General features: G+C 39.5%; 6 protein-coding genes across 11 annotated transcripts; 5 read left to right on the forward strand and 1 right to left on the reverse strand.

Moving 5' to 3' along the window:
* Nucleotides 1–609: 609 nt before the first annotated feature.
* Nucleotides 610–2139, forward strand: Rps5a (ribosomal protein S5a). 3 transcript variants are annotated; one of them, XM_076906476.1, is made up of 3 exons: nucleotides 610–690; nucleotides 1361–1733; nucleotides 1810–2139. In XM_076906476.1, the coding sequence occupies exons 2-3, from the start codon at nucleotides 1368–1370 to the stop codon at nucleotides 2092–2094; spliced, it is 651 nt and encodes a 216-aa protein (XP_076762591.1). In that variant the 5' UTR covers nucleotides 610–690; nucleotides 1361–1367; the 3' UTR covers nucleotides 2095–2139. The 3 variants fall into 3 exon arrangements, with proteins under 3 accessions (XP_076762591.1, XP_076762593.1, XP_076762592.1); XM_076906478.1 differs by having other exon boundaries at nucleotides 610–678; XM_076906477.1 differs by having other exon boundaries at nucleotides 654–794.
* Nucleotides 2140–3671: 1532 nt separating this feature from the next.
* Nucleotides 3672–4550, forward strand: Nd-13b (NADH dehydrogenase (ubiquinone) subunit ND-13B). Its single transcript, XM_076906144.1, has 3 exons — nucleotides 3672–3825; nucleotides 3994–4155; nucleotides 4273–4550. The coding sequence occupies exons 1-3, from the start codon at nucleotides 3808–3810 to the stop codon at nucleotides 4447–4449; spliced, it is 357 nt and encodes a 118-aa protein (XP_076762259.1). The 5' UTR covers nucleotides 3672–3807; the 3' UTR covers nucleotides 4450–4550.
* A 4866-nt stretch (nucleotides 4551–9416) lies between these two features.
* Nucleotides 9417–16783, forward strand: LOC143430245 (uncharacterized). Its single transcript, XM_076906323.1, has 8 exons — nucleotides 9417–9727; nucleotides 9800–10854; nucleotides 10975–11128; nucleotides 12130–12288; nucleotides 12727–14315; nucleotides 14391–14783; nucleotides 15614–15742; nucleotides 16464–16783. Exons 1-8 carry the CDS (start codon nucleotides 9443–9445, stop codon nucleotides 16660–16662), a joined length of 3963 nt encoding a protein of 1320 aa, XP_076762438.1. The 5' UTR covers nucleotides 9417–9442; the 3' UTR covers nucleotides 16663–16783.
* Nucleotides 16784–18193: 1410 nt separating this feature from the next.
* Nucleotides 18194–22669, forward strand: LOC143430197 (mutS protein homolog 5-like). 2 transcript variants are annotated; one of them, XM_076906235.1, is made up of 9 exons: nucleotides 18194–18262; nucleotides 19446–19647; nucleotides 19762–19998; nucleotides 20083–20221; nucleotides 20503–20869; nucleotides 21825–22037; nucleotides 22127–22267; nucleotides 22357–22415; nucleotides 22503–22669. In XM_076906235.1, the coding sequence occupies exons 1-9, from the start codon at nucleotides 18260–18262 to the stop codon at nucleotides 22594–22596; spliced, it is 1455 nt and encodes a 484-aa protein (XP_076762350.1). In that variant the 5' UTR covers nucleotides 18194–18259; the 3' UTR covers nucleotides 22597–22669. The 2 variants fall into 2 exon arrangements, with proteins under 2 accessions (XP_076762350.1, XP_076762351.1); XM_076906236.1 differs by lacking the exon at nucleotides 18194–18262 and adding an exon at nucleotides 18904–18933.
* A 250-nt stretch (nucleotides 22670–22919) lies between these two features.
* On the forward strand, nucleotides 22920–46179 carry Klp10a (kinesin-like protein 10A). 2 transcript variants are annotated; one of them, XM_076906191.1, is made up of 13 exons: nucleotides 22920–23446; nucleotides 34247–34341; nucleotides 34418–34543; nucleotides 35894–36010; nucleotides 36751–36781; nucleotides 37590–38049; nucleotides 38126–38699; nucleotides 39484–39733; nucleotides 40913–41067; nucleotides 41152–41367; nucleotides 42871–43045; nucleotides 45069–45161; nucleotides 45947–46179. In XM_076906191.1, the coding sequence occupies exons 1-13, from the start codon at nucleotides 23386–23388 to the stop codon at nucleotides 46096–46098; spliced, it is 2505 nt and encodes an 834-aa protein (XP_076762306.1). In that variant the 5' UTR covers nucleotides 22920–23385; the 3' UTR covers nucleotides 46099–46179. The 2 variants fall into 2 exon arrangements, with proteins under 2 accessions (XP_076762306.1, XP_076762307.1); XM_076906192.1 differs by lacking the exon at nucleotides 45069–45161 and having other exon boundaries at nucleotides 22921–23446.
* A 1553-nt stretch (nucleotides 46180–47732) lies between these two features.
* Fic (FIC domain protein adenylyltransferase) lies at nucleotides 47733–49712 on the reverse strand. Of its 2 annotated transcripts, none has more exons than XM_076906326.1 (3): nucleotides 49304–49712; nucleotides 48287–49169; nucleotides 47733–48190 (listed from the first exon to the last, which is right to left on the reverse strand). In XM_076906326.1, exons 1-3 carry the CDS (start codon nucleotides 49506–49508, stop codon nucleotides 47815–47817), a joined length of 1464 nt encoding a protein of 487 aa, XP_076762441.1. In that variant the 5' UTR covers nucleotides 49509–49712; the 3' UTR covers nucleotides 47733–47814. The 2 variants fall into 2 exon arrangements, with proteins under 2 accessions (XP_076762441.1, XP_076762440.1); XM_076906325.1 differs by having other exon boundaries at nucleotides 47734–48190; nucleotides 48287–49181; nucleotides 49304–49711.
* Between the last annotated feature and the right edge of the window lie 21734 nt (nucleotides 49713–71446).

Raw genomic sequence — 71446 nt, forward strand, 5'->3', positions numbered from 1 at the left:
CGTAGAATTTTCGTTGAAATGGCTAAGAATGGATACAAAGAAACGAAATAATTCTTACCATTTTCTTCCAAATACCGGAAGTTGTCCGAAATGTTTTAGTGGTGACATCTTTTGCAGTTGATGCGAACTTATCTATTCGACATGTACCGGTTTACTCGGCAACCGGTATTAACCCCAAACACGATATTAAACACTAACACTTGTAATCACTGTGAAACCAATTATTTCATACTCTCACTTTCGATGTATAACGAATTCGATGTATACTCAACGGAATATCACTAAAATGCAACCGTAATATGTAATTTAAGCAGAACTAGTCATAAATACACGTTAAAAATGGCAACTGACGAACCAATCGTCTCTGCTTGTGCGTTTTGTAGTAAGTATGTATGTTCTGCTGTAAACACCTTCTAGTCAAATTAACAATTGTTCGATCCAAAATATATATTGCTCCTTTAGTACGTTAAGCGTTCTAGTTGTCAGCGAAATTAAGTAAATTAATTATATAAAATGTAATATCTTTTTTGTTACGGGCATACACGTTGTAAACATTAGATATTGTCATGCCGTGTACTAATATTGACTAATGTATTTAAAATCCGGCAGTCACAGATCGAAGCGCCACCACTGTCATGGCCTTTTCCTGTTCACGCTTACTCCAGCGAAGACGTGAACGTAAGTTCTATGGTAAGGAATTTGAAAGTTCGATGCATTTATCCCAGTGGCGGTGTAAAAACAAAAAGTGATATTAAAATATTGGAAACGTATAAAGATAATCAGTGGTTGAAAACGTACGATAAGTTTTAAATTTTACCATTTAATAGTGGTCAGATTTTACATGCGCACATGGCCACATGTCTACGATATTCGTATACATTTTATATCAACAAAGCTGTGATCTTTCATGGATTATATTTTACAGTTAATAGAAATTCTGACTCGAACGTGTCTGATGCATTAAAAGTTTTCAAGTCAGTTGTTAAAATTTTTGTCAAACATTCCAACCGATATGCGTTTTTGCGTATTTTCCTTTTTTCGTCTTATTTCTTTTTTTCAACAGATTGCTTTGATTGACATTTGATACGAACAAATATCACTTGCAGCGTCTTAATTAAAAGTCGTTTTGTTAAGTGTTTTTGATTTTCAACATTCGTATGTGTTATTGAGACAATGTTCAGTGTTTTCAATTCAGGATCCAATATTTACCACGCATGAAAATTTTCACTGTTTACACTCTCTATTTGTGTTCGTATGTTTTATGTCAAATCTCTAATTTAAAATCGATGTTGGTTAATGTTGATGTTCACATATTTTCATGGAATAAGTTTTTATTTAATAATCAGCTTCTACTTTACAGATAAATCATGGCTGACATGGAAACGTACGATGATATAGTGGTACCCACTACGACAACTTTACCAGTAGCACTTTCTGCTGAACTACCAGAAATTAAATTGTTCGGCCGTTGGAATTGCGATGATGTGCAAGTGAATGATATGTCGCTACAGGATTACATTGCTGTAAAAGAAAAAAATGCAAAATACCTACCACATTCTGCTGGGCGATATGCGGCAAAACGATTTCGGAAAGCTCAGTGTCCTATAGTCGAACGGCTGACAAATTCTTTAATGATGCATGGTAGAAACAATGGGAAAAAGTTGATGGCAGTAAGAATTGTGAAACACGCTTTCGAAATAATTCACTTGCTTACTGGTGATAATCCCTTACAGGTGATTAACAGCATATGCTGCTACTTTGATTATATTTAGGTTGAATGTAATTTAATATTTTAACATTTGATTACAGGTTCTTGTAACAGCTATCATTAACTCAGGACCAAGAGAAGATTCAACGCGTATTGGCCGTGCTGGAACGGTTAGAAGACAAGCAGTGGACGTCTCACCTTTACGACGAGTAAATCAGGCAATTTGGTTGTTATGCACTGGTGCTAGGGAAGCTGCATTCCGTAATATTAAGACAATTGCCGAATGTTTAGCCGATGAACTCATTAACGCTGCCAAAGGTTCGTCTAATTCATACGCGATTAAGAAGAAAGACGAACTTGAACGTGTTGCTAAATCTAATCGATAAACATGTTTACTCGTGAAAACGTAAAAATAAACGATTTACCTTTAATGTGACTCTAGTTACAATATATATATTCCCAATTCCCTAGTAATCAAAATTGCACATATCTACTTACAATTACACCGCTTGACAAGAAAGTAAATTCACGTAGCGATATGAGCAGGTATGCGAGAACTACTGAATAAAGATTCAAACTTGTCAAGTCATTTAAAAGGTATATAAAGAAAAAAGAAAATTACGTTTATTTTTGAAACGTATGAATTTATTTAAACGTAATAAAAGAAAGAAAATGCGCAGTTGGCAGCTTGTTTAACGAAAAATTAATTTTGTCTTACCAATAAACTTGCAACGGCAGCTATCCAATGAGAGGTGATAATACTAAATAGAGACTTTCCATTGGACAATTCTGCACGCGTTTGCGTTGGTATGGCAAAATTAATGGTTCCGCTACATTATCGCTTAAACCTAGCGCTAAGTGCAATGCGATACAGTTATATTTGTCGAATATCAAATAGCGAATTTCAAAAACTATATTATGCATTTTATTAAAACATATTATTCGGATAAATAGCAAAAAGAATTTTGAATGGAAAACATACTCGAAACATGTTCAAGTTAATCTTCGAGACTAAAAAACTTATGCATATCGTCGTGATAAGTATTTTGCATTTTCTTTCCGATCCTTCAACTCGCGTATCTATAAAAAGTCATAAATACTGTCAGGGGACATTCCTTGCCTCAACTTGAATCACACGTAACCACGCGCTTCCCCCCCCCCCCCTCATCACCCTCCACACATAGAACAGTCGAATAGGAGACGATAGTGGGTGTAATTTTGTTCATTACTTTTTTTAATTCTAGCCCGCGGGCCAGTACGTCGATGACGACACTATTGGAATGGGGGAAGGTGTGGTAAAAAGGGTACCAATAATTTGGAAACATTGAAAATTTGTTAACAGAAAAACTTGACAATTGACACTTTTGTTTGATTTTCACTTTTAAAATTCTCTATTAAAAAATAAAAGTCGACGTGAAAAAATTAATATCAACACCATGCCCAGTGACATCTCTATACTAAGTATTTAAATGAGCAAGGAATAAAGGGAAGCAGGATAAAAAATCTGTTAGCCAATTTGTCCACTTGAAAATATTTTTCTTTGTAAATTCAACATTAGATATTTATATTTTTATTTTTTCATATTTTTCATTGTCTATTTTCTCTTTGATGGTATAAAAATCACCGTGTGGGTCATTTGAAAAGCTTTCGTAGGTCAGTGTCTGACCCGCGATAGGGAAAAGTAGAGTAGGGTCGATTCGCGGGAACTTTGTCGCGCAAAAGTCATGACTATTTATTCGAGCTCGATATTTCAATTTGTATACATCCTATTTTATCATTCTAAGTGGTACATTTCGGTGTTGATACTCCAAACTGTACAACGCAAGTAGATAAGAATGTAATTTAAAGATTATTGTCTATACGAATTCTGCATTGATTATTCATTTCCAATACAACTCGCGGCGCAGAGTTTTTGTGTCCCGTGGGCACCAACTCACTCCAGAGATCATAAAATTTCCCACCAAAGACGTAACAGTTCCATTTGTACTGTAGTGTAGTGAGACAGTGTTACCATCCGACAAAACATATCGCAACAATTTGGACATTGAGTTGAATTGGCAATTGGTTTTCATTTTAAGTGGATCCGACTGTCTTTGATCATGTCAACACTGAAAAAGGTAACGCAGTTAAACAAATTAACGAAAAATAATAATGTCCCGTTAAATTTGTTTTATATTTGAAATCATCCAAAAGCTTCACGTAAAACATAACCATACTTTTAAATGTTATACTTTTTTTTATGTGTCGCGATTAATTTTATTGTTTTAACGTTCTTCTGTTCGTAGACAACAGGATTAACGGGGCTCCTCGTTTCAAAGTCACCGCACATGGAACTTCGTATAATATATGATAAAATTTTGCGGTTTGCGAAATTATTACCAGAAGATTATGCTTATAGGAAATCTGTTGAGAATATGGCAACAGAAAGGAATGATATATTGAAAAAGGTCGTTCCTAATTGAATAACTTTTTAATAGATTCTAGAATGATATAATTAGTCAGATTATATTTCGTTTTGGTATTAAAGTACTGCGCATAATAGCATAGTCTATTTCCCATTTCAGACTGCAGATGTTGCTACCGTAGAGGAAAAGATAGGTCAGGGACAAGTGGAGGAACTAATAGTTCAGGCACAACGCGAATTGAATTTGTTACAGAATATGGTTCAGGTGTATAAACCATGGGAAAAGTTGGCGCAAGAAGCTCCACCGAATCAATGGACTTGGCCTCCTCATAAATAATTTTAATTGCCCTTCAGAGATTTGTACATAGTGTTAACAATAAGGAAATGTTTATTGTGCAATGTAATCAGAAGATAGATTAAACTGCACATGTAATTGTACGAATGTTTGCATTTATTTGCAGAAAATCTTGGTAATAGGAAATCGATACGTATAGATTAATTTATTTATAATTGATATATAATCGGTGCGCATTAATTTTGAACGATTAAACAGGTAAAACGAGAGAAAGTCATTAGAATGTTTAAAGGAACGAGTCGGAAAAGGATCGGAAAAGAAAGTTAGAAGGTGGGTGCGTTCAGAGGAGCATTCCATAGAGTAAAAACAAAGCGGCCACGTCTAGTTGGAACGGAGAAATATCACATCATAGACTCGAATAGGAGCTACGTTGAAAGGAATGTGAGGAAAGAGATCCGCAATGAGGTAGGGGGAAGAATAACGCTATGTGTTGCTCGACTGTAAGGAAAAGCGGGAGGGATAGTAGGTAGGTTGGTAGATAGCGATGGTAGGAGAACGGTTTTAAGCGGCATTCGAATCTGGGAGGGGACTCGAGGGTCGTCGTTGCCGCCGCTGTCGTCGCTCAGTTCCGATTTCGCGCTGCGCTCGGGTATACGAAACGCGCGCGAGTCATACTTTTTCGAATCATCTTGCCATCTCGACGTATTGTATAATTTTACAATTTTATTTTTCATCCTTCCACTTTTCTCTTTATCTCCTTTCCTTTTTTCTCTTTTCCCCTGCCCTTAAATTTTTTCTCTCTTTTTCTTGATCACTCTACTGTTTTCCTTCTACCTCCGTTTTACCGCTACTTTTTTCCGATCTGTCACCTTTTGTTATTTCCGTTCTTATTTTTCTATCATTTTTATATATTTTTTTATTCGATTCTACGCATAGTTTTTATACATTGGCTTAATGGTTTACTATTGTCGTGTTTGATATTACGCGAAGCGAACGTTTGCAAATGATACGATCGATGCAAGATATAATATTGTATATTAAAATTAAAATTCAATTCTGACGTGTGAATACGCGCGTGTCTCAGTGTCCAGCCAGAGTTCGATCACGACGACGTGAGAAGTAGCGAAACATCCGCGGCAGTGATTAACGTCAAGCAATTCGTTGTTTACGCGTCGCCTGCCTGCTGTTTATTGATTACTTTATCACTTTCTGTAATTAAGGCGATAATTAAGGCAAGTATACGTGTGACTGTACAATTTGTCAAAAGTTAGAAAATGGTGTGTATTTATCTATTTATCACGAGTGTGCGATGGCAAACATGTCACAATTTCAGCGTTAAAGAATAGAAGAAACTTGGAACAAAAAATTGATGAACAGACTTTCCATAATTTCGAATCTTCTTCGAGTTCTTTCGAAACTCGTGTTGCGATTACTTAAGAACAGGCCTCCTTTTAGAAATACCAACCCTTCTGCGCGTTAGATACCAAATTTTCAAAGTTCGCGTGAAGCCAATGCGACAAGAGTTTCGTAGACCGCAGGCTGTAAACGATAGACTGTGGCTCGAAAGGAACAATGCGTGTGGAAGAAATCCACGTTTCCGTTCTCGAATACAATACACGTAATTTTGTTGGCTGCGACGAAACGAAAGCGGCCGAGATACCTGGTATCGATAGAAACCGAGCGACAGAAATTGTGAAAACGGTCTCGCGCGAAAATTACGGCCCCCTCGCTCGGTGAATTGTGATCCTTGGTAGGCTGGCTCTTGTATCGGTTCGAGGATGGATCGGACGAGTCATTAGGAGAAACGTGAAGCCACAAGATGCCGCGAGGGAATAGGCGAAATCGGAAGAAGGTTAACGCGCCGTGACGTTGCCCCGTTACTTGTTCCCCGCTCGATGCGCCTCAATCGTTGAATGCGACCACTAGTTTTGTTTACACTTGAGCATTACGTGCAACGTAACGTTACATTTTCATTGTTGGTCGTTCCCTTTTTCTGCTTAACACGCGGAGGCAAATGACCAGAGGGACGAGGGGAACCGCTTTCCGCGTCATCGTCCCGCTAGTTCACGTTAGTTTCGCATTTCCAGTTAGAACTCTAGCGGGATTCGAGAACTGCTCGCGCACATAGATAGATGACTGGTTAACCGATCGGTTCGAAGATTGTAAACGTTTGTCGAGCGTTCACGAGGAAATCGCAAGACCGGTCCGCCTTGCAGCACCGTCTTATCGTTTGGTTCTCTTACCGGTACATGGATTCGATCCGGTTAGATAAAATAATACCAAATGAACTTGTACGCGCTCAAAACTTTACAGTATGTTACTTAATTCTTAAGTTTATTTTCATTGGTCGTGCGTTAACGAAGCTTTCGCTTCGTTAGTTTCCAATCGAGGAGATAGTAATTGATGAACAGCGAATTGTCTTTTTCTCTTTCTTCTCCTGAGAGAACGCCGTTAACGTCTCGCATAGAGAACTGTCGGAATTTGCGTCCTTTCTTTTTTTTATGCGTCGTCCCCTCGCCCCTCCGCCCGGCTCCAATACGGGTGATTATAGCTTCCTTCGTTTCGTTTCGTTTCGTTTCGTTTCGTTTCGCTTCGCTTCGGTTCCGTTTCGTTCCGTTCGGTTTAACTGGACGCGCGGATTTCACGCCGTCTCTTTCTTTGGCAGAACTGTCCGGCTGCGACGGGCGACAGCGATGTTGCCCGCTCGAAAGCGTTTCTTACACGCGTAAAGCAACAAACTGAAAATGACCGCGTTCGAATTTAGCGGAAGGCCAGTCACTGAAAGCTTAGTCGCATCGTTCTCTTTATGCGCGTACAACTTTCACTTTTCTCGGTGGCTCCTGCCGTTTGTCCTTCTGCGCAGAGATGACGCACGTGCGTAGGTTTTGCGTTCGGTGCCGCGACATAGTTTATTTTCTATTAAAATCAACCGAGAAGATCGCGTTCGCGACTGGCGTTCTGGAAGACGAGAAGCGAACTTGCGAAATGTCCGCGACTCTCTGCAGTTGCGTGGGGTAACGCGCGCAGGATGTTTCGCAACGGATGGCTCATCGCGCGAAAAAATCGCGCGTACGGACGCACGTTTGACCTGGATTTCCGATGCCAGCTTCCCAGTAACGCGAGAAGTAGTCTTCGTATCGGAAGATGCGATAATGGAGAGAGTTGCTCGTCGAACGAGGTCGATGACAACGACAAAGATGAGGAGCGAGCCAAGAAAAAGTTTAAAAAGGCGAGAGATCGTACCGCGTGCGTTACGTATACCCACCGCTGTCCACTCGCTTAGCTACGAACAGGTGGACAGATGGGAACTGTTTCTCCTTCCTACCTCACTGCACCATCTATCCTCCGTTACGCGTCCAAGTTTCCGCGCTCTCCTCCATTCTCGCGTCGGCTCTCCTACCACTCTCTTCTTCCTCTCGCTCTACTGTCGTCCCAAGTCTTTCTTTGCCGTGCAACTTGGCTCTCTCCTCGCTGGTAACGCTCTCCTGTATCCACCATTACAGTAGAAATACGCGCGTACATACACGTACACGTGTATGCATATACGCCCCTTCTCCCCCCTTCTCTCCTCTACACCTTTCGTTCAATCGCCTCGCGAACCTTGCTAAGTAGCTTTCCTTCCGCATACCAAAATTCCTGGGAAACGATGCTCGGTAACTCTGAACGATGCGTCCTTTTTGCAGTTCTTCTCCGTGGCTAGAGTGTCGCGTGATCCTATCCCCGAATCGTGGAATTTTCGCGCTTCTGTTAGACCTAGGCGCGGTGTGCGCGCACAGGTGCGAACAAAATAGGCGCGGCACTGTGTAGCTGCGCGACTGTGACTGACCCAGATGCCTCGCGAATAAAACCGTCCGTACTCGTTCCTCGCATCCTGCTCTTCTCTTTTGTTTTCCTATTTCTCTGCTCCTTCACCCTCTGTTCTCGTTCATTGAGTACCGAATCTTTCTTATCTTTCTCTCTCGCTCTCTCGCTCTCTCTCTGCTTCTGCCTCTTCTATCCTCTGTCATCGGTTGTCTCGCGTTTAAAATCCGACGGTCAAGAAATAATACTTAGATACTAGGATACGCCGCGGAATGCTTGCCGAGTCGCGTCGGCTCTGGAATGCCACGTATGTATGTACTCGCCTCCGGCTGCGGGACAGTTCGCTCCGCGACTTTCGTCGAAGGGGTAAAACGATCTTTGATAGGCTAATGGCGGTACTCGTTTTCGCGAGCAAAAGATAAGACTTACCAACGACCGGTCAGTTAAACGATAACCGGTTATGCATTTCATTCTCCATTTGTAAATCACGGCTTAGTTTCAGACCGGCATTCGGCGCTTTTGCTTTCCTTCCCTCCTATCCCTTCACGTTCCTCCCGTAGCTTCCCTAATAATTTACATGTCTCTGTCGAGAACAGAGATAAATTGACAAACGATCATCATTGCGTACTTCCTTAATAATTTTACTTTTCGTTTGCGTTTTTTATCCACGCTTGACAATTGAACGGGGCGATTAAGCGGAAGATTAGAACATTTACAACGTCTACCGAGCCGACGGTCGATTCGTTCGTCGATTGAATCTCTCGTGTACGTCCTTCAACGAAACAAGGGAATTTCGGTCACGGAACGAGCGCGACTTTGAAAGCGAAGAAAGAAGGCTGTAGACAGTTGTCGCCGCCTCTGTCAGCTCTCACCGGATATACCGGATCGAACTCGTCCGCGTTCTTTGGAAAGACTTTCTTCTGCGCACATGGACCGTGACCTGGATCTAATTTTATCGAATACCGTCGGATCACGCCTAGTCTTTCATCGTTAGACGAAATAATACCTCTATTTCGATATTCTAATTACACTGGTGTTGCGATATAGGAAACTGAGAGGGAGAAACGAACGATGAAACTGTGAAAGATTTCAGGAAACGTGCGCACGGTACGACGCGATGGACGTGCAGAGAACGGAGGCACGATTGTGGTTCTCGTAGTAGCAACACCAGCACCGACAACAGCAGTAACAACAACAAGGGCAGCAGCAGCAACGAGGACGTAGGGTAGCCAAGATGGGCAACAATGGAAGCAGCTCTCGTGATCAACAGGCTGCGTCCGTGTGCTCGAACGGTTTGCTCGTACCAGAGGGAACGAATCGCGTTTACTGGTCGCAATCGTTCCCCAGGGAGTTAGCGAGGCATCGGTCCCAGCCGACGCAAGTCGTTCCCCGCAAAGTCCTACCCGGGCCGTCCAATCAAAGGCTACGGGCAACCGACAATGGAAACATCATACACAACGGTGGAACGATAAGTGGTCGCAGAGCGCCTACGTTCGCGTCCTCCCGCGACTTGGCCAAGGTAAAGCACCTCCTACGTAAATAAGAATCCGGGTGCTCGAAAGAGAATGGTAATGGGAATTTGTTCTTGCAGCGGAACGAGCAACCGTTTCGAGAGAGGACCGGTTCCGGTTCGAACCTCGTCGAGCACCGTCCCAGAAAGGTCGATCGGAACTGTTGTCGTTATCGCGACGTGATCCCGGCTTCCGGGAAACTGAATAAGTTCGACAGCGAACCTGACCTACGTTGCTCCCCTGATCACGGTCCCCGTGATTGCTCGCTGCCTGATCGTTCTAGTCCAGCGAGCAACTCGAGCTGTCATCGGTATGGGAAAGAGGCGAAGGAACGCTGCGAGAACAGATACAAGGCTAGAAAGAAGTACAAAGCACCCGCTCCTCCGGTGGCCAATTCTGTCGAGGTCCTCGTTGACAACTACACGGTTACCAATGAGTCTCATTCGCGATTCGAGCACTCGCATCACCACCGTCAAGTCCAGCCGAGCGTGTCCGCGCCGGCGCCTCCACCGCCGCGGCGATCACGGTTGTTCAAGACTCGTGCCGAGTCGAGAAAGAGCCAGGTCAATTGGCAGCTAGCATCGGCCGGGCTCGATCGCGAACGATCGCGATCGCGGACAGGCGAACACCCCGAGAACGAACCCGCCGCTGATCGGTGCCGCTTAAGGCCGGCTGATTCTGGAAAGAATACTCTTCTAAGGAGCATGAGCAGCCCGGAGTTTCAAGCGGAATTGATCCAAGTGGCCAGAAAAGTTCGCGACAAGCTGGACTCTCATTGCAAGGCTTTCTTTCCTTCTGATCAGCAACGGAACGAGGCTAAAACCACTAGAAATGACAATCGCGAGAAGATCGATAGAGGCGTCGATTGCGATGCAGTTGGTAAACCGCGACAACGCGAACGAACCTGTGAGAGTGCGGCATCGATTGACGCCGCTCGAGCTTGCGCTAATCTCAATTCTGTCGACCAACGCCAACCAGAAGATCCGAACAAATCAAATGTCACGTCGCGTGATCGATACGGGACTGATGCTGTTACAACGGAGAAATCGGAAGGTCATTCGAAAAATAACGGTTACGTTGGAGAAACGAACAATTATCTCCTGGAAAATTGTCCCGGACGAGAACAGGACGAACGGTAAGTTACTTTTTTCGATACTTTTTCTTTCACGTTAATATTGATACAAATTAGCAAACGACGTTAACGAATTCTGCTAATGTACACTTTTCTCGAATTATTCTTCCTTATCGTCGGTAGAACCGCCCCGGCGATGCAGTCCGTTCCGAAGACATTTTATTTTGGTATGAATGAATGTCCGAGCGGTGACATACCGAACGACGAAGTCTATAAGTTCCAAGATCGAGAGGACGCCAGATCATCCGTGGATACCACAGATGACACGGATGATAATGTGAGTCGCATATCAAACATCTACATGGTTTCTTTTCTCCTTATACAGAATGAATCAAACGTCACAGTATAATACATGAAGAACGCGCAATAGAGCTTGGGTTATCTGAACCAATCGGTACTGAGATGGTCCGAAAGATTGAGTCATTCGAATCATCAAATATTTCACCTTAATGTTGTATGGATTAAAATTAAAAAAAAAATCTTGATTGTTGGATTAAAATTAAAAAAAAAGGATACTAAACTTAAGAAAGAAGTACCGATACTTGGCATGTACGAATATATCGTACTATAATAATGCTTCGTTAACGAAACGTAACTCGAACCCGTAAGCTAGAAAAATTGAACTATTTTTTGCCGATTGTTGCGAGTGAGAGAGAATCAGTGAAAAATCGCATCGTGTGATGCCAAGTTAACTAAGTTGTGCAACGGTACCGACTGATACGACTACATCAATCGGTACCGCTATACCATCAGTTTGTTTACTTCTCAAACCAATGGTTCGGATAACCGATGTCCTACTGTATCTGTTTAGTTCGAAGCAAATATCATTACGAATTAACATAGTGGAATCTTGATTGTCAGAACAAGGAATGACAGTAAAAGCAAAATGATTAAATTTTTATTGAAGAGTTTTTTTGTTTTTGTTTAATATTAGACCTTATTTCTGTTAATTACAATAGAGAGCCTTCTGTATTCGAATCGATCGAGAAACCTAAATACTTAGTTGGATGAAGGAATTGGTTTACATAGAAACTGGATAGAAAATTGGAAATAGCCAAGTTAATTTACTTTTGAATTACATAGATTTAATTGTGTTAGATGTATTATAGATAGTAGATTTTTCATCCAATTTATATAAGCGTCAGTCTACAATTATAAATACTAGATGTCTGTCGTTCCTCGTTAGTCACGTTTGTTTAAAGAGTAATTTTTAACTCTAACACATTGATGAAACTATCAGCACGACGAAGTATTTTTACAGAAGAAATACTCTTCTAGGAAAAGACTGTCGTAGAGAATATTTCGCTGAAGCTGCGTCCAACTTTACCGAAGAAACAACTGGAAATTCCGCGTTTCTCCCCGTCTGCAGCCTGGAGACTACTTTCAGCGCTAGAAACCCCAGGCCCAAGTATGAGCACCGCTAGCGAAGAACTGCCAGTTCGTATTGAGAAATTTTATTACGGTTTTTTTTATTACGTGTTCAGGGAGGAAGACATGTAGAGAATGTATAATTTAGAATCATAAGGATTAAGTAAACGGAGTCGGTGACTGTAGTAACTTCTGACACAAGTATGAAGACATAAAATATCGAAACTATAGGAAAGGGTTAATCTAATTTAATGTAACATCTAATGTATTATAGATAATAATAACCTGCAGATTAATACTGTGTAGAGTAAAGAATTCGCAGTCGTGCTTAGATGAAGATAATGTGCTGTGTTCTACCGTAGGAAATTAATATAAATTTGTACAAGAAGCAGATGCAATGAACACTTTAGAATATTGTAGCACAAAATATATAGGAGCTTTGTTTAGATTTAATGGATTAATGAAACAAACGATTGTATGATACACTTGTCGTCCTGCAACATTCAGGTGATGTTCGAGGAGCGAATAGAACGGTTATCGAGGCCACCACCGCTATTTCCGCTTTCGTTGGGTCCCCGTAGTTGGCACGACAAGTCCGGTGATTCCGGTATATCCGGGGACGCTGGGGCAGCTAACGAAGACTCCCTCGACGTAAGTACGATCAACAGAATGAAAACGACCGCGACAAGGCCAACTTGGACACCGCAACAAGACCTGGGCGAAGAGTCGAGCAGCGACGCAGGAGTTGATTCCCCGCCGCCTTTACCAACCGCGTTGAAATATCATTCAGCACGGGCGCACGTTTTCTCTCTTTCGTTACCCAGAGACGACTCCAGACGCCATCTCTGTACATCAGACACAAAGGCCAGGGAACCGGCAGCGTTTAATTCTCTTCAGAAGCTGAAGCGCTCGGTATCCGGTGCGTTTGGCATCGGTTCGCATGAACGGCAAAGAAAATCTACTCGCGACGTTCTTGACGATAACTGGTTGCTATCGAGCAGTGCGCCAACTTCGTTGCAACACAATCATCGTAGCATCGAACCGGCCCGAATCTCGCCTTCCGTTTGGAAGTCGTTTGCGCGTCAGGATCGACTTAATCAACGCGCTGGACGCGATAACGGGAACAATAACGAGCGCGTTGTCGATGATCGAGGCGATGGTGACAACGTCGACTACGATAACGCCGACGATGACGATGACGACAGCGGTGGTGATGATGAGGACGTCGACGACGACGACGAAGACCACGACGATGAGGATAACGACGACGAAGACGAAGAGGATGATGACGATGATGACGACGACGAGGATGACGACGATGAGGTGAATGGTGTCGACGACAATTTGGCGGAGGACGAAGACGAGGGCGAAGACGAGTATGAGGAAGAAGATGTACGGGTGGTAAACGGAATCGAACACAATGAAAAAGCAAGCGATATGCTGATTTCCATGAAACCTCCGTCTTTCTCTTATCTTACACCAGGCGGTCATGTTATGTATCTACCGGGAACCAACGAGGCGGAGCATCGAGTGCAACATTTGAACGGCAGAAAGATCAGTTCTATCGATTGCGTAAGAAGGACTACGACGATTCGTGAACAGAACGGTACGGAGGAAATCGGATATCTCGGCGAAATTAGTTCTCTCCGCTTAAATAATTACGAGGAAGGTGAAGGTGACGACGGCGAGGAGAATAAGGACGGTGATCCGTTAAAGCGGCGATCGAAAAATGCGAAGAGATCTGTATCGCGCGAGAATATTAATCAATCGAAGCAAAAGAGAGCGTCCACGCCTCCTTTTAGTAACGATCGAACTACCGCGAGCTCGTGCTCCTTGGATGCGAAAGGGACGAAACCGCAACGTAAGAACGCTTCGAGGAACAGAAGGTTCACGTTCCAATCGACTGTCAGGCAAATCGAGAGACGTCGACTAGCCGAAAAATTATCGAGGGAGGCTGAAGCGAAGGAACGTCAAAGGAAAGGCGAACTCGAAGCGATGCGAAAAGTCGAGGAGGAGTTCCAGCGAAAACGCGCAAAAGAGAAGGCAAACATCAGACAGCAATTGCGTCTGTTCAAAGAAATGGAGGAGAATTTCAAGTAAGTAAGTCCAGGGTTTACAGATACATGTACACCCGGTTAGATGTATCTATTGATATAATAATACGATTGCAGCAGTCTATCGAATCCTGACTGGGATAGTTCCCAGTTATCTCGCGCCGATCCGGACGGGGCGCCTTCCTCCGCCGCATCCTCTCCAAACTCATTGCCTTCTGGGAACATGTCTGTTACGACTACCAGTAAATGCTTTACTGCCGACGAATTTTCCCAGAAGAAAGAGATCGAGTTGGATTCATCGAAACGCTCTCGTACCGAACGAAAGGGTTATCGTCCAAAGTACTATGATTGGTCACCGGACACCGTTTCTCATTTAGATTACAAACAAACCACCGTCCATCCGAAGATCGTTTGCGATATTCCAAAAAGCTCTCCAATTTTCGTCGATATCAACGTTCATCCCAGCAAGCCGGTGACCTCCAATTCCACGCCTAAATTGGATAATTATAGGTAAGCGTGAATAGAAGATCATATATACAGAGTGTTCGGTCACTGGTGGTATAACCGAAAAGAGAATGATTCTAGATGAAAAAATAAGTCGAAAATATAGAATAACAATTTTTCATCTGAGGCTTTGTTTTCGAGAAAAACGATTTTGAATTTTCGCCGGGTAAGGGTATACTTGATCACAGTTCGTTAGAACGGATCTCACTTGTAAATCGTTGTCTCGATGAGACACATAAGTTACAAACACGTAATGAAATAGAATGTTTGAAACAGAAATTGCTGAAAATGTTGGCCAGCCTTCGGAAAACAATTCTGTTCTTCTAATTAAATTTCTATGAACGCTTTCTAAGGTATTCGGTTGTTTTAATGTACACTAACCTTTTCTTTCAATTGCTCGTGACGTGTGATTTCTTCAGAATACACAATTGATTTAATTTGACTCCATAAGTAAAAGTCAAGCAGAGTTAAGCTCAGGAGAGCGTGGTGGCCAAGCTATTGTTCCAGCACGACCTTGGCAATCTAACCTTGGTAATGTTGGTTTAAAAAATCTCTCACAGCTAGGGAAACATTTCCGTCATATTGCAAGTGTTTATCAACATAACTTCAATCGAGACAATGATCTACAGTGAGATCCGCTACATCAAAACATGATCAAGTGCACCAGTGTTTCAGATGAAAAATTGTTATTCTATATTTTCGACTTATTTTTTCATCTAGAATCACCCCTTTCTTCGGTTGTACCACTAATTACCGAACACCTTGCAATAATATATTAGTTCTAGATATACAATCATCGTGTAAATTAGATAATTTCGTTTGTTTCGTTTCGTTAGGAAAGATTTTGCGCACGGCACAGTGGTAACCAGAACTTCTTTCGCGAGTAGCGACAGCGAACTCTCGCAACCAAATACGAGGCCGCACTCCAGGCAAACAGGAGTCAAGAGTAAACCGCATCGAGCTAGGTAGGTTCGAGTGTAAGGCCTCAACCGCAAGCTTATCGAAAGTGTAAAAGCGCGGTTTGTTCCATCTGTGGCAGTTCTTCTCAGAACATTATCGCTTCGTACCCTTTGCGTGCGCGTCAATTCTCGCAATCCCTTTATTCATGTATATATATACATATCTGTACATACTCTGTACGTTTATTACACTCTATGTATCTATAGAGGAGCATGCTCGCGTCATTCTTCTTTACCTAGACGCGCTACGATAACGACATGCATGCTACTATTATGGTTCTTTTTGCTCGATCAATCTCTCTGCTACATCTGTATTATTAGCCATTTCGATAGAATGTATTGCTTTATTTTCAACCTATGATCGCTAATCTTTAACACTTCTAATTTCATGCGGTATAGATTTTAAACGTAATGTTATAATAATAATCCTAACGTCTATATATCTAGTCACTTAACGCTTCATTAAAGTTAAGTTAACCCGCGTAAGTAATATATCGCGAATCGACGACTCGTTCCGTTTCTTTTCCTCGCGTGCCTTTCATTTCTCTGCGTGACAATCGTTTACCGAGTCTGATTGGTAACGATACCTAATATATTAGCTGAAGAAAGCTTATCGCCGAACACGAATCGTCGAATCGCACGGATCTTTTCGTCGACTCGATAAGCATGAGGTCGAAGAGCCAACGAAATAAAATGCAGACAAAAATAGCGAACGAACGTTGAGCAGGTCCGGTAGTCGAGGACGAAGCGAGGATGCAGCGACTTCGGAGGAAGATTTGCCGGCGCCTGTAGTTGTGAAACCAACGAAACATCCGGGGAGTCCTATCAATGATTTCATATTAAGCGGGGTACAACCATTCACAAAGCAGAAAGCGTATAGGCCGATTTCATTTAATCCTAGGCCACCCCCGCCAATTCCAAGTTAATAAATATTTACCAATTTTTATCTATACTTGTTCGTCTATTTCGTTTTACAGCGAGAATATACCTATAGATATGCAAAACCACATAAGACGTAATGTACATATGTAATATACCTAATTGAATAAAATAGTACGGTACGTGTACTTCCATTTGAATCACCGCCACATTCTCGCGCATGCGCGCAAATTGTAACAACTGTAACACATTCGTGCTGCTACCTACGTTACGCGTTACGACTCGTTTAAATCTCAGCGATTAATTATTCCGATGAAATGGAACGGCCTAGCCAGATGAATATGGATCGTCAATTCGAATTGCCATCGTACTCGTCAAGCACGAACTCCAGGACTCGTAATATCACTACCTCGGTTATGTATGTCTAGTTTATATATATTGTATACATACGCACGTATGTATACTTCAGATTTCCCCATTACTTTTTTCCTTTCTACCTGCATATATTCCTTTGTATCACTTTTTTCGGTTTTTTTCTCCCCACGTGGCTAAAAAGACGTTCCGAATTCGAATCCATATTATCGGCGAGTAGCAACGAGGAGGAAGAAGAAGCGGCGACGAGTGAGAGCATAAGAGTAGCGGAAACAAAATATTATGAGAACAGGACCACTTCAAAGTTGCCCAGAGCAACCATTTTCGAGGACGTAGATGAGGCACGTGCGAACGAAATTTTAACTTCTTTCAATTGAACGATATCACGATGTAAAAATTATAGACACAATTTTTCTATCGATATAACTGAGTTTCTCTATCTGCTTTCATAGATAATTTTGTCAATGATTTGGAGCAACAATCATCTTGGCGCGGCTTATTACAATATCGTTACGTCTGAATTGTTTGTCTTGGAAGATACGATGGACGATGCCGAGCGTTTCGATTTGATCGCTGCTTTGTACAAACAATGTTCACCGCGTTACGTGCTCGTAAACGCTGCTGCATCGGCTACTTTCAAAAATGCAATAAAAAAGATACTACTAGTGGAAGCGTCGAACTTGAATGCAGAATCGAATACGTCTAATTCGAGCGAAAGCTTAGCACCTAGCGCTGTGTTAAAGATAACTTGCAAAAAGGAGCACGGCTATGATCGTTGTTATCATAGAGTAAGATGCCTCCGGCTCAAATTCGAACCGCAGGACGCTAGCAACGCGGAGAGGCTAACCTTTTTGAACAGCATATTGAATTTTAAATGTTGCGCGATGATCCACGCATTGGGTTCTCTGTTGCTGTTCGTCGACAAACACTGGAACAATATCGCGTTGGACCCATCTGGAAGACCGTCCTTCGCATCGCTAAATTATATTACTCTGTAAGCTAGTTCAAAACCATATTTTCTTCCTATTCGTTCGTTTATTCAAATAACGGTTTGCGGTTTTCCGTGACACTTCTGCGTGATCATATGTTTGGAAAACGAAGTCAAGATCTGGTCATGGTGGACGAGGATACATACAAGGCATTGAATATCATTCAAGCTAAAGATCATCCGAGTCTGTTCAAGTTCGGCACCACGGTCACATTAACAAGAGGAGTGAGTTTATTCTCACTACTGAATCGTTATTGCCATTCCAAGCCGGGAGTACTGTTTTTATGGTAAATGATTGCTTACGTTTTCTTGCGAAAACATAAAAAATTAGTCGTATATTAATAACAGGTAATCTTTGTATAACAATGTGCAGATATATTTCCTAAAATTGTCGTGTTACATGAAACTAACTAATGCTACAAAGAATCAGATTAAATTTCACAAATTATACACATTTACACTAGTTTGCTATTAAAACAATCAAAAATATGAAGTCAGAATATTAAAAGCGTCAGTAATCGACCATCTATTGAATACATATATTGTGAAACAGATATTGTGTTGCAGAGGTACATTACTGTGCATGAGAGTAGCCCCAATCGCGTTGCACTGAAACTGTGTTACAGAAATATGTTGTACGAGGGTTGTCTGTATCTAATTATAATATTATATAAATTACATAAGTTCATATATATACACACACATACACACGTACATACATATTCGTTCCTTTCATTCTCCATCAATTCACAGGAAAACGCTACATCATCCAAGTCGAAATCTCATTGTGCTTGAGCAGAGGTTAAATGCAGTTGAATTTTTCCTGAATGTAAATAACCAAAGTATCGTCGAGAATTTATCATCCTGTTTAAGACACGTGTATCGTGTGACCAACATTGTTCTGGCATGTTGTTCCGGACCTCAAGCGAAAGCATCGAATTGGTATAGATTATACAAGGTTCGATTTTTTATTTTCATTTGATTTGCTCTAAAGCATATAGCAGATACTTATAGTTTTCTCTTCTCAGAACAAATAAAAAGAAATAAAATATTTTGCATTATAATAAGAAATTAAGACACACAGTAGTAAAAAATAAAGAAACCAACATTATATGCATAATATTCTTCATTCTGATTTTGTGTGACGCGAGTCTAGTAATTGTATATGATTTGTAAATTTTATATACTCTAAAAACTCATTAGTATTTATGAGTTTAGCAGAAATGCTGATATTCTTGAAAATTCTGTTAAAGGTTCAATTTGTCTTCTGAAAGATTCGGTACGATTCATTCTTTTAGATTTTCTATCGGAAATATATAGAAATCCTTTACTTTGTTAATTATGGTCGACGATAATCGTCCCGTTACCAAAGTTTCATTTCTTTCGGGGCTTTAACACATCGCAATATTTTATTCTACGGACAAGTAACTGGCATCGCGGGTATACAAGTACGTATATGTTTTTTTTCAGACCATCTCGCACTTAATTTGTATTGCCGATATGTGCGAGGAGTGTGCGGGAAATATAGATCTGTTCGAACGGATCGCCAAAAGCGTTACTACAGAGGTCCACTATGTCAAATATTTTATCGAATACATTGTGGATTTTGCCGAGAGCAGACGAGAAGGAAGACTCGTTGTTAAACCAAACGTCGACCCTCTTCTAGACGAACGTACGTACATATATTTACGTACACGTGAGATTTCCCCGTGTTTCGTTGCATAGAATAGATCGTAATCACAGCCGCGAATCGAAACGATAGTTGAACGAGTTTCTTGGTTACCAGTTAATCATGTACGACGTACTTTGCCTGAACTCCTCACGGAAATGGGAGAGAAAGACATGCGAGAACATCTGCCGCCTTGCGTGACCAACTGTAACATGGTGTATCTGCCAAACATTGGCTATGTATTGGCAGTGAACAAATGGAATCCAACTCCACCGGAAGAAATTTCTTTTCCAGATTTAGAATTCAAGTTTAGCATCAATCAGGTGCACTATTATAAAAGTTCTTCCGCGAAAGGTTGGTAATACGTAACCGGTGATTTCTTTTTTATGCTTACAAACCACCCTTACTCGTTTCTGTTTCTCTTATTCGATATTTTAGAGCTGGACGAAACTGTCGGCGACATTATATTGAAAATTGCTATCCGGCAAAATCAGATCATCCAGAAAGTGATGCGATATGTGAAGAAACATACGGGAACAATATTACATGCGATAGAATTATGTGCCGAGCTAGACACGTAGGTATAACTTGAATCTCGCCTTTTTTAAGCAAAGCTTTGAATTTGAAATTTTATCGTCACCCTGAATCATTCGCCCCTACAAAAAAGTCGAAAAATGTAAAACGTTTATATTTTTTTCTATGAAATTTCATTTCCAATTATTATAATTACTATGAATTGTATTATGTATGAAAAATATTCATTAAAAATGTTCTTTAGTATTCTAATACTTATGAACAAGAGTGTACATAAATGAGAACAAATAATCGATTATTACGTATTGTGATTAATCGTTGCAGCCTACTGGCATTCTCTAAAGTGGCCCGGGATTATAATTATGTCAGGCCAAGCCTAAGAGAATCGAAAATAATAGATGTAACCGAAGGACGACATCCGTTGATAGAATCCTTCGTGACTACATACGTACCGAACGATATACGTTCCGGAAATGGCAAGAGTTTGATCAAAGTTTTGACAGGACCAAATTCTTGTGGCAAAAGCGTTTACTTGAAACAGATTGGTCTTATAGTGTTCATGGCTCACATTGGCTCTTACGTTCCTGCAAAGTCCGCGACAATAGGAATGGTTTCTTCTATTTTGACTCAAATGTCCAATACGGAAAGTATTGGATTGAATGCGAGCTCGTTTCTGCAAAATCTAAGACAGGTAGGCAAAAGACTAGTGACTATAAGATATAAGACAGCGACTTTTACATAAAATCGTACACTTGACAATACGGTGGATTTATTTCTATAGAATATAAGTCATACCATGTAATCGAAACTCATAGAAATGCACATAGGTCGCATAATGTTTCGTTATATATTTGATATATAAAAATAAGAAATAGAACTTTGAGTACTAGTAAATAAATTAAAGAAAATTTGTCAATCTATTTGAAACTTTACTATCAATAAAAATCATAATGTTTGTGACATTGCGGAAGCTATTAAAGATAGGTAAACCACCGTTTTTTTCTTTTTTTACTTAACAATGCTTAGAAACTAAAAAATATAGTTGGATCGATAACTTTCTGCGAGTTTTCTGCATTACTTTATTAAACGAAAGAAAACATAGATGAAGTGCGATAAAACATAATATAGCAAAAAATTAATTGGTTATTTATCGTTATAAAAACAAGGAATTTACAATGGAAACTCGATCCAGATAATAAAAAAATGTAGTGAATGAATCGCATGTAATTATGAATTGGAAAGAGCGACTCCATAAGGAATTGTATGCGCGGAATTGATTATCAGGAAATTTGAGAATCGCGCAAGACTCAGTGTAAGCTGAATCAGCAAAAGTAAAAGATACAATTATCAGAGAAGTACTAAGAATGGATAATCATCACGACGGATAACAACAGAGAAAGATAAATTTTCTTTAATTTACTACCAAGTGTATTACTACTCGATTTTAGAAGTTTTTTCACTAAGCTAGATTCCTTTACATTAGTTCCGATCATTTGGTACGTTTTGATGTTTTGTAGAAAACATTAACCGAACCGTTATAATATAGTAGTACAATTTCAAGTGTTAGTTACTGTAGGTATATATAAGCGATAGGCGTGGCACGAAGTCGAAAACTATAAGGAGGCAATCTAACGTTCGCATTTTAGATTAACGTGGCTTTATCGGCGTCCACGCCGAACTCACTTGTAATTACGGACGAATTGGATAGAGGAACGTCCGAGACAAGCGGTTTATCACTCGTTACAGCTATACTAAGTATTTTTGCGGAAAGAGGCGCAAACTGTCCTCACGTGTTTGCTGCAACGCATGCGTATAGGGTAGTTCTTTTACTACCCCAGACGCCTTTAGTCGAAGTTCAAGTAAAACTAGAAAAAATTTGTCTTACAATTATACAAAATCTGTATTAATCTCATCACGTTACATTCGTTCCTATGTTTTCGTTCTACAGACGTTCGAATGTACAATCAATCAGGACGAGTCGTTGATCTTCCTCTACCGACTAATCAATGGTAGCACAACGCGCAGTTTCGCACATTACGTAGCTAGACTCGCGGAATTGGATGAGGATATAGTTAAACGAGGTTTAGAGGTATGGATGGTACCGCACGGGCAATTTTTTGTTCGATAATGTACGAAATGACCTCGATCACGGTTACGCTACGATTCGTTTAATTGTAGGTTTTTGAGAAGATAAAGCGGCACGAGTTACCAGCTGGTATTTATAATCGTTTCGAAAGGTAAAATAAATTTGACATCGAAACGGATGCGTGCGCATTATAGTAAAACGTATAATGGAAAAAGTACTAATCGTGACATGCTTTCAGAATGAAACTCGTTGCTGATGAACTCGAAACGACCACAGATTTGAATTTGGATAAACTAAAAACATTGATAGCACAAGTTGTGCTTCCAAAATAATTTCGAATTTCGATAACAATCTCGTATTTGAATTTTGAATTTCGAATACACTTACACGCGGTTTAGTACATGTCGTAGAAGTGAACGGATTAAATCGAAGGATTTTTGTATCATTGTGAAATAAACGTTTATTAATTGAAGAAAAATTAAAACTTATGATTCTTAATTTTGGTAATATTTCTTGATCGGTAGAATTGTTGCCGTTGAAACGATTGCAGACTCGCAGTCATTGGAAGATTCCGTTCGTTCCGGCATGAAATGTCGGTTGATAAGTAAGAGGACCGATAGATGGTAGTACGATGCGGTTAATCGAGGGAGAGAACGACCGAAAGTTGGCGCTCGCAGTCTTTCCGTTGTCAATAAAAACGGACAGTGGCAGTATCCCGGTACAAAATCCCGGAAACATTTTGTTGGTGGAATTCGCCGAATCCGGATGTAATTTCGGGTAATCGTGTCTTTATTTTGGTGTAGAACTGCGACACCGTTTGCGGGCGACAGCGACATAACGCGGACGGAACGGCGACAAGGTGCACGAGGAAAATAGAGCAGAACAACGGTAGGGAAAAAGTCAAACCACGGCGGTGTAGAGGAACGTACAACCGCCGCGTGATTTTGAACGCGAAGGGACCCGCAACTGTCAACGGTCGGATTCGGAAGTTTCGGGAACTACGCGAACACCTCGTACGGCTTCTCTTACGAGAATCGCTGCGTTTTCGTCGTGTTCGATCAGGTGACAAACCGGCCGTTTTACAATAGGTAGCCACAGCGTGGGAACACGAACAAATAACCATGGACCACGGCATTTACAACATCGAAGTCGGCCAAAGCATAAATATAAAAAGGACGGACGGTGAGTAACGCATCCCGCGACGAGTATTTTTAGACGTTTTCGAACGGTCAGTCGAATAACGATCATCTTGAAAGCCAGTCCTTCCCATTTTTCGCGCATTAGTTGGTAACACGAGTACAGCAAAAACTCTCCATGTCGTTGTCACTGGTCTCGGTAAAATCGCGCACGGTTCTCCCCTTAAAAATTCAACCGTCCCACGTTATAGTTCGCTCGTCGATACACCGTACCGTTCAACTATTCCTTCCGACCTACCTTCTCAGGAACCTTCCCGTCAGACTACGCAACTCGCAAAATGTCGGTGAACATCGTGACACATGCAGTAACTACCGTCAACTGCCCAGATACTCGTTGAACTGGTATATATATATATATATATATATATACATACATACATACGCACAGCTGCGTGCGTTTCTAAATACATAGTTGTTCTCGGATTTTTCAACTACCAGTGTGTACACATAGTTGTCCTTGCTTTTTCCAACTCCTAACCTATACATTTACATAGTCGTCCTCGCGTTTTATTTTTACCGCTAACCTCTTCCTTTACACCGTACATATTTGTTTTCTTTTTGTTCGTCTAATAAACTCGGCTACGATACGTGTCATACACAGGGTGGAAGATATATGGTATTGAGTAGATGTTGACAGAGGACGCGACGATATCCTCTTTTTAGTTGGCTGTCGCGTTGCAATAAAGGACGCAGCTCGGTACTAGCGACTCGACTAGAAGACGTACGGACATCCTTTCACCAGGCGCGGGCTTCGTTCTTGACGAGACCGTGTAACGAGTTCGGAACGGGAGCCGTTACCGTCACTTCCTTCGAGTCATTAATTCGTGTTCCTCTTACGCGCTCCAAATGTTACACGACCCTTGAAGCAGCGTCCCTAGATGTTTTTCAACGTTCGACACCGCGTCGCGGTTCCGTTGTCTTTCACGCGAGAGAACGCGGACCGTGGAAACCGCGTGCTATCTCGGTCGTTGCCGCAACTGCAACAGAATTTTAAATTGTGCACACGGAACAATGTGCGCGGTCTAACGAGCGCCACGCGATCGCTGTTTGTTTATTCTTAGAGAAAAAAAAGCTGTTGTCGCAGGCAGCGCACCTGCTACAAAAGTCGAAACGAACGTTTGAAACGAAAAGCGAAACCAACCACGCGCGATTTTACATACTCGCGATCTCTCTGTCTCTCTCTTTCTCGATGAATGAGTCAGAGCTCTCGCCAAGAAAGGAGAGACGGACACCGTAGCTGCGATCTTCCTTCGACGTTCACCGTATTTCGTTACGATCGATCGGTGAACATCGAACACGATCGAGCATCTGCGATCGAGCTGTCTTCCAGAATTTATTTAGGATGAAGGCGTTTAATAACGACTGGCCATAGTTAAATTGCTGTTTATTTAATTATTATTTAATTATAATTGATTGAATCGTCTACGCGATTTGCCTCCAAGTAAAGAGAAATTATTGCAAATTTTTTAAATTCGAAATTAAGCAAAACGCATAGATTCTTGAAAATATTGCCCTTAATATTATCCACACGAAATATTGATTAATTTTGTGTATGTATGAGTTTCCACAGTCATTTTTATATATTTCTTTATTATTTATAGCCGTATACATGATTAGATATAAGACATATTTGTGTGAAAGAAACAAAATTATTTAAATCAATTACTAAAACTAGAACTTTATGAATATTTTTATTTACTGAATAAATAAAATTAATTTCACAAACTCAAATATAGCAAACATGGGGAAATTAGGAAAATTGAAGGTAGGCGTTATTGAGAACGTTTACTGATAAAATAAGAACGATATTTTTATTAAGAAAGATGTTTGAATCAATTACTTACTTAAAAGTTGTCGCAATTCGATACATTTTCACACTGTTAAAATTCGTTATAGTATTTTCATCTCTTTAATAATTGATCACAAGTTCGTTTCCTACAGATATTTAACCGCTAATTCGGTTTGCAATCGATAAATTTTAGCGTTTGCTTAGCGAGATACAACCAGTGGTGATATTAGGAATACGAACAGTGTTAGGTGCCTTTATCCTTATTTACTTGTCTATCCGTTCACCGCACGTGTATTAGTCCCATTGCTCCTTTAGAACCGAAGTAACAATCTTTACTTTAACAGCGTGGCAAGGTTTTCTGTTTGGTGAAAGTGTAGGGGGTAAAACGTGGGACTTAAATGTCATATTTCAGGGGAAATTTGCATTTAACGATTACTTAAATAAATTAAAAGAAAGTCATTCTTACGAATAACCACCGAAGAATGTATCAAGCACTGAAATTATTGCACGGAGATTTTGCGTTTTTTGCTTTTGACGCGTGCTTTGTAAATTTGACCTCCTTTTTTGAATAAATATTATGCGCAAATGAAAAGAGCTCGTTACAAATTTGGAAATGGAGAGAGTTCAACATAGTCCACGAGTCACCCACTTGGAGCACCATCATCATTTATTTGTAAATTATTCGTTATATGAGAAAATGTTATACGTAGTAACGTGGAAGAGTAATTACTGATGTGAAAATAATAATTATAGTTACTAATTATAGTTACGTGTTAGTTTGCCATTTAAAAATTTTAAATGTAGTAAAGAACTGTTAATTGGCGTATCTAAGTTGAGAACTCAGTAATATATATACTTATATATATTCTTCACTAAAAGTTAACAAGATAAAATTTGTATAGATAAAATATATTTGTCTGACCAATTCTCACGCAAACGCGAACTGTTTATCGAAATGATTCGATAGGTTCGAAATTACACTAATATTCGTACATGTAAACGTGGCGATACGTTTGATATTAATTACCAGGTAAACTCGCTTAGAGCGTATTTCACAGCAAAACTCGAGAAAACTTGGCTTCCTCGTATCACAAATTCTTCAAAAAAATAGCGATTCGATTCATCTCACCGACATAATAGATGCAACTAACGTAACACTTTATTACTGGAAATGACGAATCACGTACCGATTAATACATTGTAAAATGTATGCTGCTCTCCGGAGAAACGAATTTGACCTTCGCACATTCTTTCTGTACCTACTTGCACAGAGCTACTTATCAGACTGCGAAATTATCGAAGCATTCAAACTTTTGTTCGAAACCTCTTTCGTTATCGTTAACAGTTAGAAAGAAAAATACTCGAGAGAATTGATTCGATTGATCCACCGATCAATGGCTGGCGATAAAAAGAAAGTATGAAGAACCGCTGATCTCATTCAAAGAAATGTCCTCGAGTTCATGATTCCATCACAATATCCGTTCAGATGATGCGTAATAATAGTATAGCGAGCGAGTATAGTCGCAATTAAAAAGAATACGGGTAAATGATTAGAAAGCATTTGCTAAAGAAGTTATCAGGTGTTTCTCGAAGCTATTGTACATATCAAATGAATTTTTTTTCTTTTTGACTGCGTAGGAAATTTGAAGATGGAGTCTCTTAGAATGGGGCGGAGTGTACTCACCCCTTTTCCCGAATAAACGGGTTACTATACTGTTTTTATTTATTATTCGAATTGCTAATATGAAATATCGCAATATTCGTTTAAGCGAAATTTTCCAGAAGCTACTTTCTCAAGCAAATGAGCGAGTTTCTTTTAATTTTCTCACTATTTTCTCAATTTTTTAATTTTTATTTCTCGTTAACATTAACTACAAGCTTAATATGTGTGTGTGGTACATATTTTGATAGAGCATCGGGAGCTTTATAAAATCCAATGATAATTGAACTTTATGGGGTCATAAGTGGAAGTTAAAAAAATCCAGAATATTTTATTACCTTGTTACTTTAAAAAAATGTTAACGTTATTATATTTTAACTTATTAGTTAAATAAATACGATTATGACTATTTTATAGATGTTTTAATTCTTTATCAGAATGTACCTGGGCCAGAAAATGATAACAAAAAGTTATAAAAATGAGAAAGTCAGAAAATTTATAATTTTTTCGTTACTTATCACAAAGATACACTTTTACCACTCTGTTACAACATACAACATCGGCACAGTAACAGAAAGAATAATCGACTTTGTAAAATTAGTTTATACGAGCCGGTAAACCGACCGGAAATTAATGGGTAATCCAATCCTAATTCAGTACTTACAACTCGAATTAATGCACCAGTGAATTCACAGAAAATTAGTTTCGCGCTAGCCTATACCGTTTATCGAAGCACACTTAAAGTAAATTTAATCCGACTTAAATGTGCGCATAATTCAGCTGACGCCCTACTATTGTTGACAGCACTTCCCAATTTTTTATTATTTCTCTTGGGGCCTGCACGTGAGAGCAAAATTATTGGACAAATTCTCGATCGAATGCATGACAAACTAGTTTTCCAACAAATTAATTTCCTTTTAAAACAGTGTTTAAATCTTTGTAGTTCTATTAAACATCTTTTTCTTTTTATTTATTGAAAACTTTTTTTTACCTTAAATTACTCTAAAATGTAATTATTAATAAATTCAGTGAAAATAACTTGGACTTGCTAGAACGCTTTTGAAGAAAACCTTCGGACTGCAAAGGGTTTTCTCCGAGTTTCTTCACAAAGGAAAAGTCAAAAGTATCTGATACTTTAGACATTGCAAACATACTTACAAAGGAAGACCTCGAACTTGGCAATTAGAAAAAGATGATGAAACTTTAAACATATATTATACATTACACTCGGAGGGAATGCAATTCAGTTTAGTTTTCTGAACCTACGTTTTAACTCAAGAATTGTACGGAGACAAGAGAAAAATTTTCACACAAAAGTTACTTATTTCTATTTAAACAACTGTTTGGTAAGAAAGAACAAGACTCATTATTTACCGACTTAAATAATTGTCGTAATAATGTGTATGAAGTATTTCTCGATTTAACATATATCTACGCTATATCTTTCTGATACGCTAGAATGCTGTATGGCGAACAGTGTTCTTTTAAATGTGAATATACGCAGGCGAACAGTTTGCTAACATTGCTCGCAAACAATGTCCACAAACAGCTCGTAAACTTTCTGTAATAACTACTCGATCCCGAACTACACGTTACATGAACAGTTTACGAACATTGCGCGAACAGACAATTTCTAAGAAATTTATGCGCGTTGGTGTAGATGGGCATTAACGCCAACAAAAATAAAACTATTTATTTCGCATACTTTTAACTAAAGGAGAGAAGTGAGCTGTCGGATACAGCTTATCTTTCTTATAGCTTACCTTTCGTATTCGCACTAAAGTTAAGATAATGCAAGGATGTAATAAGAAATTCAAGTTTAATTAGATAACGGTGTGAATCATTCTTCTTGGTGATGGAATAGGTCATCGAAATTTGTTAGACCATGCGCATCGAATGGTAAAAGCGAAGTCTATTAGATGTTGGTTATAGATAATAGACTGTAATTCAATGATATTGGTTCGCGCGTACAATTAAATGAACATGATCTTTTTTTCTAACTTTTACAGTTCGAGAACTTGTAACGTAAAATCGGAGAACAGATGTAGCAGATGAGCAGGGTAGAATTTCAAGCTTTTAAAGTGAATTTAGGTAACAGAAAATTACTTCTAATATCTTTTCAATCAATTTTCAATTTACGTAACACTATGCGCGCAACAGTTTTTAATATATTTCGTTTCGCTTTCAAGCTGTGAATCTACTCACTTTGATTCATATTTGTAGGGACTGTAAAAGAAAATTCCATTCTTGGGATTGCTTCGATAAATAGACATGTTTCACATTGATCATAACTCCCGATTAAGATGGAAGACTAATTGCATACATCCGTACGATCTCTTTTCTTCGGGGTTTACTTCGGGTTAAACTTCTTTCTTGGCGAAATTGTCGCAAATCATCTGTCACGCTTGATTTGACTGAAATTTTGCAAATTGATTCAATGTACATGAAATAAAAAAATCCTAATATCTTACAATCCTTAAAATCCTAATAATATGCTAATAATCCTACTATTAAAACCTAATCTATATAAAATACAATAGTATTGTAGATATTGTAGATAACTCTTACTACATCCCTGTTTATTTTAACCAGAACTGTAATCGTATTCTAAATTATACCAAAAACGAAATAAGTGACAATACAGTGGTAAAATGTTTTCCAACAACTTTTGATCATAATGTTTAAGTTGTAAAAAATTCATCTTAAAAGTACAGTTTTTATCACAAAGCAGTCTGCTTTCAGAAGCTCAGTCAAATCGAAACACGAAGGTTTTTGTATTTAAATATTTTTTACAAAATGTTCTTATTTTAATTACGGAATTGCCAATAATAGTTTTTACAAACATGGTCTATGTGTAAAATGAGAATTACAACCAAATTGGGCGTGACAAGTTTTTAGAACGACACAGCCTATTTGCCTTCACCATTTCCTATCATTTGTCACATGTAATTTCCCAAAAAGGTTTCATTCATTGTTTTTACATATTTAAACAGAACATTTTTGTATAACATTTTCGTACGTATCATAAATTACGAGAAATTCTAAACAGTTGGAGGTGGTAATGAAGAATCAAGTTCATATAATACACTTATGAGCAAGTAAATCGACTCAACATCCAGATACGCACATAACGTAAATTTGATCAAAAATAGTGCAGCCAATTAACGATGCTAAAAAAGGCATATTTACAAGATAACACCAAGTATTGAAATGTAATAAATTAAATAAATGTTCAATATTAAATTCAAATATTTGCTTTCAATTTAATAAAAACATCGTTTACAAAAGAAGGATATTTTAGCTTTTTTTTGTACATTGGAATTTAGGTCATATAATTTAAAAAATAGTAAACCAATTTTTATGATGTTACTAACAATTTAAAGCTAAATGTCCAATAATTAAAAACTAATATGTTTTTTAGCTGCATAGCATTAGCTGCACCATTTTTGAAAAAATTTACTTTATGTGCGTATCTGGAGGTTGAGTCGATTTACTTGCTTGTAAACGTATATTAACTAAAACACTCGTACAGTGGTGAAAAATATTTTATTTTGTGTAGAGATGCTGCACGTAAAATTGTTAGTGACCGGTAAGATAGCGGATTGCTTGAAAAGAACAACATAAGAATGTCGCAAGAAAGTGGATCGCTGATCGAATCTCGAATAATATTTATAGCCTACACCCATCCATACAAATAGCTTCGCACGTGCAGCTAGAATTTAGATAAAATTCCGACAAGAAACTCTGATACTCGATACACAGCCATCGATTGCAGGTATCGCAGAATTAACGAACCGGGCGAACCGGAAAAAATCAGATTACTCTAAGCTACGCTTAATCAATCGTTAGAAGTGTTTCACTCTCGTTAGAAACGTCGCGGCGTGCTGTGTTGCGCCGGCGCCAACCGCGTCCAAGCAGGATCGCGAGAGGCAGGTATAGAGTTCTGTGTACGCAAGATGCGTTTATTGCTGGAATGTGAAACGCGACGATACGCAGCGTGGCGACGCAACAAGTGGCTGGGAATCACGACGTTTGATGGTCGAGGGCAACCACGGGCTCGTCGAGAGCCCGCGAAGAAATCGGGATCGAAATCGAAAGTGAACATGTACAGTACGTCGCGGCGCACGTGGGCGCTGCATCCATACATGGACGCCCGTCACGAGATTCTTACCTTTTTTTCCTACACTTACGTCATCTACACAGATACGTTTTGTCGCTCAATCTCATCGGCGCGACCATGCGATGGATGCTTAAGGCTACCCAATCGATTCCTCTCTATTCTTTTTTGCGTCTAACGTAGTTCGCGCAATTAACTACGGTGCGTAAATGCCAAATTCAACGTTTTTATTTCAGGCTTTTATTAGAGTCTGAAATGTGATACAAAAAACTTTCAGTACCATGGGAAATTGATATTTATTCTTTGTTATACTCAGAGATTGTACGTTCAAAGTTGCAATTTATTCGATAATTGCGAATGATTTAAACGAGACTACTTATAGACCTTACTGAGGAGCAATCTACCGTAAGGCAAGTGCCGCTGTTTTGATTGCTATTAGTGAACGCTATTAATATTAGTAACGTCTTTAGGAGCAGCATTCAATGTATTAGTAACGTCCGTATAAGAAGCTTTTAATATATAATGCCAAAAGTTATTTATTAATGTTTAAGAAATGAAGGAATCTCTCTCTCTCTCTCTCTCTCTCTTTCTTGCCTACCATTTTTCCAAATGTTGCATTGATAGGCAGCCGGTTACTTTTCGAACTATACTCGAAGAAATTATTCGGAATCGGGTTTTTAATGACATTTGTGAAAATTAAAATCATTTTCAAGGTAAATAATTGGCCAAATTTTTTATTTGTGCTCTACACCTCCTCTCCTCCCTTTTTTCTATATTTTGGCGACAGATCTCATCCGGAACATTCAAATGTTGTTTAATATGTTGATTTCTGCAACATATTTGTAAATCATCGAAATCTACGCCGTACCCTCTCTTCTATACATTTTAAGTAATTTTTTATCTTCAAATCTTAAACGTTATCAACAATTTTTTGTGATACCGAGGCTATGAAATTCCATTGAGTTGTTTTTCCTATAATGTTTTCTTCCTTTTAATCAAAATACCGTTGTACACATATTACCATATGAATCTTTGCATTGTGATTGGCAAGACGTTCAAATTAAATTTCTTTTGCGCTTAGCGTACTTCCGAGCACTGTCGAACAACTCGTTGCACGTTACATGGTACATTCGTATTCACGCCAGTCGCTTTTGCCTTCCTGCCATAGACGAATTGGAAACTTTTCTCAAGATAGCACACCTTCCACAACAAATCTATTGGTTTTCGTTGTGCTGTTAAGAATCACGTTCGAATTTATAAAGTTTCCAGACAAATAGCCCGATATTTATCACTTAAGATGAAACGTTAGTTAAATGTAGATTCTTTCTAGATGGAAAGGTGACGAATCGACAAAAAACAGAATCTTCTTGTGTACAATAGGGAGCCTGCGAGTCGGCATGGAAATGCGTTTATCTCATCGGGCCCAAACCGATACATTTATTCACTTTAATTGTATAGATATCGTGTAACAAAGAAGTCTCCTCGCCCTGCCCCCTCCTCCTGCGCACCTACTCTATTGCCAACTTACCAGCTCTCAATGGTACGTGGTTTGACTTCGAAGGCAAACACCATGTCACGTACGCGTTACCGTTTCTACAGGAAAGCCTGTCTGTTGCGAGAGAAAGGGAAGTTGCTCATTTTTTGTGGCATTCGTTATACTATATTTGTCAACTAGACTTTGTCTTTTTTTGTTTTTTGGAAAATTCAGTTTGTAGATAAAAGGAGTTAAATTTTTATCGCAAGATATACACTGATGTTTTACGTATTGTATTGCTATAAAAATCATTGTACACTAATAGTGCCCAACTTGTTACAGTTTCATGAGTTCGTTCATTAAATTTGCTCAAAATCTGTCTGACTTTAATACGTCTCCCTTTCGTGTAAACAATCCTGAATTATATTCGAGTCTGGATTCTTTCATTTCACCGTATATGTGCTATTATTTTATCGCAATAAAGGCTACTAATGTTTCTATCTCAGGGCGAAAATTAAATATAAAACCTATTGTCTAATTTGAACAGACATTGATAATCTTGTAGAATTAAAATGTTAATCCTTCTGGAGGTGAGCGAAAAAATTGTATCTTAACGAAGGATACCGAACCGATTTGATGTAATTTAGAAAGGTTTGAGAATGAAATCGCACAAAAAATGGTAAGAATGATATTTTCGAAATTGAAAGAGGAACGCGGATTACGAAATAAAGGGAGAATAAGTAAATACCAATTGTATTTCAATGTTGGGGTAGTTAGATTCTTCAAAAGATCGATGCATTTGTGTTTTCTTGTTGACATTTGCACACAATTCTCATGCGCATATACTATTAATTACATAATTTTGAATTATATAGTATGTACTGACTCGAATAGAGTTGGTAATTACCTTTAAATAAATATCTGAACCTTTTTGAGTGAAATTTTTCATTTCTTACCATCCAGTTTATATTCAGTCTGTTTTTAAATAAAATATTTAAATAGATGTGCTCGATTTGGAAAAAGATGAATTTAATTTGCAAAAACGGTAAATTTGAAATGCCAACACTATATTTGCTACAAACCCATTAATTCATTTACAGACAACGTAACTGAAATAACACTTCAGTATTATTATAAACATATAGTTATGTGGCTATTAAAAATTAATAATATTTTCTTGCCATTCATGTAAATAAGTGATTTAATGTTAATGTATACATTGCGCACAATGTAATCCTTCATTGCACACATTACTGATTATGCGTAATCTGCGCACAGATCCGCCATTTTTTTTTCCTACAAACCACGAAAACTTTCTCCCTTTTATTCAGGAAGTTGTCTTGTATCTGAGAGTTTTTCATTATGCTCTAAACGACTACAAACAGTTTTTTCAATTCGTGGAACATCTAACATTTTGCATTTGAAGAGGAATTCGATCATTTATACACGTTTTATAAACTTATTTTGATGAAGAATTCCGTCTTGATGCGCACAGTAAGACGCTATCGCGTACGCAACGATTCGTCGTCACTTTGTTGGCACTTTTCGCAAGTATAGCTAACACCGACACATCGTTGTTCGACATTGTGAGGGTTAAACGACGACAATTATAGTTCCGCTGTAAATACAAAAAATAACACAGTCTTAAGATGCGTTAGCTTTCTGGCGCAGAGTGTACAGATATCGCAAACCAATGAAACGTAACAGTGTCTGGCATAAAATTATGCTAATTTACATTTGTTCTAGGTCGTATTCATTCGGCGGTTGTTTCCGGTGTTAATTGGGACCGACGCATCGTTACCGTAGAATGGTTCGAAAGAGGAGAGACAAAAGGAAAGGAGGTAAATTAATAAGTGGAAGCCAAGCATCGAATCGGGGAGATACACTTGTCCTTAACGTTCCTCATTTTACTTTTAGGTTGAGATCGACACGATTCTCGCCTTGAACCCCGACCTCCATCAGAACACTGTGGGACCACCTGCTCAGATCAACAATGACGTATCGGTGTCCTCCAGAGCAAAAGTACGTATCGCTCGATCGATCGTTCCTTCGCAAACAGTGCAACAAAAATAGCAGAACGATAATGCAATGCCAGCTTTCCACGCGCAAGGATTATTGGCGTCAGTAGTATGCCAATTGAACGGTGCCAGCACTGCTGGCAACAGTTTATTTCCAAAGGTTTCAGTTATCGATACGGGATGCGACAACTGTTATACATGAAATTATTTTATTAATGCGGACAAAACGTTAACTATTTTGTATAAACCGCTATCTTTCTCGCTGCTATTTCTCTAAGATGCAAACTTGTGTATACACTCTTCTAGGAATTCTTTGGTCAGTTTGGTAGTCCGTAATCTGTTTTTATTAGGAAGTTGAAACTATGTATCTGCACGTTACCAAAAGAGTTACATTGAGAATCAAATGTCTAAAAATGATAAAAATTAAGCTTAAATTACAGAACAGCTAGATCCTCTCCGATTTCGATTGATACGTTAATCAATTAGATTCGTGGATATTGAATTAAGGTTGCGTTAGTGCGACGGATGGTTACATACATGTGTATAAAAGTTGTTCAAATAGCTGCTCTGTAATTTAAAATTGTTATTCACTATTAATTTCATTGTAACAAAAGCAGTAAAATTCAGCCAAATCCCAATATACCAATAAAAGACTAAACGGACACAAGTGGCATAAAAAACCTGATAACTGCTTTCTATTATGCAGAATGTTCCCATATGCAGGAAAAGGTATCGGCAATACGTGTGATCCTTGCACGTGGAAAGTCCTCTGAACTCAACCGATCGTTTTCGACGCGTACAGGACCGAATCGCGTTCACGCGACATTCCGTTGAATCTAAGCAAGCTTTTCAAGCGATCGGGGCAGGCTACTAAAAGTTTGATATCGGATAGAGATAGATTTCCACGCACCCAGTCAGCCACACGTTCGCCCTTTCGGTGCAAGAAAAATTCTTAACAACAACAAGCGACTATCTCCACCGATCGGGCGACCACGATCAAAGTCACTCCTCACCGTTCCTGCTACTAACACGTTAACATCTTTTTTCCTCCATGGACGCTGCTCATTATCACGGACTTGGGCCTGCGATGGATCATCACTAATCTCGGGCTCCCATCCGAAATCGATCGAATCCCAATACTACCACCTCGTATCACCGTCTCATCGTCCACCGTATTACCCGGATCCTATCGCGATTACCACCGCGCGACCCTTCCGTCGCCGTGCCGTTTCGAAATCGGTTCTGATTCGATTCTTTCTTCCTTTTTTTTCTCTTTGTTTTTTCGTTTTTTCTTTATCGTTTCTCTTCCTCTCTCCCTGTCTCCCTCTCGATGATCGTATGCGATCGCGCATGATAGAACGCGAACGAAATACAGAATTCTTCGGGCGAAGAGGACGAGGGGGTGGACGAGTCGGAAAACCAAGAGGAGGGCTCCCTTGGACGATACGGCGGTCACGCCGCAAGAAACGGCCTCACATCCGCAACGCTTCCTGTACGAATCATTTCTGCTCTCTCGGTAAACGCGCGGAACAAACTAGATCCACCTTCATTTTCCTTCTCCCTCTCCTTCAACCGAACCACCCCCTTTTCCACACTTGCTTCTCCGCTTTTCCTCTCGTCTCCTGTCCTCTTCTATTCTACTCTTCTCTATGCTTAGCCACTTGGCCACGTCTCGAGGATCGATGGCACTCGATACATCACGCGACCCCGACATTTCCCTTGCTTTTTTTCTTTTCTATATATATATATATGTAATGTATCTATCAACTGTTATATTATTTCACTGATCCACGTTTCTTCCGCATTCAGTCCCCTTATTCACCGATTTATCCCATTTTTCATTCGATCGATGTATAGAATGATATGAAGAAATACGGCGATCGCACACCATCGGGATATTGCACGTGTTTTGTTTCGATTACGTTCTTTTACGTTTTTGCACCTAATCTGTATACCTTACCTCTCGCCGTGTACGGTATAATCCCCGCCTTCGTTACTCGCATTCTCTCTGCGATTCCGTTCATTTTCCACAAAACTTTCCGACGCAACACATCAACCAATGCATTATCTCATACATTTGGCTGGCAAACGTACGTGTTTCAGTTACCTCACTCTCTTTCTCTTTATTTATTTATACATTTCCTTTGTTTCTAATGTACCATTCGATTATAAAAAGTTCTGGCGACGTTTTACTACCATACGAATACGTCTCTCTCTCTTTTTTTTTTGCAGCATTCAATCAAGCCATCGATTCCAGTGAAAGGTATGCCTTCGCGCACGGAAACCGTACGTACGTACTGTGCATTCGTAAAATCGTATATCTCGCGGATTGATAGAGATCGGGGTGGCATCTGCGCGTGTGTTGCCGTCATATCGTGATCGTGTTACGGTAGACGCGGATACATAGGTAGAGGAGGGTATCTACGAATCGATTTCTAAGTGACAGTAGCAGCAGCAGGGTAGAAGTAGCAGTAGCAGCAACACCAGGCGCCACTACTGGCAATGCCCCACGGCAGTGTTCACGCTCCTGCGCCGTATGCAAAGGCAGACACACCAGGCCAGGGCAAGGACCTCGACGAACAGTGCACGGCGTAGTAAACCAGCACATGCTGCTCTGTTCCATTTTCCCTCTTCCTCTCTATTTATTATTTGTCAACGCAACACTCGTGTCTCCATTCTGTCCTACACCCTCCTCCTACGCCCTTCTCTTTCTTTCTTCGACGAACGTCGAATTGTTTTTTTTTTTCTTTTTTTTTTCTTATCGAATATCGATCATCGCCATGAGGTTCGATCCGTTAAGTTACTGTTTCGGAAGAAAAAATAAGATTAACGATACCGCTGAGGGAAAGGCCGAGGAAAGGATTCCTCCAGACATCCCGGAGGAGGTTGTTTTGGAATACGGTAAAGATGCGATTCCTTTTGATGGACGGAGGATCGCGGTGAAATCCTACGTAAATCTGTCGCGGCACGGTAGTAGTGTAGGTCGCGTGCGTGCTCGCATGGCGCGGATCGTTTGATTCGGATCTCGAATCTTGCACAGACGGGTTTCGCGACTGATATATCATTTACAGCGGGCTCCAATATACAACCGTCGCGACATTTGGGTCGGCCAACGAACATAATGCCGCTCGTTAGCCCCGTGAACGAACATGGCGATTCCGTTGCTGGTTTAACGGGACGACGGGAACTAAGGAGCGTACCATCGACGTCTACAACGATACAAGCTTCCTCCAATGTTAACCTGATAACGCAACAGGCTAAGCAAAAGCAACAGCAGCACCATCAGCTACAGTCGCAGCAACAGCAGCACCATCAGTTACAGCAACAACAGCAGCAACAACAACAGCAACAGCAACCGTTCCCAGTGGAGAACGGCCGAGGGAAGCGGTTAAGCGTTGTGAAGGAGGTCGAGAGGTTGAAGAAGAAACGAGAAGAGAGGAGACAAAGACAAGCGGAGATAAAGGAGGAAAAGGAAGCCCTCATGAATTTAGATCCTGGTAATCCGAATTGGGAATTCCTCGCAATGATAAGGTCGGTTTATTCTTTTCCTTCTGTTTTTGAAATGGAACTGGACATTTGTTTGAAATTACTTTTCCCGTGTTCACAGACAATATCAAAGCAGCATCGATTCGAAGCCGCTTTGCGAAACGGATAACGTTGAAGATTATCAGATTACGGTGTGCGTCAGAAAGCGCCCTCTGAACAATAAAGAGGTCGCGCGTAAAGAGGTAGATGTGATCAGCGTACCCAGCAAAGATCAAATAGTGGTTCACGAACCAAAGACGAAAGTTGATTTAACCAAGTACTTGGAGAACCAAATATTCCGATTTGATTACGCGTTCGACGAGACATGCACGAACGAAATCGTTTACAAGTACACCGCGAAGCCTCTCGTGCAGACCATCTTCGAAGGTGGCATGGCTACGTGTTTTGCTTATGGTCAAACGGGAAGCGGGAAAACGCATACCATGGGTGGTGACTTTAACGGAAGAACACAAGACTGCAAGAAAGGCATATACGCGATGGTAGCCAACGACGTGTTCAGCTACCTTAAGTTACCCAAATACCGTCCATTGGATCTAGTGATTTCCGCTAGTTTTTTCGAAATATACTCGGGCAAAGTGTTCGATCTACTGGCGGACAAAGAGAAACTCCGGGTTCTAGAAGACGGCAAGCAACAGGTATCCAACAGTTTTTTCCCAGTTTTCGTCGGTTTGCGTTTCTTCCGTTATACACACTCATCGTAATATACGAATAGGAGAAAGAGAATCAGCCGATCTGATTGCCCAGACCGGGATTCGAACCCGGAATTCTTTCGCTTCTCGGGCAACTGCTTTAACCGTTAAGCTATCCAGGGCCAACCGACGACTTTTCTTCTCCTTGGAAATGTAAACAACAGAACGGTAAAACAGTGACCGCCACGGCCATACACGTCAACGTCAGAACGCCGATTCATTCCATTCCTGTATCGGTAGAGGGACGCAAACCGATACGATAGACCCACAGTTCACGCATAGTACAGCATTCAATATAACAGTCACTAGGAACGAAAATTGATCGACCCATTAATTTGCAACAAGTTGCAGTGCTTTCTAACTGAACATAAAAAACAGTAAATATGCTCATCGATTTGATTGTTTGCTCGTGATACGTTTTCTAATTATTTTTCATAATGTTCATAGCGTTGATCTATTTAATTTTCCACTGATTTTTTTAACAAGCTGAATTTGCCTGGACGTAGTATCGTTTCAAATGTCGACCTTGAATTTTTTATTATTGAACAAAACATTGTTCGCGTATTGTAGCTTTGTAATTTGTTGAAGATTTAAGTATCGATTAACGTTGATTGAAAACTTTTTCGCATCGGAATAGCGCAAAGACCTAAACAATCCCAAAACTCGTTACCATGAACGCTGTATATACTCGCTCCGATGTAACGTGTATAATGTACCATCATTCTGGTAGGTGCAAATAGTCGGATTGACGGAGAAAGTGGTCGAGACTTGCGACGAAGTCTTGAAGCTGATACAACACGGGAACAGTACTAGAACCAGTGGACAAACCAGCGCAAATTCCAACTCGTCGCGATCCCATGCGGTTTTTCAAATTGTAGCACGGAAACCGGGCACGCACAAGGTGTATGGAAAATTCTCCTTGATTGATCTTGCCGGAAACGAGAGAGGCGCGGACACGTCATCCGCCAATAGACAAACTCGTAAGTCTCAACTAGTTGGCGATAGTTATATGTAATATTATAGTTCCAAAAAGTTTCCGTACCCCACGTTTATAATTCATCGAATACTCGTGCAATGTTTTTAATTATTTACACGCAACGATAATTAGAAACAGGAGGCTGAGTAATTGTCTTTGTATCAGTTTCTTAGTGAGTTGTTTCTCAGTACTTGTAATTAGTCTTCAAAATTCTGCGAACAAGACAATCGATTGCAATCACAATTTGCGAATTAATTACTAATTTCAGAAAAGACAACATCCATTGAAGCAAATACCTAAAACAGTTAACGAATTTTATTCTGTATCACGATATTTTGGCCGCAGGTCGAAATAAGGAAACATTACTTTGAGAATCAAAAACGAATGAGTAAAAATCATGAAGAATCAGAAATAAATGCCTTGCAGATACTTGAAGTGTGATACTGTGAAAAGTGATATTACAATATTATAATTGCACTTGAATTGATTATGCTGAATACAATATGTATACAATGTGTAGAGGTGTACTTTGAAATAATTCTTGTTAACAAAATGAAGTAAAATAATATAAAGAGCAATAAATACAATTTGCAAAAACACGTGAATAAACAATCAAACATCTGGGATTCTATTCCATTCAATTCTATTCAGTGATGAAAGTAATATTAATGCATTCCAGTTACATCGTCAAACACCATTCTCAGTTATAGAGAAAGCCTAACAATGGAATGCGAATAAAAAATCTATGCATGATCAACCGTGAAACATGTTGATAATAAAACATATCTTAGAATGGGAATATATGAATACAAATGAGAAGACTTGATTTGCATTATGGCATCATTGATCAAAATGATTATTCAAATATTATAAGAAATAATTTTCACATAAAAGTGTTCATATATCCACATGATTACTAAATGTACCTGCTATTATTAAGAAAATTAGTTGCCACTATCCAGAACCGAATTTAGAAAATGATTCAAACTAAAACACATTGAAAAGAAACAAGACTTACAAGATATTTACAAATACAATAGTCTTGATTATTTTATGTCATCATATATAAAGTACCCTAAATGCTATTTTTATTTACCTTCACAGTACACCTAATTTATTAATCCACTACTTATTCGATCCCTGTTGTCCACTGTTAAATTCGTTGGTTGAACATTGTTCACAGGAATGGAAGGAGCTGAAATCAACAAATCACTATTGGCGCTAAAAGAGTGCATACGCGCGTTGAGCCGTAAAGGCACGCATTTACCATTCAGAGCGAGCAAGTTGACCCAAGTATTAAGGGACAGTTTTATTGGCGAGAAATCGAAAACTTGCATGGTAATGATAACGTGATTGCTTTTCTTAATCGTCGTTAATCGCGCTACCAATGTTACCAATTTCTCTGTTCTTCTCTCTTTGCAGATAGCAATGATAAGTCCCGGTATGAGTTCTTGCGAACATTCGTTAAATACTCTGAGATATGCGGATCGAGTGAAGGAGCTCGCAGCCACCGATCCGACGGAAGTAAAAGCTTTACCGACTGACGACGAACAAGAATTGTTAAAAATGGACAAACAGTCAAACGACAAAAACCTGTTGTCGTCTGATAGCGATTTAGCGCAGCTCCGATCGTTGAACGTAAGCGTCCCTGTAATTTACAACTTGTTCTACAGTTACTCTACTCGTCGTGCTTCTAAGATTTATATTTAAAATAAGAAACAAATACATATAAAGTTTAGAAGTAGAAATATGTATGATCTTACATTACAGTGTAACAAAATTGATTAGTCACTAAATTAGGTAGTACTTGAGCTCATTTTCGAACGTGAATCTTCTAATTTCTTTATTTCTGTAGGATTGTTGTTTATTGTATAACGAAGTAGGAAACCGAAGTTGCTCTTTCTCTTTCCACATTTGGTAAATTCAAATGATTCTATGAAGTATGAAACAATCTTTCGAAGCTTTGTAAAAAGGAGTCTTTCCTTATTATAACGATCGCTAAGAATTGATATACCGGTATTCGAATCGTCCAAGGCATATCATAAAGATACTTGCACAGTCAGATTTATGTCTGGTATGTGGCAACGATGTCGATGCGTGATAATGCAACTAGAGGATAATATTCATTTTTAACTATACACGCTAAACGTAGACTTAATATACATTAAATATAACAACACTTTCAACTTCTTCGTGATGCACCTGTTGTAATTTCAATATCGGCGATTTGTTCTTCATTTTTTAGGGATTGTTATAAAAGGACAAACTTCCCCCTAGAAAACCATTTAAAAAGAGAATTCCTTCAGAATTCTCTACATCCTCATAAAGATATTTAAATTTACAAAATTTTAAAACAAAAAAAAATCAATTTCTGTTTTCCATTCTGTTATGTAGGAAAGAGCGATCTTCCAAAAATAACATGGAAAATTATGGAAGTAGTAGCTTTATACTTGAAATGAGCTCGAGTGGGCTATTGTGCGATTTTTCCTAATTTACCCTTTTCCAAATCAAGTATTTTTCTACTTAAATATTCTATTTAAAAAAACACCACATATAAATTAGGTAGTAAGAAATGAAAAATTTCATTACAAAAAGTACAGATATTTATTTAAAAGTCAGTACATGTTACGTAATTCATAATTACATAATTAATATATGTAGTATATATGTCTGTATGTATGTATGTATGTATGTATGAAAATTGTGTGCAAATATCAACGAGAAAGAAGCAATCTTTTGAAGAATCTAACTACCCCGACCCTTTGTTTGTATATATAGGTCGGGATGTATAAATTATTATGTATTTGCACACAATTTTCATACATACATATTATTAATTATATAATTACGAATTGGTAATTACTTTTAAATAAATATCTGTACCTTTTCAAACAAAATCTTTCATTTCTTACTACTTAGTTTACATTCGGTGTTTTTTAAAATATAATATTTAAGTAGAACAACCGTACATGCAAAATCATTCTAATCTACGCATTACGTTAAACAATATGATATTATAAATTGTATTTCTTCTTGCACAATTATTTAAAATATAGAAGTTACTTCTAGACCTTATATTGGTGCAATTGTACGTCGCATTGCGTTAACACGTTTCGATTAACCATTAATCATATTTGCCAGGAGGGCGAGATTTCCCAAGACTTGTACACGTTCCATGAAGCAGTGTCCGCTCTGCAACTGCTGGAGGAGGAGGTATTAGATACTCATAAAATACTCATGGACCGTACTACCAAATTTCTCAATGACGCAAAAAGTGTGTTTAACACAACCCACGATGTAGATTACGACCAAGAAGGTAAAACGTTACTCTATACTTGATACTGATTCTGAACGTTGCATCCGCATATATATATATATATATATATATATATATATATATATATATATATATATATATATATATATTTACATCTATATTTATATTTATATATATATAATAGTTGCGCGCACTTGAACACGCACGCACGCACGCACGCACGTACGCATATGAAAACAAGTAATAAACTGCAATAATATCTGGTTTTACCGATGCATTCGAATTTCTTCGAGGATTTTGCAAATTTTGCTTACGCCTTGCGCTTCTTGTTCCGACGTACGAACGTTTCTCCTATTTTTGCATGCGTTTACAACAACCGTTCTGCTATCCACGCAATTCGGGCCACTTTTGTCTTCTTTGATCGATTTTCTTTTTCTTTCGGAAAGCGTCCGAACGATCGCTTCTATAATTTCGTGTACGGTCTCTACTCTTCTCTTCTCTTCCTTCTATTTCGGCGCTAGGAAACATTATTTGCCAACGCGTGAATCAGAGAAAAACCTTTCCCTTTTGCCGCGGCAAAATCGTATTACGATGAAACGAGAAGCAGAAATAATCGGATTACCAAGTGTTGTTCTGTATATATATGTGGAATTTTACGACAGATTCGCATGGTAAAAATATGACAAACGCAAGCTGTCCCGATTTAAGACCGATTCCAAAGGACAAGAGAACGAATACAACAGCAACAACAACAACAACGACGACGACGATGACCGTATCAAGGAACGCTGCCAATATTGCCTCGAATAATGAAACATGCTCCGACCTAAATAAAACGATCGATACGGCACAGAAGCACTCGTTAAGATCACCTTGGATGGATGAAGTGGATTACAGAAACGATGCCAATATATTTGAAACTACTCGCTGCACCATAGCGCATGGAACGTCAACTGGTTCGGGAACTGCATCGTCGTGCGTCGAAAATTCTTCGAGAAGGGACTACGTTCCGAACCAGTCAACCGTTGGGAGAAAGAGAACGCAGAAATACCATTGGTCCGGCACGTTCAACGATCGTCAGAAGAAACACTTGTCTTTTCGTGCGAAACTAGCCGAATTCAGAACGTTAAATTTCTCACGCAACAACGTCGTCTCCGACAACCGTCAAGTGGTTGCCGACCGAAATTACAATTACAACTTGGACGTGTTTCACGAGAAGACGGGGACGAAAACGAAACAGATCAATTGCACCGAGAGATTCAATTTGGTGGACGAGAACTGCTGGCCCGATGAATTTCGTTCAAACGAATCGAATATATCGCAGCTCAGTTGGACGATTCGCAGACGGGAGAATCAACGTAGAGAAAACGGCACCACCTCCTACAATCGTAGGTCGAAGTCGTCGATCAACATCCTATGCAGTTTTCTGCTATCGTTTCTAAAAAACATTGTTATTTTTATGTTTTTACCAAGCTTGTACGTAGCATTTTTTATATATGTAAAAGCCACGCAGGAACGATAAATTACTGGCACAAGATCGTTTTGTTCCCTTCGAACACGTTCGCTTTTAACCACTTTTAACCAACTTTTTAATATTTCGCGTACAAATTTTGTTTCCGTTTCGCTTGGTTTCCCCCTTTATATAATAGTATATTCTTGTCGATAACGCAATGATCTTAACAAGTATGCGATGTCAAGTTTCGAAAGCTAGAACGAAATTAAAGGAGCGTGAGACGGTTCTCGGAGGTATCGTTTTGGTGGACAGCGCGGATAATAGGCATTTAGAGATTGAATCGTTACAACGCGTTAGAACGAAACTCTCGCGAATGCGAATTAGACTTGGGCAAAGTGTGCAAGGAAACGTACGCCTGTAGTATAATACCATACATAAGAACATGTAGGAACAAGAAACGAGGCTTTGTCATCGAGAAGATGTTGTCGTGCGCAGTTGCCGTGCGAAAATCGTTGCCTTCTAGTTATCCGTAAAAAGATGCAGCAAGGCCTCGAACAGCAGCAACAACCACTGCCACACCTTGGAACGTAACGTCACGAATCGTTGCAGATTTGAGACGGAAAAGAACAAAGTTTGAGTCGACTGATCTGAGGAGGCTCTTGTTGCGTAGACGTCTGATACAGAGAATACAGTTTTCCGATGGTACGAAATCATACGATATATCAATCATATATGTATAAAATCACCTACCAAAAAGCTGCTTACTTTACCTTAATACATTGTCGGATGTATTGTGTACTAGTTATACGTTTCACGAAAATCTCACCAACGCATCTGCATTTCTGCTGCGAAACTAACGTTCAACCGTCTGCATAGCGGCGAGTCGGATCGAAAAGCGATTTCGCTGGGAAAAACATTGAAAGCATCGCGTTAATTTTTTTTTCTTCCGCCACGAGCAGAGCTTGGATATCGATCCGCTAGTGTCGCGAACTCTTCTCTTTTTAAAATTCCTTTCCAATGTACAGCGGCACGCTCCAACGAGTACATCCACGAAACGCAGATTGAATTCCAAATAAGTATTATTGTTCTGGAATCTTAACAAAACGGTATTGCTTCTTTCGAACTAATTCCAATCATTGATAGAATATACTAATTATCGACCGCATACCCACGTCACGCACGACAAAGGCAAACTTGAAATGGATTGAAAAGCTTCGAAACGCACTAACACATATTTTGCCATTTTGTTTAACAGAAACTCGATAGAGACTTAAATGAGAAAGTGATCAACGCGACAATGCGCGCGCGTGTGTATGTATATGTGTGTGTGTGTGTGTGTGTGTGCGTGCGTGCGTGCGTGCGTGCGTGTACGCGCGCGCGCTGAATGGCTCTCTTAAGTTCATCTGCAAGTTCACCAGATACTTTTCCATTCTCTGTCGCGGGGAAAAGAATATTGGCCGAGTACTGAGAGCCGTTCTTTGTTACAGAATATGCCTCAAAATGGGAAGAGTTACTGTCGGAACAATGCGTTGCCATCAAGATTGCGCTTGATCTAGTCAGTAAATTTCGTGTGCAGCTGGTACAAGAAGAACAGATCAGCAAGAGCATGATGCAATCCCCTAATTTACGACATAATTAAGAGCAAAAGAGAAACGAACAAAAATAATTGCGCGCTACGATATTTAGGTGAAAAAAATTACGTTGGACGCGAGTGAATCGAAAATGCATCGCGTACGTAACGGAAACGTAAGAATAGCAGGTAGCGATTGAAGCAAAACGCTATCGTCCTCAAGGCACATTCTTACATACGTAATCGTGTATTTCCGATTCGGTTGCAACCAACGCACAAAAAGAGAGTAATTAACGATTTTTTTTGAAAACAATTTTAATTCGCAACAAATCAAATAATTAGTTTCGAAAATATTCGCATCGCGTTGAAGCGCGCATTCGGCTAAATTACGTGTCGCGAGTGAACAAAATCTTCGAGTTCGTTTATGCTAGACGTGGAGAAATAGATTTCTATGAAAGTCAGTTGTCATTTTACTTTAAACGGTTACTTCACATATATTTTCGAAACTAATTACTTGATTCGTTGAGAATAATTAAAATATTCGTTGAAAGGAAAAAGGAAAGAGTCTTTTTGAACGGAGTTACTCGAATTATTCTCAATTAGTTTCAAAAATATGTTAAGTGACCATTTAGGGTAAAATGTCGACTGACTTTCATAGAAATGTATTTATATGTGAAATTTCCACATTCAGCGTAACGAACTCGAAGATTTTGTTCAATCGTAACACGTAATTTATCCGAATGCGCGCTTCAATTCAGTGCGAATTATTTCTGTATCATTTCTTTCCTCGTCAATGTTTTATTAGACGTAAAAATAAAAGTTTCGTACAAGCCGAGCGTTTGATACTTTTACCTTATTATTAATCATAACGTAAATCGTGTACGAACGAGAAGAGGGTATAGAAGAAAAGAATAAGAAAATAAGAAAAGAGTCTGTAATACCTGTGTGTTTTTTTATGTTACACCTCTCTTTCCCTCGTTTCGTTTTGAATAAAAAGAAATCAATGATTTTGTTGTAAATAGCCGCACAGACTTTTCTAAACTTTTTTTCTTTGATAGTGTAATAACGGCAGGTCCGTGTAACGTACCGACAAATATACATACACGCGAAGATTTATATCGAACAAGAAAATAGTAAAAGAAAATAGACAAATCAACGATGATTTACAAAATAGTATATTTATTAATAATCGCGTGCGTATGTACATCATAACACAAACAACTTGACCAGCAAGTCGCAATTGCACATTATCTCCACATAAATTCTATGCACGATATTATTTGCAATATTTGCATTTGATATCGATATTTGAAATTCGCCTAATTAAATATACAGACATACATACATGCATACGTACATAAATTATCTTACTTTATGTTCTTACATTAGATCACAGTCTTAAAGTGAATCTCCCACGACTTTTCTATGTCAACGGTTAACTATGGCGATACAAGTTCCGAGTAGAAGGCAACGGAAATTAGAAATGGAAGCATACTCTATAGAAGTGGAATCAGGCCAACGGGGTGGTAGCACAATCGACATTTCAAATTGGGGAGTTACATTCGCGGTGGATTGTATAAGAAACGGAAAATAAAATAATAGAATATACATGTGCGATCGTTTGGTTGACTCGACAAAAATAATATATAATAATATAAATAATATTAAGATTATTCTACGAGAAAATGTTAAAAACCTTGCGAGCCGGAAGTTACGATTCGAGCGTAAAAACAGTCATTGAATTACCGCGGAGGATTGTAACGATAAAGTTAAGTTGGATAGTTGTTAATCAGCGTCGAATTCGGTGTCCGTAGAATCGTCCATGACGTCATCCTCTAAAGCGATGGTATTGTGTCGATCCGTGAACAAGTTGTCTTGACCGAGGGCGGGAACTTGTCTAGAAAACTCGCTGGTTGCCCAGAGGAACAGATCCAATGTTTGTTCCGTACATTCGGCTATGAATCGAACAAATGGTCGGACATCTCCCGTGTTTGCTATTTGAAGATTCTCGTAATAGGTATGTCTATGCTGTTTATGAATAATAACCGGTGGATAACCAGCTTGCATCAGAATCATGTTCATAAGTAAACGAGACGTTCTACCATTTCCGTCGGAAAACGGATGTATATGCACTAATTTGTAATGCGCTAAAGCCGCGTATCTGAAACAGAAAGAAACGAGCAAAGGAAAAATGCAGTTTGATATATATATAATACTATTTAAGCATATTTTTGAATACGAGGGGGAACACGTTTACCTGACAGGATGCATGCGAATGGCTCTTTCGCTGTTCAACCACAATGCAAACTCCTCCATGAGATAGTGAATATCTCCGGGACCAGGCGGTACATGACCGCCCACATATACCTGAGTACGTCGAAATTGACCACCTTGTATGGGATCCACGTGTCCTAAAACACGCATGTGTATCTCTAATATGTCCTTGATAGAAATCGATCCCACTCTGTCGACTAGGGTCGCGTTGATGTATTTCATAGCTGCATCCAAGCCAAGGATTTCGTTGTGCTCGTCGATGCTCTTACCAGCGACCGCTGTACGAGTTTCAACGATCGCTCTGGTCTGAGCCAGGTTCATCGTATTCCCCTCGATACCAACCGTGTGATAAATATGCTGGAAATAAGCCTCTCTTTTCGCACGTATCAAAGCGGCATTGTTGTCAGGTATCGCGGACAACGCGTTTCGCTTCTCGTCTATGCGCCGGAGCATCCTTCGGTCCAACTCCTCGACCACACGGGCAGTTCTTTGACTATTTATCAATGCCCCTTCATGGTTCGGTTGGAAACTCAAGGCGCGCACATAATATTCGTTTGCTTTGATAACGTCGTTTTGCGTATGCTCCAAAAACTCGCCATAATGATTCAGGATGTCCGGATGACGGGGGGCCAAAGCCACGGCGTGTTGAAACAATTTGATCGCTTTGTTTTGTTTGCCGGACAATTTCATTTCCAGCGCCAAATGCAGCGAGGTCAAAGCTTCCGCGATGGACGTCGCTCTGTTCTCAATCTCTAGTTCGTTGCGTAGTCGAGATCTCGATAGTGCCACGTCCAGAGTACTCTCGTCGTACACGTTCAACGTGCCTTCCGAGGGAAGCGGAATGAACACGTGGCGATAGTCGTGATCTGAAAAAGGAACTACTATCGCCGTCTCGATTCTTTGTGTTACAGGTTAGATTGACCAAAAAAAAAAAAAAAAGGGAAGAGAACTCGATCGTCTAGACAGAGTCGAAGAAATTTCGTGATCGAAAAAGACTCACCCGGCAGATCCTTCAACGAGCCGCGAATGTATTGAGACAGCAGTGTACCGATGACAGCAACCGAGACTCCCGAGACGAAAACGAGAAACACGACCACGCGATTCGCCGTCATAGCGGCACTCGTGCTCTCCTCGGTTCTCTTCTTTACGTACATGAGCTTGTCGTTATCGAGCATGTAACAAAGTTTTTCACGCGAGCCCAGCATCGTATTTTCGCGACGAATCCGACGAGATCTTTCGTTCGACCAAACACGAGCCGCGACATACTTTTTACGTTTTCTGACGTGATCTACTTATTTCGTGTTGCGACCACCAGGGGAAACTCGGTCGAAAACGGCGCGCTGCATTTCCTGACAGCTCGACCATGTGGTCTTTTGTTATTGGTCTAGTTCTTATTTTTCTCTCATTGTCTTTCTAATTCCAACATTAGTGAATGACACTGTTATCGATCAGAGATGTAACCGCTGAGACAGTTCTAAGCTCGAAGCAACCAGGCAAGCGTGCTGGCAAAAAGCAGTTATGGATTTAAATGAACCATGGTCTGAGCAATTCTTGAAAAGGGCAAAGCCACTTCAGCGGCGGGGAACAGCTGCCGTCGCGTGGTATTTTGGTGCTTCATTAATGATTGGTTAGAATCGCGCAAGCGTAGTCTCATTTTCTGCATTGCAAAAATTGTGCGAAAAATCATCATTTTAGAACATGTATTTAATAATGAACTAATTCTATATAAAAATCAATAATGTACATATACATAGAAAATAAGATTATTTAAAAAATGATATTTTTTTTACAATTTATTAAGTGATCAAAAATCACTTAATATATATAGCTATCAACACGCCTGTACGTTCATTTATAAATAAAACACCTTTCTTCCCTTTCCTAGTTTTAAAATTTCGCGCGCTTTGTATTTCAGCCAATCCGTGAAAATGATTTCATCCTCGCCCAAAGTAAAAGTTATCGTTCCGTCTTATTATTCCTATGTCTATAAGCCCGACAAAAGTATATATAATCCAAGGGTGTATAACTCTGCTAACTCGTGGATAGACTATGGATAGAAGTTGTATGCGCATAAGTTTTGAACAAATGAATTCCTGAAGTTAAAATCTGCATTTTTACATTCTACGTGTCGAGTACTATCGGAAAACAAAAAAACTTGACACATTATTTTTATCTCCTAAAATAAATCAGTCAGTTATACGCGTCATTTAAAATTAATTTTTAATTAAAATCAATTTCTAAAAAAATCCTATGTTTAAAGCTATGGTACGAAGTATTTTTACTTACAGGGATTTTTTCTCAGTATAATGCGATCGCATCGTAAAACATTCCTACGATAGGCTATCATCCTCTTTCCTGTTAGTCTAATAAGAATATATTCTGTTTTCTGCTGAAATCGTACATTTCCGACAGTATCTCATAGAGGGTATTGGCAACATTTTACTATAGCAGTGACTAACTGACACGGGCTCTATAAGCATGGATTTCCTTTGCATTGGATTCGTTACATGTTATATGTTTTATTTTTTCAATTATAATCTCTACTTTGTACTATATATATATATTGTACTATAACAATATCGGTGGATATGAGGAGGATACCACGACGAGGATACCTGTCGGTGTCGATGGTAATACTAACCGCACGGCTGATCAATGAGCATCGATACCACTAGATAGAGCCACTTTCCATTAGATGACCGCCGATTTGTATTTATAATGTTACATGGCGCGTATAAATTGCTGAGATTAAGTATACTACACCTACGTACGAACGTAATTCAAAATAACGTCCGAATAAATTTCGACCTACTCGATTTATAACTACCATACTAAGTAATGTAAAGAAATCAATTCACGAATAAATCATAATTTCACTTTCAAGAAGAAATTTAATCGCAGGTATCCCAGAACCTTTGCGCGAATCAAGAATATATTGCATTTTTATAGAGGAAATGTAAACGAGATTAAAACGATGATACGGGGTAAGGAGAATGAAGAAAGAATATAAGATAAAATAGGGTACGGCGTTGCAATGGAAAATGAAACGAATCGAGGCTAGGCGAAAGGATAGAGACGTGTAGACTCTAGTGAGGTAGTGCGATATGTATAAGACATTAGCGAAAAACGAAGCGGGGGGACGATGCGAACGTGGAGAAGGCGAGGTAACTCGGTGCAAGCGAATAATAGCCAAAACGACCCTGAAACCGAGGTCATCATTGTTCATTGGCCCGAACAACACGCAAGCACGTGTACATTTCTCTTTACCTTCGCGCGATCTTCTACGTTGCATCGAACGCAAACGCAAGCGTGCGATAAATATTCACGGGCAGATCATTTCACTGTTTGACTCGCGTAAAGCGTCGTCACCATTCTGTTTATGTTGCTACACCTGAAACTCTGAAACCTGATAAGTGCGTCTGAACTTACTTTAAATGATATCACGAAATGCATAGAAAGGGTCGATAAAGCATCGACGATTTTCAATTTAGTTTTGCTGGTTCTGTATCCGAGGGCGCTATCTACATGCTGAATACCTTGTCAATATACTATCTTGATCACTTGTAAAACAATATAATCCTTACACATGTAAGAGGAAGAGTCCATTACATTCCACCAGCAGCAAGTCTAATTAGATTTTTTTTACGATAATACTATTGTCTTTCTTTCGCAAGTTTTTATAGACGCGTAGAAATTTAGGAAATCACACTCTTTTACGTTTATGGAAGCATTTATCGAAAATAACGAGCAATACAGAGTTAAAGGAGGAAAGGTAGTCGAATGGAAACGACACGAAGAACCTAACTTCTTTTCTCCCCTAGAAGTGGTTTGTACCGTCGACCGACAGTTCTGCTCTAATTACGTTTCTCCGCACAAAAGCTAGATCCCTTCGTTCCTCCGTTATGGTTTTCCTTTTCTAGATCGAACCTGACTATCCGCCAGCCTGGCCGTAACGAAACGAAAGGACCGGGGTCAACTTGACCGAAATCGAGGAAATTCTAGCCGCATCGATCCTATCCTCGATAATATACCGGCTCGTCGGTGAACTATTCAGGTCTTCGCAGGTCCGTTCGGTTTCGCGTCGTCCTTGGTTAGCTTCGCTCGATTCATCATCGCCGTCCAAGATTAGACGCTTGGTTTCCACGAACAAAAAGCACGAGCGGCTGTTCGCGATTTAAACGATATACGGATGCCATGTAGATGTCCATACGCACGTATACAAACGTATATACATGACAAACTGGTAACGAAAACGGAGGAATAGCATTTTTGGCGTACAAGCTTGCTCGCTAGGCATGTTTCAGCTCGAACGCGGGCAACGCGACGCGATACGACGCAAGCTTCGACGGTAAGCGGAAATACCCATGCGTCGGAGATCCTCTTTTATACTTATATACATACGTACATAGGTACATATGTATATGCAGTTACGTGTGTAGCTGTGTAGGTCCTGTAACGTAACGGTGCGCACTGTCAAATGCTTCTCTCCTTCAATAACTATACTTTTTCCTTGAAAGAGAAAACATCGTATATACAATACCTACGAGACAGCGCGGTTCTACACGATATACGAGTGAACGTTCTAAATAGATGTTCTTTCAAAAAAGATCGACGATCGATCGTTATGAAGTTTGGAAAGGAGAGAAGGGTAGAGGGCAGATAGATTCCAAATCAAAAATATTAGTTCCAAATGGTACTGTATTTCGCAAATGGTAACTAAGTGTTCCGTGAAAAACTATGAAAGTAAGGTCAAAGAGCAACGAAAACATTGTCCGTGTTTATGTGTTTAACACAATTTAAAACAACTCTTAAAAGAAATTATAACTAAAAACCCAAATTTACTCTAGTATTACTTGGAAATTTTCGATCTTAAACAGTGTTCCACGATAAGAAAAGTTTGAAGAACTCGGCCCTATAAATACTGAACCGACTACTACCACCAACGAACATGGTTGATTAATAACCGTATCTATAGGTAGCGTTCTCTGTACGGTACCGAATATCTCGGAAACAATTAAATACTTGAAAACGAAACGTCAGATAAATTTTACTAAATAATAAATTAAGAAATGGGGAGAAGCAACTTCTATTGGCTTGACGCACGATATACTAAATCGAAAATAGGAATGTGTTAATTAAAATTCAGTGGACTCGAGATCATTCGGAAGTACTAACTTCGGTGACACGGAAAAATTGCTACGCAGAATAAATAGATATATGCCCATAAGCGAGTGACTTATGCGGGTATGTGACACACAGTCGCGCAAACCCCGCGGTCGTCCTTCCTCGGGTGCTCGGTTCTCCTTTTACGGCGCAGAAGGTCGAAACGGAAAAAAGCGGTTCGTGGAAGGCGTCTATGTCCGATCCCCGCTCAACTGGCAGGATAGTCGGCCACTTTGTCGGCGAGTTTATTATTCGTAACGGAGAATTCGAGAGAGGATCGAGTGGATTATCGTGAACACCCTACGATTCTCCCGGGGTCCGCGTCAATCGACCTTCCTTCTTCTAACGGCCCCTTTCGTCTTTCTCCTCTTCCTTTTCCGGCAGTCTTTTTCCCTTTACGGCCGGTCGCTGATTTCGCCGCCACCGCCGTCGCCACTGTCGAACCCACCACCACCACCGCCACCACCACCATCGCCGCTTCAACCGACGAACCATCGAATCGCGAAAGGGACCCGCACGACCTTTCTCAACCGCAAGCATTTCTCGATTCTCTTTCATTCGCGACCACCATCGTATCGATTCGTTGCCTCATCTCGTCTACCAGTAGTTGGCTTCCCACGAGAGCAGTTAATCGTCGGGATTTACGAGCGGATCAACGCAAGCCTCGCATTCCCAGTGTTTTATCGACGGAGTGAATCTCGCGGTCGTACCTTGATGCTCGTAGCGAATAGAAAAATTTAATAACAGTGGGTCATAGCGGCCCGCGAGTCTACCCGAAAATCGTCCTTCTCCATTGTACGTCGGAGGGTTCTCGGGTTTTATATTCTCCTTCACCGTCTTTCGGTTGTCACGAAATCAGACGTGGCACGGCCATTGAAACTCGAGACCCTTGCAAGACGGTCTATTCAAAACGCGCACCGTTCGGTATTACGCTCCGTTTTCATCTCCTTTTCTCCTCCCCTTTCTTCATTTTCTCTCCTGGCGATGTTCAAAAGTCTTTTGAAAAGAAATCTTCGGAATTCTGGAGATGAAAAAAGGTCCGCTCCTTCTACATCACGAAACGTATGCTGGAACGAGACCAACTGTCGCTGCTTACCTACAGCGGAACAAGTCGATTGGCTCATCGACGAGAACGCAGAAACTCCGATTTGCTTTCAAATATTTTCTCACATTAGAGAAAAATCCGAAATGTCGAGAAATTCGAAGAGCCGTTAGAGAACCGGAAATCTCGAATCCAAAAATGTTATCTTCGGGCATTTAACAGTTTCCGAGGTATTGACAAAAAAACTACAGAACAAGCATTGAAAGATGCCTACATACGTGTTATTAATTCAAACAACTGTAATACATAGTAGTTATCGCGGGCGACTATCCAGTGTCGAGTTGCTGACAACCCAATAGCTACACTATCTCCACCATTTATGATATGGTATATAATATTTGACAAATTGATTTATACGTTGTTAATAAAACAATATTCTGCTACACTGGAACGCACAATCTGTGCATTTAAACAATATTATATTAACCCTTTAGGCTCGATAACTTTTTCAGTCGATTCTCCAAGGTGTCCATTTTGAATTAATAGGTCTTGTGGGGCATTCCAATTTCTTACAGCTAGTACTATGTTACTATCTCCATCGCTGCTTTCATTTTCTTGATCACTAATTTTATCTTTGATACAATCGATCTCGCGTTTCAACCGTGCAAAATCAATTTTTGTAGGGCATCAAAACTTACAATCAGTTGTTGAAAAATTCGAGTTGCCGCATGAAACGCCGTGGCGACTGAGTTGCTTCTCAAGCGCAAAAGGTTGAAATAAATATAATCGATTTTACGCGAGACACCCTGTATCGAGGTGATCGAGTATTTTGTGTACTGTAACGAACGTTTTTTCTTTATTAATACCTCGAAAATTTTTAAAAACCTGTAAGTTAAATTTGGATTTGGATTTCACATCCCTTCCGTCCCTTCGATGACGAATTTCACGTTGATCGACAATGGGTCCCACTCAGAAGAACACTCGACGATACATTAGCAACGTCTGTATAAAGAGCATGATCAATGTATTAGTAACGTCTGTATGGGTAACGTTTTATGTCGCTAGAGCGTTGCCTATACAGATTTAATCAAGTAACAAGAAATTTTTGGTTAATACCTTCGAAATTATTATATAAAGTATCATTTTAGTTTTTGGATCTACCCCACCGTGAAGTAATTTAAAATTAATTTTAACCCTCTCCACTCCTGTTTTTTATACCGTTCAACTGGTTCGTATCGTATATCCTAAATTTGTAGAAATCATTTGTCATTTAGTTATTTAAATATTTAATTAAGTTGTTTCTTATTTCCTCAACTTTATACTCTGTAATCGCTGGTTGGTGTGAAAAAATAAAAAAATATACTTATAATGGTAAAAGAAGAATGATTGCTCCATATTGCTGATATTTAACATACCGCCATAAGAGAAATGTTTAATGGTATTCCAAGAAACGAGTTTCAAGGCTACTTCTGAAACTAGAATTATTGCTTAATTGACGGTATATAATAAATATACAAGAAGGTTACTTCCAAATGGCGATAATAGAATATTTACATTGTCACAAGTTGTATAAGATTCGGCTTCGCGAACAGTAAACCGTTCAAGCTCGGCCAACTGCGACCGTGAGCAAAGGATCGTGGATCGATCTTTCCTATCGTAGCCCTCGTTTAGTTCCCGCTTGAATGACCTATTTTTCAAATACGCAACGTGACGTCACTGGGTCGAAAAACCTCGACGCTACGATGCTTCTGAAAGAGCTTCGAGCCATGAAACAGGGCTACCATTGTACTTTGACGGCAGCTGCGTCGCGAACATTTAAACGTGGCTTTACATACTGAGCGGCCCCGAACAGCGAGGGTCGCGGTGCCGCTAGCAACGATGCGATTTCCATCACGCTTAATCTTTCTAAACCACATTTTCATCCGTGAACGTCCAAGACTCGGATTAGCTTGCCCTTTGAAAACGCGAACTGCTTGTTCGTGCCTCCTTATCGCGAGCTAGTCTTATTGCGCTTCTACTAGCAAATATCCGATAATCACCTCGAAGCCCTCGTTCTTGGTTAATCCGAGACTAATTCTCGTCGCATTGGACCCCGTCGCGCTCCTACGATCCGTAAACTTCCGGCAGCCCCTCGAGTTTCGAGCTCGTCCTCTCTTAACGACCCACGCTACCCTGGCCTGCCCTTCCCGAGCTTACCTCGTCGTTCAACCCTCGCAAAGACCCCCCACGTTTGCTCCATGCCAGTTTTTACTTTTAAACGATAAACTCGCGAGCAGAACGGAGACGGACTCGGCTTGGTGGAACGCTTTGCTGTTTACACCGTGACTCGAGCACTCGACCGGAGATTCTAGAAATAGCAGTGTATTTTCCCTCTGAGGGAATCGAACTCGCGACCTTACGGGTTACACCTCGACCGCATCCTATTATATTTTTAGCCGGTAAACCGAATACACCCCTCCTCCCGGCCCGCTGTTTCGTTCACGCCGTTTCGTCGAGAATGCGCATGTGCGTTTGCTTCCTCCTACTTGGTAATCGTACCAGATTTCCATGCAAATTTTCCTCCTTGCGCTATTTAACTCTTTTCCACTATCCGCTAAATTTGGACCATTCGAAATATGAAACGAACATATCCGAGAATGTGAAAAGCACGTACGCCTATCTACCCAAGTGTTTACATCGTCCATAAATTTAATTTTGTTACTAGTAGAGATTACATTTTATTGGAACAGTAGCAATTATTTATTTTCTGATCCACTTTGACCTAAAAATTTAATTGAAAAAATTCAGCATTAGAAGATAAAGCAGCATTCAAGCATTAGAAGATAAAGATATTTTAAAAACAACAATTATTTTGATGCTAGTAACAATAATTTGAACGCGCGACGCTTATCATACGACTGTCAAGCCGATTAGAGAAATGAATCTTTCAGTTATATGTATGTACCCTGACTCGAAGTTATCGAAAAAAGGCCCATGAAATTTTTAAGTCGTTCGAATGATTATGAGCAACAGTATTTGGTCGAGTATCCGTACGGCTTCGCCGCCGCTGCGTCCGCTGAGCACAATTTTGCATTTGCCGTAGCGGCAGGTATAACTGCCGAGGACGAAGCCTATTTCGTAGAACCAGTTCCGTCGGAGAAGCCTCGAGATTTATGATCGTTCAAGCCCCCCCTCCGTTTCGGATCGCGGTGACGTGGCTCAGCGCTGCGCGTTCGTTCCCTTGCCTTCGTCCCTTTACTGCTTTCTTGCCGCGTCGATATTTTCCCACTACGCGAGACGTTCCCCAGCTATTTACGACAAAATTACCCCCTTCTACGCGCTGTAACACTCATGGGATGCATAGAATAAATACCCCTTCTCTCTTCAAAGATATAATCGTCCGTTTTCATGGTTTTCCCATGATCCATCGACTCCGTGCCAACACTGAATCCATCGTGACTCTACCAGGTCCCGTGCAATCGAGAATCAAACGAAAAGTTATGTTTGCCCGTTATCGCGACCTTTCCGTAGTACTGAGCAAAATTAATGAGTTATATTTACCAATTTATTCTTGCGTTTGCCCATTTACTTACCTGCTTGCCTGCCTGCTGGTCCGCCTGAATGCTTGTCTACCTTCTTGTCCTCTTACCTCTCTATTTACCTCTACCTACCTACCCACCTGCCTACCTACCTACCTACCTACCTACCTACGTACCTATCTACCTACCTACCTACCTAGCTAGCTACCTACCCATCTACCTACCGACCTACCTATCTACCTACCTACCGACCTACCTACCAACCTACCCATCTACCTACCTACCCATCTACCTACCTACCCACCTACCTACCTAGCTACCTGTATCAACCAACCAACCGACCAGCATACATATCCGTCCGTCCGATTATCCGTTTACCTACCTGCTCGCTTCTTCGAATTTGCCGTATTTCTCCAAGGATAACTTATACTACGCGGGCAGAAATTGTAGCCGTTTCGGAACCGAAAATAAAATTTGTACGCGACGTGACCAATTCTATTAAAACACTCGTCGTCCATTGCTTCTTCTTGACTGTGTAACTTATTCTGACCAAACGGACAAGTTAAATCCTATTAAGACCCCTAAGATCTTAATCGCTAGGAAATCGATTTCACGGTCAAAAGATTTTTATTCTACTCGACCGAAACAGCGTATTGTGAATACTCTTATTGGATTATGCGTAAGCTGTACGAACCGGTGACTGACTTGACGTGATTTAACCGAATCATGACGGTTAATGTGAATCAAGCTTTTACGCTGACGTTGCAATTCCCTGTTTCAGGAGAGCACAAGGCAGTAAACATGACACAGTCGATTACGAAGATATTTGGTGACCGATCGAATCTTGGATTTCTATTTTGCATGAATATACCTGTCAGAAACAAACAAAAAAATAGGCATAAGGTGATATGTTACATATGGCAAATAAAAATTTTGCCTATATGGCAAAATAAAAAAAATGGTTAATTTGGTTAGATTTATATTACAAGAAATACCGAGGATGAATTAAACTTGTAGAAATAATAAGATGTAAAATGGACAGAAAGTTAACAAAAAACAATAAATACTAAAGAAGAATCGAAAAATTATCTGACACAAAAATGGCACACAGCATTGATTATTTAAAAAACTGATTTTTATAATTTTGTTAAACATTACTATAGTTTTATATATATATATATAATGTATATATATATATACATACGTCCTTCTGCCTTTTTCATATTGTCAACGGTTTATGTATTTTTAATATCTATAAATATATGCGCCTACTACAAGATGGTATATATATATATGGCATTATGCATACATTTTTGTTTCTAGTTGTGCAATTTATTCAAAATATAAAGTATGAAATATATAAAATTGAACGATATTGGAAAATTACAATGGCATTCGAGTATTTTAACGTTTTTATCTCTCGCCCTTCGCATGCTTTTCCGCCTTTCCATATTTCGTAGTTTTGTATTTTTCATTTCACAGTTTTGCGATCTGTAGCTTGTATCCCATACAAGCATACGCAGGCATGTACGTGTATACATCTATCTCTATACAAACTGTACGCGCGAACGGGTGGAATCCTTCGCTTTCACCGAGACTGGTTCGAACTGAGCGAGCCTCGCCCGAGTTCAGTTGCGCAACAAACTCTATGACCTAGTTCTCATAATTACTCCAAGTGCGCACGGGGTCGGGACCGATTGGAACGGTTTCCGAAACACGAAGTAACTGGAATTTCAGAGGATCGCCTGCGCCGCGTCTGTGCTCGCGACCGCAGGACCGCCGCACGTCGCTTCACCAGATCGCCGCTGACCGGAACTCCCGCTTGTTTCCCTATGCCTCTCTCTCTCCGTGGGAGCGCGCAGCCTCGACGGACAGAAAAAACTGGCTGCTTTTCTGAGAAACTGACGCGACGAGGGACGCTCGCGAACATTTCCGTGTTTTGTTGATCGACAAATTTTACGATTCAAATCTTCCTGTACAATAGTCCAAGTTTCTATTATTTATTCTGTTTGTATCACTTCTCCTTTTATTGCAATCTAGGCAGATTCTATCTAGACAGGAACATCTAAATAAATACTCTCATTAATATTTGAACACCTGTGTAATAATCATTTCTGAACTTAATATTTTGAATAACTATAAAGAAAAACAAAAATAAATAAATAGATAAATATCATAGATATAATACCATTGTGTGTTTGGGTATTAGAACGGGTTACCAAAGGAAAACACATTTTGACAGTAAAAAGTAAAATTAAAACTCACAACAAAATTTAAGTATAATTTAAGTACAAACGCATGTTTTAAGTAGCTCTGCACGTGATGAGTCAATTTTTATAACTGTCACACTTCTACGAGACTATTTTGGGGTGTTCTTACGAAAGGGACTACTTGCTGATTCGTATGAAATTCGGAGAGAAGGGAGGATCGATCCCAAATTAAAAAATTTTAGTTTTAAATTTATATTAGTCACCGAGATATTATCAATACACTTTCGGTACTGCAATATGTAGAACGCTACCTATGCAAACATTACTTTCACTGGTAGTAGTCAGCTTAGTATGCACAGGGTGTCCCACATTAAATCGATTATTTTACTGTTTATTAAAACGGAGATTGCCGCTGAATATCATTTATTAATACACAAATGGTTTCACAATGATCGGAAATATATACTTCGCAACCCAACAAACACTTGGTATTTTTATTTAAATAGGATACTCTTTAGATACTGATATCGTTGTTGAATTGTCAGCCACTCAACACTCTTAACAGTCGACCATGATAACTACTACGGTGAATACAGTTGATTAGTAACATCTGTACAGACAGCATTTCCATGGATTAGTTACATTTGTTCTATGTTTGGTAGCAAAATTCTCTAGTTAATATTTCGAAAATTAATATAAATCCGAAATTAAAGGTTCAGATTCGATATCTTCTTGCAACGGCCCTTTCAAATTCCACGTTGATCAGCCAATGATCTTCTTCGTAACAACAACCAACAACTACATACATTCAAACGTATATTACGACAGACTTTCAGAAACTTACGGATAAGTATATCTCCTTCGGTAATGGCCACAGAAAGAGATTTTTGTTAAAGGAATAACTATGGCCTTAATAATTCTTTGATGCATAGTTACCACTCTTGACGTTTACGTTTGTTTTATTAGTAAAAAATGCATTCTTCTCTTCGACGAATTGACTGCGCGACGTGGAACTCGTCGGACGGCGCGGCGTAGCGCAGCTCGTTATCGTCCGCGACCGCGAAACGTTCCGCCATATCGAGTTCGCGTCACCTTATCTTTCTACGAATTAAATCGAGACCACAGATGGTAGGCGACGATTTTACGCCTTTCGAGAACGCAGTTACCATCTTCTTGGAAGGTGTAGATGTTACTTGCCTCCACTTCCGATGTTTTCCTGCTGTCTTTTTCTTCCTGCTCGCCTATCCATCCATCCGTAAATCCGTCTGCGAGGCGCATGCGCGGTTTATCATCCGTTAAAGTTCGCGCGAATCACGCCAGCCGCACAACTAAGAGAAATACACGCGACGAGGAATAATTTCGAGAATCGTATTCGAATTCTCGCTCAAAGATAGTGATAATAATCTAGCTGGCGGACAGCTTTAAGGCCGTAAATTGAACAGGATGGTGTTTCTGTATAGCTACCGGGTACTTTGCTCGCTTGTCTGTAAGCTGATTCATAGAGCTGCGATAAAAAGCGACGTGACTCAAACTCGAGGCGAGCCCAGCTGCATTGCGCGATACAACCTCTCTCGCGTTCGCCGTGAAAACTCTTGCTTCGTAAATAACGACGAGTACGCTCGATGAGAATCGAATCGAACAGCTCCGAATTTACTTACTTTTTTGCTGCCGCTCAACGTTCGACGTTTAATCGATCAGACCTATTTTCCATGGCAAGGCGCGAGTCGTTTCACGTATACCCACAGAATTGCCGTTATACCTGTCGATTTTTTTCAAACTCTCAGCGTTTGTTGACGATCTCGAGAAACTGAACTGTATAAGTTTGTCCCTTTCGTAAGACAAACATTCCGTTTGACCATTTCGAAAAGCTTTACAATATACGGCGTAACAATTGCCGAAAGAAATAGTACATACATATATATATATATATATATATATATACATCACTCCTAGAATTATGCATATGGAACTCGCTGTAAATTCCAGACATCTAGCGTTCAACGAGTTACATTACTTCAACAGAATCTGATAAATTTCGTTTAAGCTAGAACGTCAGATATATGTAGGATTATAAATAAAAACTAAATAATATTTCCAAGCTCATCCTAATAATGTTATTTCAGAATTATATTTCTTGTACAAAAGTATGTTACGATTAAATAGACAGTGGTCGATCTACTAATCTAATTTACATATAAAAAAATGATTTAATTGTCATGCAATCTCAGGTGCATGTGAAAAGTGTATATAGACTACGTTACAGTCTTTGAAAGCACTATATTGCAACGTTCTATAAATATAAATACACATGTAGATACATTCGAATTCCTCCGCAATTGCAATAATTTTTGCAACATTTCAAATTTTCAATTAACTATAGAATTACAATTAATATAAATAGTACTTGTATATTTCTTCGCAGCTGTGTTCATATTTTATAGAAGAAATAGAATATTTCGAAAACTAATATAAGATAATAACATTTAAAATACATAATATCCAAAGAAGAAGTTATAATTGATCTAACATTTAGTCGGCGACAGAGCCGTGCGGAGACATTTCCTGATAAAGAAGCTGTGTTTCCATAAAAATTATAAACAAATAGTAAAAATTGTTTATTTATTTGGATTCTAAAATAGATACATCATAAACGTTCTAACAAAAATAATCGCACTATATGTATTTATTATTTATATTTTATAGAATACAAGAAAGGCAGCGTTTCCACAGCTCCCATAGACTGCACGTCATTGGTCGGTGACCAAATTATTGTGAAAAGGAAGAAAAATCACATATTTAATAGCTTCGGTACTATCGTAACTTCAATAATGGAGCCAAGTACATATACCGTTTTGTATTTATTTTTATATAATATATGTATACAGACACACATTTTTAGAATAATCTGATGTTTTGTTTAATTATTGTACGGTAAAATGCATATTCTTTTGTAATCAGCTGGTTTGAGCTATCATTAATCAATTGTAAATGTGACTTGATATTGTCGAGTAATGTGTTTGTATTTGTTGATAGGTATTTTTGAGAAGATTACCGACACCTGATCAAGTAATTATGAAATTTATATATATATATATATATATATATATATATATATATATATATATATATCAAAATACGTCAAAAATATGTAACCATGAAATATCGTTGTCATGAATTGTCTAAGAATATGACAACACATTTGGTAAGGGGAAAAATATGATATAATTCGATTGGATGATAATTTTGAAATGTTCATAGTAATTGTATCAGTTGTCAATGCATAACTGAATGAAATTGCGTAAAGCTGTAACGCATTAAAAAAAAAAACAAATATCTTTCAACGTTTTCACGTGATTGGCCATGCCATAGATTCTATGTACACTCAGCAAGGTTTTCTGCTTTGAGCGAGAAACAAGCGACAGATACAATTAGTGCGATTAACTCAGAGTAAAACGACCAACGAAATCAGTTTATAGTCGCTTGGCGACCACTACCACTACTACTTATTCGCGACTATAGAAGCCGATTATTAGCGAGTCGAATATCGGATGCGACGTTTCGAACAGCTGTATTCCATCTTGCAAAGACTATAATATATGTACGTGGAACTTCGCGTTTCGAATCTTCTAATGTCTTCCTACCGGTACGAGCCCTTGGCGAATGATGAACACGGAATGCCAAGTACGAGTATCAAGAATCTTTGGATTCGCGATGACGATAGTTACTTCCTACTACAATCCTTCTCAGCGGCGTGATTCCGATAGTATGCGACCTTGCCGAGTTGTAAAGTTCTCGAATGGTCGAATGATCAAATTGTTCGGGACTGTTTGAAACGGATTCGCGTCCATCGGAGAAGAAAATCACCGACATTAGCATACAATTCCTGCAGGTTTTCCCACCGCGACGTGGTCGAGTCGGCCTTAGTCATACATTTCGGTTCGTTTGCTCTTCTCTTTTGCTGCGGTTTTTCGCTCTCCCTCCTACGTCCCCACGGCCGGTCGGTCGGTCTTTTCGCTCGGCGCTCACAACAGGCGGCCAGTCTCGGTCCCGCGACTACACAGCCCCTTGCCACCCACCTGAGCCCGAGACAGCATCCAAGGATTTCGCGTTAAACGAACGAGTTTCACCGACCTTGACCATACCAGCGTCGTCCCGTCTCGCGAACCGGTCAAAGATGTTCCTTCCACCGTGTTGCTCGATAATCTCGCGCTAGACGCGTCAGCCTGCGCGCGTTCGCCCATCACGAGACGGAAACAGCTACGACAGAGTCGCGTTCGAGGCCTCGATACGCGACGCGCAACATGCTTTCAACGAGATCGCAAGGTCAGAGACCCGCGATCTGGTTGGCAAACCATGTGTACCGACCGCCCTCGCTCTTCTTTCCTCTCCCGCTCCCCTTTACATACGCGTGCACGCACGCACGCACGCACGCACACACGCGATTCTTCTTTATATCTCTCTTTCTCTTTACATACATCGGTGGTGACATCGCAGTTTACAGCGCGCAGCTGATATACATAGATACAACATATGTACGTCAACTAGTTTGTTGACCAAACGAGAAACATCACGGAACAAGTACGAGTATCGAACAATCGAATTCGCTCGTAGCTTCGGTCAACGCGCGAGCTTTCAGTTTCTTCGTATACACCTTTTTTTCCCCTGTACGTATACGCGTATAATGTAAGCATGTATGCGGTTAAATATCAGAGTTGACATCGTTTGACCCGTCCTCCCGCTGATGCTCCCGGTTCTCGACTCTTGGCTCTCAGCTCTCGATTCGTAGACTCTGACTCACGTCAGGGTCGTCAGTACGAGGTCAACGGCAAACGAACTTCTTTGCCTGTGAGTGCGCGATCTCGGCTTGCCTCGCTTCGCCTCGCCTCGTCGCACCGCGCCACGCCGCGCCTCGCCGCAACGCGAATCGTCGGGGCACGGTTCGCTCTACCTCGCTCTGCCGCGCCTCGCCTCCTCTACCTTCGTCTCGTTTCATCTCGCCGCGCCACACTTCACGTTTCTCCTCTTATTACCGCGTCCTACACACTTCGAATTTTCTTCACCACGCGTTAATGTCTTTTGCAAATGCACCGCAAACGATACGATTGTCACGTGGAAATTTTCTTCCTTCGTTTTCGAATATGCAATAGTACCCTAATAAAAAAAAAAAAAAAAAATGTATACGTTAGCGTCGTTTAAATCAGGGCCGGCCAAATTGTGGCGCATTCGCTAAACGTAGCCCATTGTATTCTTGCGGCTACCTATTCTTTTTAAGTAGGCGTCATACCTGAATCCGACTTCGTGTTTTCAACACTCTTAGTTCAATTCATAAAGTCTTTTTACTTATCAATTCGTCCCATTTGTTTTTAAGAGAGAGAGTGTATGAGTGTATGATGTACAAAAGGTTGACTACCTCTGATTTAAATAATCGATGCGTTTTTCATAAAGCAAACGATATCTTCTTTTAAAACAAGATATTTATAAGTTCTATTGAATGCACCTCTCGATCGCTATTCGAGTCGGTGCTTTCCAAATAACATATTATAAAAGATTATTTATATACATACATATATTTACAAGTTTATCCCCATTTATCCGTTTTATCTTATAAATCACTTCCATAATTCGATCACGTTGTATCTAATACATTTCGAACTGGACTCCCATTTAGATTTTCGAATCAGTCTATTACTGTTTCGTTTTTTCGTTCGAATCTACATGCATACGTATGTAAACCGACAAACGGTCGACCGAACAGCGAAGATACAAGCGGCTAACCAGACGCAAAGACGGTCAAGTCGACCAGTCCGTCAACCATAATTTAAAAGTTGATTAGTCGCCATTTAACTAAACTACAGACCAAATCTATTGATTGGTCAAGGCCTTTACTCCAGCGCCGTTTTCCAGTTTCGTTTTTACTATAGAAGGTAAATGAAGAAAATTCAGACATCACGCGAGAGTCGAAATGAACGCGTTGTCGCGTGGAAAAAGAAACAAAAATAACATATTATTGCTAAAAGAAGGTTAAGGTCTTTGTCGCGGAAAAAATAAACAAACTGAACAAATATAGATTTCGCTAATATTGTAAAAAATCTTTTCGATATAGATACCTTTTTAAATTTCGTATGCTGTGAAGCTACATCCTGTGCATTCGTAATAACGCGTGGATCAGTTTGGTTTCCGAACACAGCACGCCTTATCTGTTGTTTATAACGAGATTTAGCGAGTTTGAATTCGGATAAAAGTACAGTCCGCATCTGCATATACCAGACTGTAAGTAATGTTTGTTGCTATAAAAGTACATATGGTAGCTACAGTACACCCAACTCGGATGTCCTTCCGAAAAAGATACATTTCTGTACGTCGTGAGATTTAAAGAGAAAGAAGGGGAGAGTAGCTGGATCTCTCGAATTTAACATTTTCATTTTGGGCTTTTATTAGTTTATTAATGGCATTAGCCAGTTCAATTTTCATAAGATGTCTGACATAAAATCAATTATATTTTACAATTAATTAAAACAGAAATTGTATGTTGAAAGTTGCTGAATTTTGTTTTATTATCAATGCACAAATCAATTTGTTAAATAATTTTGAATGGAGGTTACTGGCCATCTTATGTCAGCTGGAAAAGTAAACGATCAAACCAATTCCGTTTAGTCGTCAGCTAGTGAACGTTTTCTTAATCAACGACAGTAACTATACAACGAAGACGATTTAGTAACTAAACGATCTGTACAAGTAACTTTCCATTTGCGGTATTGAAAGTTTTGTCTTAATCTCGGGAATTAACCATCATATTCCTACTTTTTTTCTTAAAATTTTAAGTTGCGTAAAAGCGTATGCTTTTCGAGAATAATTAACTAATAATCCATATTAATTAGTTAAAGTATTAATTCGACTTGTATTAAATTAAAACTGACTTAAATTGTTTCCGGTTGCTGCCTTACGCGGCTTTAGCAGTAAAGTTATCTGATAAATAGACGTTTTGATAATTATCGTTATCTCTAGCACTTCACTGATTTCGACTATTTCGGTAATTCCACCTGTAATATAAGTGTAACAAGGCATGAGTCAGTTTAGTTGCTAGCTACTTCATAGCTTATCTTTTGTTTAGAATGGGGTTTGAGTTCGAATGAAAACTTTGTACACAACGTGCTGTAACACGCAGCGGAAAAGCTAGCTTTTACGGCGATGCCATTGAAACTTGAAAAATATTCCTGATCCAATACGAGTTGAATCAATTCAGGAATTAGTTCGACCTGCAAGTATTGGATTACAGTTGGACTATTTTTTAGTTACGTTACATGTTATTGACATTGTTTATAGCCTCGCACATGCAGCTGTGTGTGCGATTTTAAGCTCGCCTAAACATCCTTCTAAACAAGAGATAAGCTCTGATGTGACCGTCAACCACTACTGACGTTTCAACTCTCACGAATGTACACTTGCAAGCAGAATTCACGGAATGGTGGCGAACATATTTTGTAAATATTTCGAGAACAAAGGAAGCCCGAGATTTTTGCCACAGGATACAGTTGTTGGAAATATTGATTTCTACAAGATATTTAAAAGTAATCAAAGTTAATGACAAACTAGCATTTCCGCTTCACCCGAGCTTCACCTAGATTTTATTCGATTTCTCGGTGTAGAAAAGCAGCAGAACAGAAGTGGCCTTGATGGCCGATACATTTAGTCTGTACTTTAGCTATAAGTATAGCTAGCTAACCAACCACCTAACCAAACCAACCTACCAGTTAGCCAACCAGCTAGCCAGCCGAGCCTTGTTTTCAGACAAGGCACCGAGACTGCCCCCTGAACCGGATCGCGGCATTAACCTTCGTCAGTGTTGTATATCGCTATATTCCCTTCTCTACCTTCTACACCACTACCACTATCAACAGTCGACCCTACCATTACCACCGTGACCGTCACCCTCCTGCTCGTCTTCCACTCCCCCTACAACTCTCGCGCTTATTCTTTCTCTCTTTTAACCTTCTCTTCTTCTTATCCTTCTTCTACTCTTCCTCTTCGACGTCCACCTTGTCGTCGATGATTCTTACCATCTGTTCACGGCGCAATATCCTAACTCCTCTCGGCAATTTCCCACAGTCCGGTAAGGATTATCTGTATTACGGTGCAAAAACGTAATGTTTCTGTTCGCCGCGAAACGGACATGCAAAATGTGATCGCTATCTAATTAACCGTACTTCGTTTCAAAAATATTGTAGCCATTCTATGTTGTAATGTGTGCCTTCGAGTTACGAGCCCGAACCAAAACAACCACAGGAACAGTCGAGACGCTAACTTTTAAGAATGTTCCTACAAATGGAACCTGCAATCGGTCGATGTAAAATTTTAGTTCTGGTTTTTTAGTAGATTTCAATAGTTTAAAAGATATTACTAAGACGCTTTTGGTACCATGCATAAAACGCTACTTGTTCAGATGTTACTAATCGATCAACTTCGTTGACAGTAGTAGTCATCAGCTGAGTATCTATAGGGTGTCCTACGTAAAATCGATATAATTCATCATTTATCAAAATACAGATTATGTATTCAAAGTTACAGGGTATTGCTTTATTATGAATGTACAAATTAATTTGACAAATAATAATATTGGTCCAACCAATGCTGCTCATATTTTCATTCAGATGGCGTGTCCTATTTTTATTTAGGTGAAATACTTTATAAATACCAAGACCAATATCGCTGTGCGGTTGGTCAGCCATTCGACGCTTGACAATCGATCATGATAACTACTACGCTGAAAATGACTAAATTGTACTGTAACGTTTATACAGATCGCATCCAAATTATTAACTATAAATAAAGCATTCTTTATATATATATATAATTATTGAAATTTATTATTAATAGCTTGGAAATTATTAAATACTCAAAGATAAAGTTGTGAATTCTAAGTGAATTTACATCTCTCCCCTCTACTATTTTCCTAAAATTTTAAGTCACATAGTCTCTCGGAAATGCAGCCCTTTTTTCACTAGATGAAACATATTTAACACATCGTGTACAACTTTGGTGGTTGCTTATCGTGAAGTATATGGCTTAACGGACCAGCGGACAGAGTGAGGATATGTAATCATTTTCCGGTTCCCAAATTTTTACGACGTCGCGGACGGGACAATGATGATAACGAAGCGGAAAGAATAATTCGCGAGATAGCGAAAAATAAATGTTAGAAAATCGCAGGGAAAGTGAACGCAAGGGAGAAAGAGTTGCGACGCGACGCGACAAAATAAGCCGTGACAAGAGTCAGCGTGGCGTGCGGTGGGCCACGGTTGGCCACAGCGCGTCAGCCCAAGCGAGAGAAGAGACGTAGACCGAGACAATACAGAATGAAACGAAAGGAAGCGAGGCGAGACGAAACGCGAACTAATCGAGGTGAGGCCAGTTCCTAGCTGAGCCTTGCGTCATGAAACGCGCAGCTGACAAAATCGAGGCGTAGCGCCCACAAAACGCGCGCGGTACGAGTTGCACAAATGTGAGATTAGGCCAACAGAATGAAACGGTGAGATGCCAGACTAGCAGAGCCAAACAAGATAAACTTGGTAAACCGCATTTGGCAAGGAAAGCAAGGAAATCAAGGGAAATTGACGCGAAGCAAGCAAGTGTGACTACATCCGCAAACTCATGCGTACGTGGCACAAAGAACATTATGCACATAAAAGACAACCTTCTACGTGCGAAAACATCAAATGCTAGCCGGACCTTCGATCACATCCGTTAACTATGCGTGCATTTTCAAGGTTACAAACACGCTAGAACGTGTAGTGATTGTTTGAAAAAATATGCTGTTCATCGGTTTCAATAAATTTTTAATATATCGCCTAAGTTTCCAATTTGAACAACTTTTCTTATACATATAACACCATAGTGACTTATCCGTTGTTTAGAACGAGGTTTCAGCGAGCTTAAAGCTCTATGCAGAGCTGTTACATACAGCGTAATCGGTCGCCTTTCAGCCGGAACTTAATAAACGAGCCAATTCTTGTTCAATATTAACAAGTGTTTTGTACATGTACTCGTATTTTAATTAACCATAGATTTGGATTAGGTTCGTGATAAAAAATGACAAATCATATATAGGTTACATCTACTAGGGACTAAAGGATTAGATTCTGATTAGGCTTTGATTCTTTAGTTTGTTTCCATAAAAAAGGATCGCGATTTTCGATTTTTGTAACTCAAAGTTTCCAAAAAATGACAAATTTCTATTAACAATTTTGCTGAAATGAAACTATGTTTTTTTTTTTTTAATTCGTTAAATCTCTCAAATATGTACTCCACACATTGTAGAGACATCGAGTACATATACAGATATTACAATCGTTCTTGAAGATAACGCCATAATACTAGGATACAGAAAAAATCTTAGGTCGAAACACAGAAGCAGCCACCTTCGTCTACGTGGACAGAAAAGTGGATCTTGTTTACCGTGCGTGAGAGGTGAACGGCCTCGTTATGATGCACAAGTAGCAGAAAAAATAATTGTTTGGATACATCGAAGGAAAGCTTAAATTAAAAAGGGAATCCAACCGTGATTCAATATTCAGCAGTAAATTCACAGAAAATAAGTTTATACTAACATAATCCATTTTTCTTTTAATATTTTATTTTTTCAGAGTCACTGACATGTTCGTTCGCCACTTTTTATTTCCTTTTTTCGCTCTACATACGCCACGACAAAATGATATGAAAATTAAGGGAGACTCGCTCAAAACCATGACCGAATAATTTATCAACTTTTCACTTCGCTTTAAATTTAATAATGAATTAAATTGCATTAAAAGTTTTTATTCACAATCTAGTCATATTTTTTGTTTACTTAACCTTTCTATCTGTATTTTCTCGAAGTACATTTTTTTCCTTTTTAAAAATGTAATAAGATATTAGAATTTTTTAAACAGTTTAATGTTAAGAATATAAATTATCATTATGTTAAATTTACAGCTTTTGAAGGCATTTGTACTAGTTTTTAACCAAAATGTAATACCTTCTATTTACTTCGTACTCTCATACTTAAACAAATATTCTGTATATTTATACATTTTCTGTTAATTTTATATATTAAGTTCTTGTAATTATTATTATTAGTATTTTAGATAATATAATAGATCTTATATTTGATCAAATTCTTTAGCGGTGTGATATCCATAATCTGTAGAAGGTAATGGTAAAAAATTAACATTTGA

The sequence above is a fragment of the Xylocopa sonorina genome, chromosome 13 (genome assembly GCF_050948175.1).
Source record: "Xylocopa sonorina isolate GNS202 chromosome 13, iyXylSono1_principal, whole genome shotgun sequence".
In the NCBI taxonomy this organism is placed as follows: domain Eukaryota; kingdom Metazoa; phylum Arthropoda; class Insecta; order Hymenoptera; family Apidae; genus Xylocopa; species Xylocopa sonorina.

Coding starts and splice junctions, on each gene's coding strand:
- LOC143430197 (XM_076906235.1), top strand. Junction 20,870..21,824: donor TTCTGCAAAATCTAAGACAG/GTAGGCAAAAGA, acceptor TTCGCATTTTAG/ATTAACGTGGCTTTATCGGC. Junction 22,416..22,502: donor ATTTATAATCGTTTCGAAAG/GTAAAATAAATT, acceptor ACATGCTTTCAG/AATGAAACTCGTTGCTGATG.
- Fic (XM_076906325.1), bottom strand. CDS start 49,508: ATGCTGGGCTCGCGTGAAAAACTTTGTTACATGCTCGATAACGACAAG. Junction 49,182..49,303: donor CTCGTTGAAGGATCTGCCGG/GTGAGTCTTTTT, acceptor CGGCGATAGTAG/TTCCTTTTTCAGATCACGAC. Junction 48,191..48,286: donor ATTCGCATGCATCCTGTCAG/GTAAACGTGTTC, acceptor TTTCTGTTTCAG/ATACGCGGCTTTAGCGCATT.
- Nd-13b (XM_076906144.1), top strand. Junction 4,156..4,272: donor GGAATGATATATTGAAAAAG/GTCGTTCCTAAT, acceptor TTCCCATTTCAG/ACTGCAGATGTTGCTACCGT.
- Klp10a (XM_076906191.1), top strand. CDS start 23,386: ATGGACCACGGCATTTACAACATCGAAGTCGGCCAAAGCATAAATATA. Junction 23,447..34,246: donor AAATATAAAAAGGACGGACG/GTGAGTAACGCA, acceptor CATTTGTTCTAG/GTCGTATTCATTCGGCGGTT. Junction 38,050..38,125: donor GAATTCCTCGCAATGATAAG/GTCGGTTTATTC, acceptor CCGTGTTCACAG/ACAATATCAAAGCAGCATCG.
- LOC143430245 (XM_076906323.1), top strand. CDS start 9,443: ATGGGCAACAATGGAAGCAGCTCTCGTGATCAACAGGCTGCGTCCGTG. Junction 10,855..10,974: donor GGACGAGAACAGGACGAACG/GTAAGTTACTTT, acceptor TATCGTCGGTAG/AACCGCCCCGGCGATGCAGT. Junction 14,316..14,390: donor GAAATGGAGGAGAATTTCAA/GTAAGTAAGTCC, acceptor ATACGATTGCAG/CAGTCTATCGAATCCTGACT.
- Rps5a (XM_076906476.1), top strand. CDS start 1,368: ATGGCTGACATGGAAACGTACGATGATATAGTGGTACCCACTACGACA. Junction 1,734..1,809: donor CTGGTGATAATCCCTTACAG/GTGATTAACAGC, acceptor ATTTGATTACAG/GTTCTTGTAACAGCTATCAT.